Source organism: Prunus avium, chromosome 4, assembly GCF_965620075.1.
Source record: "Prunus avium chromosome 4, drPruAviu1.hap1.1, whole genome shotgun sequence".
NCBI classification, from domain to species: Eukaryota; Viridiplantae; Streptophyta; class Magnoliopsida; order Rosales; family Rosaceae; genus Prunus; species Prunus avium.
Window position 1 is genome coordinate 13,239,795 of NC_142287.1, and position 72,089 is coordinate 13,311,883.

The following is a 72,089-nucleotide window of genomic DNA, read 5'->3' on the forward strand; positions in this document are numbered from 1 at the left end:
CATATAATGCTCTATCCTTGACTCAGAAGAAACTACAAATTTACATTCATTCAGGGTTTGTCATCCTTGACTCACCAAGCCTTGCCATAGCAGAGAAGAATTTAAGAGGAAACGTACCATATTAAAGTTACTCGCTGACATTTCGACCAAAAAAAAAAGGTTACTTGCTGACACAGATAAGACCAGCTTGACATTCTATACAGAGAAAAGGAAAGAAAACCTAGAGTCGAGCCAATTACCCAACACGTCGACTTTCTAGAATATTAGTTGTTATGTTTGATTTCCTGTTTCGAATTAAACTAGGATGTCGCCTATAGAAAGCTTATGCCTTTTCCTCTCTAGTGCACACCAACATGGTGACATAGATGTCAAATCATCAAAGCCTTAAGGCCTTGTTCAAAGAGTTGAGGCATTTAATCCCTAATCCCTAGACCTCCTTCCTAGCTTCAATGCAATCCCTAGAAGAAGATGGCTCAATTCAAAGACCCACATGAAATACACGAAATTAAAGCAAATTGCAATTAAACTAAAATGAATGGCTTCTGATTTTGAAATTTAAACAAGACATAAACCACAGAGACCCACAATGAAACAAATTGATTACCTGCTCTGCTGAGTCTGCTTCTTCCTTCCTCCCAACAACAATGAGACTAACACCCACACTTATTCCATTGCCCATTGCCAATGCCCCACAACTTGTTTGTGTTATACGATAATAAGCCCACCATCACCCACACTATCAGAGACACCGATTAGAGAACCGGTGACACTGAAACTAAATTAGTTATCAGATTTTCTTTTTCTTTTATGGCCTTCTTCAAATCATTAAAAAGACGGCCACCTCCTCCTCCGTGGCCTCGCCCAATGCTGCTACGTGGCCCAGCATGAGCATAGCATATGAGGACGGAGTGCTGCAGTCCAATATTCATTTAATCAGTAAATAATATTTCGCTGTTTTGCTGTTTTGCTTGGCGGCTGGGCGGGGGAAGGGCCAAAACCCTGCAATCAATTATTTGAAAAGTCCAAAACGGATTAATATATTATATAGCCTTTGTGGGAGCAAAGGGCTGGGCAATTAAACCGCCAACTCGGAAAACTGGCCGAACCAAATTGATCGGGTTGGTTTGGTTCAGTTATTTATTTATTTATTATTATATAATATTGGGTTCAAATCGGACTAAATCGGTCAGTCTGGTATGATTTACAGTTTGAGATTTTTAAATGGATTGATTTATCTGAATCGGACCATTACTATTGAGAAGCCAAATATTACAAAAAATATTTTTCAACAAAGGGGTTCAAACCCTACACCTCCAAGGGCGAAACTACGAAGGGGCTTGGCTGGGCTCTAGCCAGGGTTGATTTTCCAACTTAGTCTTAAATGTATAAAAAAAAAGTACCCTATAATTAAATATTAGTCCACCGTTTAACACACACAACACCTTTTCTTTTTCTCAGCCCACGAAGAGGACAAGGGCAGACAACAACTGTTCTTCGAGGGAGAGCGGGAAGAAGGAGAAGAAGGAAGAGAAGAGAGAGCAATGGAAAAAAATAGAAAAAAGAGAGAGATATGGAAGATGACGCAAAAGAGGGAGAAGATAAAAAAATTGCAGAGACTGACAGAGGAAGGAGGAAAAAAAGAAAGAGAGATGGAGAGAAGAAGAAGGAAAAAATAAATAAAAGAGAGAGGGAGAGATGGAAAGTGACGGAAGGGTTAATCTTTAAAATGTTTAGAAAATTAAATCACGAGTATTGAAACAAAAATAATGTCAAGAAAAATTAACAAGAAAAAAAATTTAAGGGTTAATCATTCTTAAACAATTTAATAAAGTTGCGGACTCAAATTATGAGTCTGCAAGGTTGGAGGAAAAAAAATTTTGAGTCCTAAAAATACATGAATAGTTGTATTTTGGAAGGTGAAAATTTGAGTTTAGCCCCAACATGGTTGGAGATGGTCTTACAAAAAATAAAAATAAAAATTCTAGACAATTTGAAGCATGATATATTATATTATAAAGGAAGTTAAGAAACCCCTAGATAATTTGAAGCATGTAAGAATTATTCTCGCTTTCCACCGGAGCAAACAACCTTCTTGTGTAATCTTGTCATAAATATAGTATATAAATAGTTACTCCGAATAATAAATATTATAAAAAAAATGTGAAAGCATGCAAGTGGACTTATGCATGCACTACATCTGAAGATGCGCCGAAACCAACGCCTCTTTTCTTTCTTTTGTACTTTTTATTCTCCCCAGATCTCATCTTTCACAACGCCTTCATTTATTTTTGGGTAAACTGCCGAAAACCCCCCTGGACTATTTCGATTGTCGAAATGTCCACCCTGGAATATTTTTTCAACCAATTTAGCCTTCGTATTAAATTTAATCACCAATTTCATCCAAATGCCCGTAAAAAAAACCATGTGAGAGGCACGTGAGCCGTCTGCTGAGGGTAATATCGCCCTTTCATACCTCAACCCTCAGCCCCCTTTGACTGCTTCCTTCGTATGGTCAATTCCCAAATCAAACTTAGGGTTCTTTCACTTTTTCGAAAAATGCTGAGAGTGAAAGAGAGAAAGCGACTGATCCAAAAAAGGGTGACAGAGTACTGGGACTGAGAGATTCTAATTGGGAGATAATTTCTGACTTCAAGATTCCAAACGAAGGTGTGACAAGGGTGATTTGGTAAAGGCAACATATTGAATCGGAGAAAGAGTCAAACACAATGAAAATCAGAGATGGTGGGGAAGCTCCCAAATACAGTAAGCAGCTTACTTTATTTTATTCTTGGTTGTTGTTGGATTTCATTGCTGGACTTCATGAAAAAGCATAATAAAAGGAAGAAAGTGGTCCCTATGGATGTTGTTTGTTGACTGAGACTTAGGTTGGGTTGTGAATGTGGTCCCTATGCGTGTTTGTTTATTGTTTGTTGGGTTCTTTGTCTGAGTTTGTATTGTATGGTATTGTATATGGTAAATAGTAAACATGTAGTGTACTGTATAGGGTAGATAGTAAATGTATATTGTACTATATAGGGTACATAGTAAGTTAATGAGAAAATTAATTGTTGTGCAGCTAATCCTGACTTGTTCACACTTGAAGTACACCACGGTGGCTACTTTGTTGATGGTTTATATATGGGAGGTATTGTACAATGGGTTGATGGGCAAGATGTAGATGAGGTTTCAATGCTTGAGTTATTTGAAATGGTTAAACACCTTGGGTATGATGAGCAGAACATTCAATATTATTATAAGCACAGGACAAATGGCTGGGTAGAAATTAGGACAGATAAGGATTATTTTGGAGCATTGAAGTTGGTGAAACCGAGCTACCTGTTTGTGTTATACATAACTGAAAATCCAGCACCTAGGCCTCTAAATGTTCAGCCCCCAGTATTCCCTGCAACTACTGAACATCATGAAGACACTGCTCATGGGTATGATGCTGATGAAGAAAATGGGCAATATGAGTTCGTGGATGTTGAGATAGAGGAAGAATTTGGCGAGGCAGAGGAAGTTGAGGTAGAAAGTGATGAAGCTGAAGGTGGGGAGGATGACGAAGAAGATGGTGATTTCATAGATAGTGAGTTTGAGCAAAGTGATGAAGAGGGCAACATGAATTTTCATAGGTATGTTGTAAGTGAAGAGCAAGATGATGGAAATAAAGAACCAAGTGAGGGTTACACTGATGGTTATAATACATCAGACTTAGAGAGTTTGCATGAAGATAGTGAAGGTGAAGATGTCAAGAAGAGAGGTTTGAGGCAGCCAAAATTCAAGCAGTATAATAAACAGCATGACCTTTTAGATCCAAAATTCCACTTGGGTTTGGAGTTTCCTAATATGTAGGAATGTAGAGAGGCCATAAAATACTATGCATGCAAGTGTGCTAGAAGAATAAGGTATGTGAAGAATGAGCCTAATGGAGTGAGGCTGGTATGTGATGGTAATAATGAGGGTGAAAAGGCAAATAGGCATGGTAAGGGTGATAAGGCAAAGAGGCATAGTAAGAGTGATAAGAGTAAGAGGAATGGTAAGGGTGAAGAAGGTGAAGAGTGTGAAGATGAATCTGTAGATAAACTTGAAGCTTGTTCTTGGTTATTGTATGCTGCACATGTTGGGAAAAGACCCACTGTTAGAGTGAAGACATATCATCCAATTCATACATGCGGCAGATCTCAAAGAACTAGGTTTGCCACTTCACAGTGGTTGGCTAAAAGGTTTGATGAGGATCTGAGAACCAATCCTAACATGTCAGTTGCTGACTTCATGTCATTGGTGAGGAAACATTATAGTATAGATGTTACTAGGGACCAATGCTACAAGGCAAAGAATTTGGCAAAGGAGAGGATTCAAGGAAGCATTGAAGAATAATATGCAAAGCTGTGAGATTATTGTGAGGAGCTTAAGAGGCAAAACCCAGGAAGCACAGTTTTAGTGAAGACATCATTGTGGGGAGATGATCTAGTTTTTTAGAGGCTTTATATATGTTTTGCTCAACTGAGTAAGGGGTTTATTGAAGGATGCAGAACCATGGTTGGTTTTGATGGGGCTTTCATTAAAGGACAACATCCAGGACAACTTTTAAGTGTTGTTGGGATTGATGCCAATAATGGCATGTTCCTAATAGCTTTAGTTGTTGTAGAGACAGAAAACAGAGACACTTGGACATGGTTTTTAGATATTTTCTTCAATGATGTTGGGGTAAGAAGCACTGGAAATGGGTGGGTTTTTATCACTGACAAACAAAAAGGACTGGGCCAAGCAATTGAGGCTTTAAAGCCGGATGCTTAACATAGGCATTGTGTTAGGCATCTTCACAATAATTTCAAAGTTGCTGGGCATGGTAGTTTGTCACGTAAAAAGAGGCTATGGGCTGTTGCTAGAAGTAAAACACTTCCTTGGTCGGAAGCTGAGATGGAAAATATTATGGAAATATCTGCACCAGCTCATGCATGGCTTAAGGATAGGCCAGCAATTCATTGGAGCAGGTCACACTTTACTACTGGGACCAAATGTGATATTTTGCTGAACAATTTATGTGAATGCTTCAATTCAACAATTTTGGAGGCAAGAGATAAACCAATCATCACGATGGTGGAAAGGATAAGAACCTATTTGATGTTGAGAGTTGCAAGACAAAAGGAAGTGAAATGGACTCAAAGAGTTGAGCCAAGGATCTTTCAGATTATTGAAAAGAATTTGAAAGAGAGTGGCTCATGCATTGCACAAAATGTAGGTGGAAACAGGTTTCAAGTCACCCATATGCTTGGTGGGTAATATGCAGTTGATCTAAATACTCACTCTTGCTCTTGTCGAAAATGGGATCTATGTGGCATCCCATGTTGCCATGCCATGGCTGCAATATCAAGGCAACATAGAAGCCCAATGAGTTATGTCAATGAGGTGTGTAAGAGAGAAGCTTATGATAGGGCTTATAGCAACTACATTTCACTAATGCCAAGCCAACAATTATGGAGGAAATCAGGTCATGCGCCAATTAAACCCCCACTGTATCACAATCAGAGTGGTAGGCCAAAGAAGGCAAGGACTAGTCTGTGGAGGAGATATGGAATTGTAATCCATTGCTTAGTATGTGGAGGAGAAGGCCATAATGCTACTAATTGTGGAAGGGCAGATGGAAATATGGGAAGAGGGAGAGGGAGCGGAAGAAGGACAGGAAGAGGGACAGGAAGAGGAAAAAGCATGGGAAGAGAAACTGCAGCCACTGCTAAATTACAGGTACAAGATGTGAAATTATGATTGAATGTTTTAATTGGATGACTCATTTGAGTTTTAATTGTGATTAATTTCATTTGTAGACAATTAGAGGAGGGTTGACAAGGACTCTTGCAAAAAGGGCAAGGCCATGGAGGTAAAAGAGATGATGGATTTCATGGGTATTTTGAACGGATGCCTTGGTAGTTTGGCTTGAACAGATGGGCTAATAGATGTTGGAATGTGTATTTTGAACAGATGGGTCTTTTGGATGATGTTTAAGCAATGTTGGAATGTATATTTTATAGTAGAATATGTATTTTGAACTTATGGCTATTTTGGATGGAATTTGGAATGTATATTTTGAACAGATGGCTCTTTTAGATGAAGTTTTGGATGTATTGCAGATGTTGGAATGTATATTTTTCAACAGATGGCTATTTGATGGATTTCAAATGTTGGAGATGTTAATATGTTGAATTTAGATGGATTATGTTGAATTTTGAAGTATTTCACAAATTAATCTACACCAAGAACGCCTACATTCTGTTTCTGTTGTAATTTTGGGTCCGTATTTATCTTTTGCTTCATACTACTTGGATTAGTGTAGGCTTTATGCCTTGCTTTTGTTGTACTGCTTTGTTTGCAGTTTCTAGGTATTTTGCCTTGGCTTGTGCCAAATGGTAAGTTTCAGTTACCCAAAAAAACAAAAAAGCCTTGCATTCAACCAAATTCATTCAGCCAAACCTACATTGAACCTCTAAATTTGCCACTGCATTCGTTAAGCCAAAAGAATGCACAAGCCACTACATTGAACCAAATCAAAACCTACATTGAACCAAATGAAAAGCTAACTAATACAGTAAATAACAACAAAATTACAACCAAACAACTCAGCAGCCCAATTCAAAATTTTTTCCCTCTATCTCTTAGCTCTTGCACAATCTTCTTCTCTTTAGCTCTTTTCCCTTCCAATGAGTTGATTCGTCTCAACAATCGACATATGACATGTTTGGCCTACTCAGACATTTTCGGGTCCTTCCAAGCCTTCCAACCATAGCCACCACCATACTTCTCTCTACAACACACATATAACCTCCTCCCTGCATTTTCATCAGACCAACAAACAATCGTTTCAGCCTCAAATCCATATCGGCAGATACACACCATATCATCCTCCGTAATAAAAGTGGTCGAACTTGATTCGGTAGAAGCTGCACGTCTGTTCCTATGCATCCTATCTTCAACTCCAATTTCTATCTTCGACTGCAATTTCTTCTCTTGCTCATGAAATTGATGAATATTAGCGACATGAGAAGGACGACTGCAAATGGGGTTGGGTTCTGTCATCAAGGGTGGGTTCTGTGAAAAAGGGATGGTTTCGAAAAGTGAGGCTGAAACGAAGGCTGATGGGTGGTTTCGAAGGCTACAAGTGGTGGTTTCGAAAATGGGTGGTTTCGAAAAGGCTACAAGGGGTGGTTTGGTTTCTGTTGAATCTCCATGGCTGAAACAAAGGCTAAAAGGGTTTGGTTTCTATTGAATCTCCATGGCTGAAATGAAGGCTAAAAGGGGGCTGAGGGCTGAGGTGTGAAAGGACGACATTACCCTCAGCAGATGGCTCACGTGCCTTGTTGCGTCGATTCAGCTGCACCAAAATGAATTCAGCTGTATCTTCAACTTGTGATACTCGCAAGTGCACGAGCCGTTCGGTAGTATAACATATGTAAGTGCGAGGTCGATTCCACAGGGATTGGTGATTGAATAATCCAATTCAGTTTTCCTATACAAAACAGAAGAACAAGAAAGAAAATAAATAAAACAAGAAAGAAAGAAAAGAAAATAACTCAAGTAGATAAGTTCCCAAGTTCAATTAGATTAACAGATTGATTCTAGCTAAAGTATGATTAAGCCATGGTGTTTGGTCAATCATTCAAACTAGCATATTAACTTATAAGCATAATGAATAAGAACAAAAACCATAATTGAAACTTGGAAACTAATTAAACTTGAATACTTAAGAAAGAATGTACATTACAAATAAAATTAAAGTAGAACTTGAAAACTTGAAGGAAAATTTAGTAAAATCATTTTGTTACAACAATTGACAACTTGAAAGGAAACTAAGAGAATGTGAGGGAGAGAAGGGAAGGGAGCCCCCTTGGGGTGTGTTTCGAAGCTTGAAGACTTCTCTATTTATAGGGCTAAGAGGGAGGAACATCATGATGAATTCCAACACCTCCATTCCTCTTTTAATACAACCCATAACTCTCATTTCATCTTGTCTATATTAGTGTGGTTGGAATCAATTCCATCCCATACTTCTTTTGCTGCTCTTGAAGCTTTCTTCACATGAGTTTTCAAAGGTGTTCAATTGTGGCTGCCTTTTGCTTCCAACCCATGTGGTTTTCTTTTGATTGCTGAAAAGAAATGATTCTTCTGAACCAGACTTGGTGTAGGAAGGCCAGAGGTTTCAAAACGTATCCAATGGGGCTTAAATTTTGATATGTTATACTAGACACCCATTGGAACAACTTCTATGAAGAAAGTATTCCCATCAGAGCAGTAGAAGTGTGCGTTTTGGACCTTGCAAGTTGGCTGCCGAACAGAGACTGGAATTGACTTCATTTCATTTCATTTCTTTCTTTTTGCTTCACATGCATGCACATGCTTCTCTTTAATAGCTCCAGCATGTACCAACTTGCTCCTTTAGACTTTCATAGCTGGAATGCCTCCCTACTTCACTCATTATGTTGGGTACAAAGTCAGTTATGGCTAAAAGGAGGCACATGGCTAAAAGCTGGCAGCTGCAAATCCTCCTGAGCAGGGTTCAGTGTTGGACGGGTTAAGGACTCCAGATATGTTCAATTGGGCTGAAATTTGGATATGTTATAGTACACACCCATTGGAACAACTTTCATGAAGATCTTCACCTCATCCGAGCCTCAGAGAATGCTGATCCAAGGCCAAGAAGTTGACCTACGAAACTGGGCTGGCAAGGGTTTGTAGCCGAAATTAGTTTGTCTTTAAGCTCTTCTTCCATTCACCCAAATCAGGCCTTAACATGCATGGATTGCATCATTTCCTATCCAAAGCCATCATTGTTACCTAAAGCTCAATGAACTGAAAGATAAACACAAAAATGATTAAAAGCACAAGTTTAACTCAAAAACATAACCAAATCATAAGCTAGAAGGGTACAAAATGATATACAATTATGAACCGATCATGCCTCTCACGTGGTTTTTTTTTACGGGCATTTGGATGGAATTGGGGAAAACCTAACGATAGGGGTGAAATTGGCGATTAAATTTAATACGAAGGCTAAATTGGCTGAAAAAAATTCCAGGGTGGACATTTCGACAGTCGAAATAGTCCATGGGGGTTTTCGGCAGTTTACCCTTTTTTTTCCCCATCTTCTTCTTCTTTCCATCTCTTTCCATCTCTCCCTCTTTCTTTTTATTTCTTCTTTCCTTCTCTCATTCTCTCTTTCTTTTTTTCCTCCTTCCTCTGTCAATCTCTGCAATTTTTTCCTCTTCTCCCTATTTTGCGTCGCCTCCCATATCTCTATCTTTTGTCTATTCCATTGCTCTCTCTTCTCTTCCTTCTCCTTCTTCTTCCCGTTGTCTCTGTCTTCTTCTTTTTATATTTTTTCCTTCTTCTTCTTCCTATCTCCCCTGTCTCAATCTCTCCCTCTGTTTATTTTTTTGCCTAGCTTCTTCTTGCTCTCTTTCTCTTCGGCCTAAACCTGAAACCGAACCGAACCAAACCAAACCATCAACTTCGGTTAACCGGATTGGTCGGTTTCACCGCTTATGGTTCGGTGTACGGTTCCCAAAATAGCTAATCTGAAGCCTTTGGTTCGATGTCCAGGTTGAGTCTAAAATTGAACCAACCCAAACCGAGCCCACGCCTAGAGCAAATAATCCGGCTGCCAATCACAAGGTGCCATGTGGATAAAAAGAATATCTCCTTGGTCAATTAATTGATATGAAAAATAGGGATACTATCTTTATTGAAAAATATAATATCACCAATTTAGGATATTATCCTAATTTGGAGATATCATCATCAATTAGTGATTTGATCCCAATCAAATTTCTAATTGATACCAATCAAATTTCTAATTGACTCAATCTCTACATTTTGGGGAAAGAATATGAAAGAAGATATTCTTTGAAAAACCCTAGATGCCTAGAGCCCTATAAATACATGGCTACATTCAACACACAAGGTAATCCAATTTCTACCTGAGAACCCTACACACACTCTCTCTCCCTCTCTTGCAGTCCCCCTCTCTCCATATTTTCTCCACACGGCTCTGACCACTCAATTTTCCCCATATAGAAAACTCCATACCCTTTTTTAGCTATTATTTCTCAAGGATTCAATCGAACGAACTTAGGCATCAGAGGGTCTTTGGCAAACCCCTGGTGTGGTCTTTTACTCCGGTTTGATATTACATGAATCAATGAAGAGAGAGAAAGAAGTTCAAAAGGTGAAGGATCTTCAAGCGAATATTCTCCCGTGAGATATTTGCACAAACATTTGGTGCTTTCATTGAGAGCACAAGTTATACTCAATGCGTGCTCTTGAATCAAACGAATATGTTCCCTCCTTTTTAGCGCTCAACCAAAGCCTTCTAAACAACCATAGTTGGAAGCAAACACACAAGAAGCAAGACTGTCGCAATGGCTCAATCCGCAATAGGACAAAGCCACTCGTCCCACGATCCCACAATCGAAATGGCGGCGTCGCCTCCTCACGACAATACCGCTATGAACATACCGTAGGATTGTGCCGCCATGCCACCACAGTCACGTTGCAACCACAAGGCGTAGCGACTAGAACTGGCAACCTGTCTCATGGCCCCATCACAGGAATAGCCGTGCAACCACACAGACTTGTCACAACCAGTGTGCCTCATAGCCACATAGGTCCGATTGCAATCTCCTTCACGGCCCTAGGGCAACATCATCCCACCTCACAGCTCCTTAGTCGAAACCCACTTGCAGTCACAAGGCCTAACAGCCAGATCCATCCACCATTACGGCGCTACCGCCGCACAAGGTGGAACCTCTCATTAAGGCAATCTCACCACCATCACAAGTTACGGCCCGATCTTGGAACAACTTCACTCATTCCCTCCTTTGCCGTCGCGCTTGATGTACGCTCCCGCGTACACCTCCAACGAAACCCAAGCTCGTGTGCAATTGGGCTCTACACAATTCTCTCCTCCCGGTCCACAAAATCAAGTAGACCTCAGTCTTAAGGTTGACGAGCTGACTCAGAGAATTGGTGATCAAAACAACTTGGTGAGGCAACTTCTGAACCAGATAGACTTGGTCTGAGACCTTGGCCTTGGACCGCAAGGTGAAGAGAAAAGGATGGATGAACGCACCGGCCAGTGGTTCAAGAGGTCTCATGTAGGTCAAGTAGGAACATGCAGACAAGGAGAAGGGCGAGAGCATGATCAACATGTTGGCATGTTGCAAGCATCCACAAGCCACACTCAAAGCAGACCGAGTCTCCGATCTAGAATGAGGTCAAGGACCAACGTGCACAAAAGGCTGGGCCTACGAATTGACATTCGCACCCACCTGAGCTCGTGAACTGACATTCACACTTGCCAGGGCCCATAAGGAAATGTGCATGAGAAGCTAGGCCCTTAGGGAGGTCAATCTATTGACCTTCATAATGAGGTTCGTGAAGAAAGGCGCTCTGTAGCCCGCTCTCGAAGAACCAATTCAAGCCACATGGAATCCCTTGCAAGCATAGTCCACCAAGCGTAACTCACATACCATATGAGTAGAAGATGTAGAGAAGATTGTGAATAACCGGCTTCGAGACTTGAAGATCAAAGGATATTTTGAAGATAATTTGAGCAGGGAGGTGGACCAAGCGAACTCCTCACCATTCACCACCAAAATCTAGCAAACTGCTCCACCAAAGCAATTCTCAACGCCTTCTTTCACACACTTCAAAGGGGATTCCAATCCCAAGAGTTATCTGAAGCACTTCAAAAGTGTTATGATTCTCTACAAGGCTGAAGACGCGCTAATGTGCAAGGTGTTTGCAATGACCTTGTGAGGAGCAACCCAAGATTGGTTCCACATCTTGCCGTCCGAGTCGATCAGCAGCTTCAAAGAGCTAGCTTTCGTCTTCACCAAAGAGTACACTTCTTATCGGACCATCAAGAAGAACCTTGACCACATGTTCAACCTGCATAAGAAGCATGATGAATTCCTTCGAGATTACATCAAGAGATTCAAAGCAAAAAAGGCAAACATCGTAGGTTGCGATGATCGAATCGCATCCTCTACCCTCAAGAAGTGCTTGCCAATGGAGCACGACTTATTTTTCTAAGAGATCATACATATTTGATTCTCTAAGTTTTGTTTGATGTGAATCATGTGTTAGTAAAAAACAAGGGGTGACAAATCCCACCAAACTTTGTACCTTTGTCCTATTTGTCTATTTCCCTTTTGAAATAAACCAATAAGATTGGAGATGCCTTTTTGGTACAAAAAGATGGTACCACCCTTGTGGTCCCAATTTCTCACCAACTTCTCACCAACCATCATACTCAACACAACCCTAGCACACACACATAGACACACCCATGCTATCCCACCCTAGGAGAGGACCCGCTTTGGGTCTTCTTGTAATTTCTGAAAATTAGGGATTTTTTTTGTAATTATTGGAAATTACTGTTTTGCCCAATTTTTTTAATTAATTGCGGTTTTGCCCCAATTCACTAAATGACAAAATATTTTCGTCTTCTTGCGAATAATTGTTTGCTTATTTTAATTAAATATTTTCAATGAATTCAAGCCCATATTATCCAATAACAAGTTTTAGAATTGCATTCTAAGTTAATTATCTAATGAGATTAAATGATTAAGAGATGATTATGGACCTACGAACCCCAATTGCATGACACACTATGAGATTGGTTGTTATACATTGGATGAATGGAATGGATTGATTTATTGGTTTGTAAATAAAATAGGGGCTTGCATGCCTCTTCTCTCTTAACCTCAAATGTAATTTCTACCTCCCCAATAATGTAACTCCCTTAAAGTCCATTGGGCTTTAAGTTTTCTATTCTCAAATAGTTTTGTAAATAGGATAAGGAGGCCCATTGAAGAAGAAGAGAAGGAATAATCAAGTCAAATAACTTGGATTATTCATGGGTCCAATGCCCAAACCACCATGAATGTTTGAAGCAGTTAAGACACTTAATAAAATCAATTGTCTTCCAAAGACCTTAGATCCGACATCTTGGCTAGATGTTAGATCGAAATCAAGTCCATAATCATCCATAAGCCTATAGACAACTAAATAGTTGCTTAGGTTTAAATCTTTATTTTCTTGGGTTTAAATTTCCTTATTTGGGTTGTGAGTTTATTTGCTTAAATTTGTAAATTTCAAAATGCTTGAACTCAAAAGGCTTCAAAATAAGCTTCAAAACTTGGCCTAGAAAAGTATGGAAAATATTAGATTTTTTTTACCCAAAAAGACCCAATTAAAAAGATCCAAAATGTTCAATTTTAGGCCCAAAAGGGCCCAATCAGTGAATACCGTTTTTTTTTTTTATGAACATTGACCAATTTGTGGTTTCACCGGGACACGGTTAACCGCAATTGCTCGGTAGGTTTACGGTATCAAAAAATGCAATATCGCAAATAATCGGGCAGTTTGTGGTTTCCCTAAAACTTGCGGTTACCGAACAACTTCCACCCTTAGTCCAAACTACAGGGAAAAACGAGTTTCTCACACACATTACTACGATGTTGTGGGGACTTTTTTGTTCCGGCAGCTACAGATGGGCCTGGGCTGCTGTAAAGAGCAAATGACTGGAATTGCCCCTGTGTCTGAGTTTAAGAATCAGGCCTAAGAGTGCTTCGAAAGGTTCGTGGAGCCTTAGGAAACACCTTAGCTTCCTTCACCAACAAAACCAATAGTTGCTTATAGATAAATATTTAGGCTTGGCATGAGAAGCTCGTGGCATGGGAGCTGAGCATTCGTGAGTTTAGCATGAGAGAGAGAGAGAGAGAGAGAGAGAGAGAGAGCTTGGATTTCCTATGCGAAACAGGGGTTCAAAGTAATGGGAGAAGGAATTTCGAGAGAATTTGTTGAGGGGAGAGAGGAAGAGATGAGGAAGAGGAATGGGTGGCTTGAGCAAGTTTCCGGTAGCTTGACAAAAGCTTCGTTAGGCTCTGGAATGGCTTGACAAAAGAGAAAAAAGGAAGCAATGGAAGAACATGGCTTGAAATCGAAATGTTCTAGAGGTGAGAGGTGATGCTTGCTCTCTTTAGATGTGTTTATGGGAAGGAGAGGAAGAAGATGGAAGTATGGGTGGCTTTAGCAGATTTCCAACAACTTGATGAAAACTTCGTCAAGCTCCTAGGTGGCTTGACAGAAGAGAAAAAGGGAAGCAATGGAAGAACATGGCTTGAAATCGAAGGGTTCTAGAGATGAGAGGTGATGCTTGCTCTCTCTGGATGTGGTTGCTTGCCTTTGATGAGTTGTTTTGCTGGGTAGAAGGTGCCTCCTTTTATAGGCGCTAGAAGCTCCTTCTTCCCAAGAAACCCTAGTTGGTTCTCAACAGATGTCATGGAGTTTCAAACTTGAAAGCACTAGTCTACTTAAAAAATATAAATCATAAAACATAAAAAATAAAATAAAAAACCATTAAATTTGTTGACGCAAAAAAGTGGTTCAACACTTTTGAGCCCAACTTAGTTATGAGGTGTGATGGATGATGGGTGATGGTGAGGACCATCACCAAGTGTGTGAGGATTTGGGCAAGCGATAAATATAAAGAAAACAAGATATACGTGGTTCACCCTTAATTAATGGGCTACGTCCACGGAGAAGTATATTCTCATTATTATAACAATGCGTATTTACATTTGTATAAGGGGCTGGGCCCAAATATAAAGAGAGAAAGGGAGAAGCCCATGACTGAATATAAAGCCCAGCCTAGGGGGATCCCTTCCTAAGTGAGGATTGGTCTCCTTCTATAGGTGAGAGGGAGTCTTCACTTCTTGCAATATTTCAATGTGGGACTCTTTGCCGTGCTTAGATGCTTCTAGTTGCATGGTCAAATATGGTATAAACAGAAGCCCCCCAAGTTCTCGAGTAACGAGGTACTTCTTGGTTGGGGACTTGTAATTTTCGGTGCATTGACCGAGCAACACCTTAGTCTTCTTCCAAGCCGTATAGTGTGGTGTGGATGGTGCTGAATGCATCGCTCACGTCAAAATGATGATGACGGGGTGCCGAAGGCTTCGCTTCCGCCTAATGATGATAGGGTGCCGAAGGCTTCGCTCGTGTCAAAATGATGACGGGGTGCCGAAGGCATCGCTCGCGCCTAATGATGATGACTGGGTGCCGAAGGCTTCGCTTCCGCCTAATGATCATGACAGGGTGCCGAAGGCTTCGCTTATGCCTAATGATCATGACAGGGTGCCGAAGGCATCGCTCATGCCTAGTGATGATAGGGGTGCCGAAGGCTTCACTTCCGCCTAATGATGACAAGGTGCCGAAGGCATCGCTTCTGCCTAATGATGACAGGGTGCCGAAAGCATCGCTCGTGTCAAAATGATGACGGGGTGCCGAAGGCATCGCTAGCGCCTAATGATGATGACGGGGTGCCGAAGGCTTCACTCCCGCCTAATGATGATGACAGGGTGCCGAAGGCATCGCTTCTGCATAATCTGCATAAGGATGACAGGGTGCCGAAGGCATCTCTCATGTCAAAATGATGACGGGGTGCCGAAGGCATCACAAGTGCCTAATGATGATGACGGGGTGCTGAAGGCATCGCTTCCGCCTAATGATGATGACAGGGTGTCGAAGGCTTCACTTCTGCCTAATTATGACAAGGTGTCGAAGGCACCGCTTCTGCCTAAAGATGACAGGATGCCGAAGGCATCGCTTCTGCCGAATGATGACAGGGTGCTGAAGGCATCGCTTCTGCCTAATGATGACAGGGTGCCGAAGGCATCGCTCGTGTCAAAATGATGACGGGGTGCCGAAGGCATCGCTCGCACCTAATGATGATGATGGGGTGCCGGAGGCTTTGCTACCGCCTAATGATGATGACAGGGTGTCGAAGGCATCGCTTCTGCCGAATGATGACAGGGTGCTAGGCATCGCTTCTACCTAATGATGACAGGGTGCCGATTACCTTGCTTCTGCCTAATGATGACAGGGTGCCGAAGGCATCGCTTGTGTCGAAATGATGATCGGTTGTCGAAGGCATCGCTCGCGCCTAATGATGATGACGGGGTGCCGAAGGCATCGCTTCCGCCTAATGATGATGATAGGGTGCCAAAGGCTTCACTTCTGCCGAATTATGGCAAGGTGCCGAAGGCATCGCTTCTGCCTAATGATGACAGGGTGCCGAAGGCATCGCTTCTGCCGAATGATGACAGGGTGCCGAAGGCATCGCTTCTACCTAATGATGGCAGGGTACCGAAGGCATCGCTCGTGTCAAAACGATGACAGGGTGCCGAAGGCATCGCCTACGCCTAATGATGATGACGGGGTGCCGAACGCATCGCTTCTGTCGAATGATGACAGGATGCCGAAGGCATGGCAGGGTGCCGAAGGCATGACAGGGTGCCGAAGGCATCGCTCGTGTCAAAATGATGACGGGGTGCCGAAGGCATGGCTCGCGCCTAATGATGATTACGGGATGCCGAAGGCATCGCTTCCGCCTAATGATGATGACAGGGTGCCGAAGGCATCACTTCTGCCTAATGATGACAGGGTGCCGAAGGCAATGTGCTTAGGCACGGGGGTGCCGAAGGTGAAGGGATGCCGAAGGACGACTCGCTTGGGTCTCATCCCATGCTTTGACGGGAGGGTGCCGAACGGAAGGTATGACGTCATTATGGGTGCCGAAGGCAATACAAAGCTTGCAAGTATGCAAGGCAATGTGCTTAGGCACAGGGGTGCCGAAGGTGAGCTTGGGCACGGGGGTGCCGAAGGCGAAGGGATGCCGAAGGACGACTCGCGTAGGTCTCATCCCATGCTTCGACGGGAGGGTGTCGAACGGAAGGTATGACGTCATCGCAAGTGTCGAAGGCGATGCAAATCTTGCATGTATGGCCCTTTGATTGCATCGGCACAGATAGCGCTGAATGGTTAAGGATGATGATTGGAGGGGTGCCGAAGGGCACTGAAGAAAGGAAGAACGACAGAAGTCTTTTGTGTCGCTTACACAGACGGCGCCAAACTGTTGACGCGAAAAAGTGGTTCAGCACTTTTGAGCCCAACTTAGTTATGAGGTGTGATGGATGATGAGTAATGATGAAAACCATCACCAAGTGTGTGAGGATTTGGGCAAGCGATAAATATACAGAAGACAAGATATACGTGGTTCACCCTTAATTAATGGGCTACGTCCACGGAGAAGTATATTCTCATTATTATAACAATGCATATTTACATTTGTACAAGTGGCTGGGCCCAAATATAAAGAGAGAAAGGGAGAAGCCCATGACTGAATATAAAGCCCAGCCTAGGGGGATCCCTTCCTAAGTGAGGAGTGGTCTCCTTTTATAGGTGAGAGGGAGTCTTCACTTCTTGCAATATTTCAATGTGAGACTCTTTGCCTTGCTTAGAATTGCTTCTAGTTGTTTGGTCAAATATGGTATAAACAAAATTGTTGACAACAAAAAAGCTGTCAAACGAGAAGAACTTAAGGAAGTGTTGGTTGAATTCGATGTTTGTTGTTACAAATCAAAACACAATTTTTTTAATTTTCAATTTTTAAATGTGGTCCTGTATTGTTAAAGATTTAAAGTGAATTTTATTTAAGCACTTGTATTTTTAAACTCTCAAGAAATCCCTTGTAATATGAGCCCAAATATATATATAATAAAATTTTGGGTACCTCTTGTTCCAAGGTCCTTGGCGATCGCCCTTGAAGCCTAGGCCCAAGGCCGGCCTGTATAGCGTATTTTTTACTTTGTGGTTGTATTAGAGTGATTTTGGAGTAGTTTTGAGGGAGGGTTTGAAGGTTGAAAGTTGAAGAACCCATGAAGTCACCGAGTGATAGCAACAACTTCCATGCAGTGATAAACAGAAGCAGAAAAGCAAACAGAAAAGAAGGAAAAGTAGTCACCCCAATTAAAGAAATAGTGAATCAGATTCTAAAAGCCAAATAGTTGACCAAACAACAGATTCTAAAGCTCAAATTTATACTTTAATTTAATTTATCAAAAACAGCATTTTGTTTTTGCATGCTGAGAAAAGAAAAGCTATATAACCAAGAAGCCATGCAACAAAGTTGGCCACGCGATGTATGAAAAAGTAACATGAAATTAAATCAACAATATTTTTGTTCTTTCTTTTCGATTAACCGTCTGTATATATTATAATCCGAACGGCAGAGAGAAAATAAACTCAACTTTTAACAATTATGTAAGGACCTTGAGAAAAAAGGAAAAGAAACTGCCTAAAATAAGTATAAGAAAGATCATTTGTAGTTTTAGAGCTCCAACTTGATTTCGGGGCTTTGAACATCTCTGCATTCGAGAACCTTCTTAGGGATGTTGCTTGCAATCAGAGCCCCACCATTATAACCATCCATTAACAACTTTCCTATTTTTGATCTCCACTCCGAGCTATCAGTTTCATTCTTCCTGTCATGAACAACTCTGTCACAGTACTTGAGCATTGTTCCCAAGCCAGTATTGGGTTCCCAACCGTATTCTGTTAGCACCTGAGCCTCGCCTTCACTCAAGTCTTCTCCAACCTAAACCAGTCGATCACACGAAAGAGATACAGTTAAAACCAAAAATATATTTCAGCTTGTAAAATGATGTAAAAATTACCTAAAATGATTAAAGCTCTATTCATCCAGATGAACCATGCTTACAGCAGAATCCAACTGATATTATCAAAACCAAAATTCTCACCACAAACCCACAAAGAATTGACAGCAAAAGACAAAAGATAAACTCGGCCAAAAAGCATATAGCTCGTAAAATAACAGCAATAACACGTAGCAATACCAAGTACAAGTAGCATAGCGCAAAACCAAGTAGCATAGCAGAAAACTTTATGTAACCAAGTTTTGAGCTCTAATCAGCTTTTATAATAGCTAAATTTTAGAACTAATCCCAGTCGTGATTTCAACAGCTTCCTCCAAGAAACTGTTAGAGTGGGCATGCACCTGTATTAGCATTTATCACCCAATACAAATCTGAAGTCATTATAAGCACTATAACTGTTTGTATTAAAGTATACTACAACCTTGCACCTCTCAGCAGTATCATGTCATTTTTAAACATAAAATCTAATAAAATAAAATAAAAGTTCTTTGAGTCTCATAATACAGCCCAACTGTTTGGAATTTCGGACTCCAATTTCTAGTCTAAGATCACATCATAATTTGAGACTGTAGATACAGAGAACTGCACATAAACTACACAAGGTTTAACACAGTTCCACCATAACGGTGCTGCGTTCATGGGCTGTAATCACAACACACTAATGAAAAAAACAATATTACAATTAACATGAAATAGCCTCTTTTAATCACTCAATCTTAGGTAACCTCACTCCTCTTAAACCTCTTCTTCAGAGCTTCAGAGAACCCCAATTACCCCCTTGAAAACTCACAAAAACTGAAACTCGTGTAAATTTCCTTCTTAACTCTTGAAACCCTAGATAGAAAAACTCTCAAAAGCCTGAACAATGATCACATAAGGAGGCTAAAGCACAAAGAAAAACCTATTCAAAGCCTCACCAAAACCCAAACACCAATTTTGGAAACATCCTACATTCCTAATCTAACTAGGAGATTTGAGCAAAACGGATGAAGAATGTGTCAAAAGACAAAACTCTGGAAATCAACACCAAACTCAAACCCAAGCATTTCATGCTCGAGCCTGCTGCAATATCTCAAAAAACTTCTCTGAACACTCGCCTTCAATCCTGCTGCAACACATTTCCCCTCTGGACTCCCTGATGCTTAAGCATCGATTCCAAAACCTACATTCCCACCTCACATTTCTAGATCCTACTCCAAGACCAACCAATGACAGAAGATAGGTTTCCCACACAACAGGAACAACAATTGATGGTCTGAACACCCAACCTCCCAAAACAGAACCCCAACTGAGTTAACATTCTCCAGGAACCCATCACATATTTGGCAGTTTAGACTTGAAATCCCAACCTTTGAACCCAAAGTATTTGTTATGATTACATTTCACATGACTTTATGTCCCAGCTCATCCAACAAGGTTTCTTATAGGGCTTTAACTTCTCTTCTACCCCAAAGCAGAATGGTGAAGCTGAATGTATGTCGTTTGTCAGCTCTTGAGAGGTATGCAGATTCCCATGTCTTACTTGTATATGGTTTCTTACAGTGTTGCCTACCTCATTAATCACACTTGTATCCTAAAGGGTAAAGCCCCTTTCCAAGTCTTCCAGTCCGATTTAGAAGCTTTTTGTGTGTATATATAGATAGAGTTGATCTTTGAATGAATATCTACAACATAGACAGTGTGGGCCCTACAAGGATGTCCCTCAAATAATTATTTGAGGGATCTCTCAACGGAAGCTCTCTATGTATATATATGTATGTATGTGTATATATATATATATATAGATAGATAGATAGATGGAGAGAGAGAGAGAGAGAGAGAGAGAGAGAGAGAGAGAGTAAAAATGCAATGGAAGTGGCAAAACTTTAAAAACACCTAGAAATGGACAAATGAAAAGCAAAGTCAATGCTTCGTTTATTAGATGTACCACCGCATGACAAAGGGGTGAAGTGAAAAGATTCTCAAACAAGAAAGTTAAAAGAACAATCACCAGAGGAAAATCCTTCAGGTGGTTTCTACCAAATTGCTATATATATAAACCAGAGAGTAACAGGTTCGTCCAAATGATTGTTAGAAAACCCACTTGCCTAACAGGCTAAGTTTACACATACCATGAATTAAATGTTCCATACCACAAAACAGCAAATGCTTGCAATAAGTGTATAAGGTTAAACAAACTAATTTTCAAGCTGTGTAAGACAGCCTCAATGACTGGCGACATTAATATGACAGTTGTGAATCAATTTAACAAGTGTGCCATTGATTGACCCGTATACACCAGCAATCATCTCATATATGTTTTCAAATAATTACCAATAATGCCTTGTTCTCAATTAGGGAAATCCTGCTGCAGTTGGTAAGCTTCATTGCAGTCACCAGCCTCTTGATCTGCCAGTCAATTGGTAAGGAATCCACTAGCTCAAAGAAGTATGTTGCATATCCATATTCAGGTCGTTCCAGCACAATTCTGCAGTCAAGTGATAATGAAATGTCAAAAATATCCAGTCTAAGTAAAGAAGATGGACCAACCTTCAGAAAAAAATTCTACAAATCATGCACCTATTATGTCTCGCAAAGACAAATATAAATGATTGAAGGTCTCGGCACCAACCCCATTCAACAGGCCAATTTCTAAACTGCAGATATCTGGTCTGTAAAATAATAAAATAAAATGGGATTTATTGTAAACAGAAAGATAGCTTGTAAGAAGATATAGGCAGAAGGTAACTGAATTGATTAACTTAGTGTCATGCTTTGCTCACCAATTGATCATAAAAACCAATTACCTGCTCCACAAGTGAAATTAAACAAGCCAAGCAATAACTAGCTCTTGAGCCCTTTGTGCATCGTATTGGAGCAAGCTTTAAAATCGATTGGCGCTGTGATAAAAGCTGTCCAAAATGAAGAAGGTAACATCAGAAACACACTAATGCAAATGGGGTGCCACAATAAATTGTTCAATGCAATTTAAATATAGCTTCAGGAATTTTAGAGCTTTCTCAACAGGAGCAAACTGGTTAACTTCCAGGAATTGGCCAGCCATATATTACTCAAAACAGAATCTTCACTCATGGAATTCAGTATTTTCTTGTTAAGAAGAAACAATCATTTTTATTACTCAACAAAACCAAATTACATGGCAGTGGACCAGGAATCTATGAGAAAAAGGGAAAGAAACAATACAACAATTCCCAGTACCCAAATAACCCCCACTCCAAACTTATCTAGCGTACTGCAGCTTTTCAATCTTAGAAGAATAGCAGAAAGGGAGCTATCCATGAACTCTGTCAACATGGAAGCCCATGGAAAAGACAAAAAGCTGAGGTTATTCAAAGCTCATCCACCCACACACCACTCAAAGCTTCAAAAATTCACCTATGCCTGTCCATCCAAACAACCCAAAAAATGGCTAAGACCCCACATCCCCATTATATTTTGGCTTTCTTTCATCCCTGATCACTGCAAACTCGCACACATCCAAACCATTCCAAACTTCCTAACCAAGTTCCACCATATTCTTAACAGTGGAGAAAATGATAAGTCAACTCCACACGCTCTTTACACACAACACACCAGATAGGGGCATGCCTGCTGTCTTCTCTTGTGGAGCATCTCGCATGTACTTCATATTCATTAGGCTTAAGTGCTACAGTGCCGCTTGAAACATTGGTCAATTCCCACTAAACCCCCTTAAAGTTAAAGTGACCCGCTTTACTCCTTTGACCAATGTTTTGCATCTCACTTTGCCCCTCACCATCAAGTCAGTTAAAAATTCCGTTAAAAATGCTGACGTGGCACTAATAGGACCGACTATTTTGCTAAACTAAGTGCCATGTGTGAAGAAAAAAAATTAAAAATTAAAAATTGTCTTTCAAAAAACATAATTTAACTATTAAAAATAAAAATAATACTTTAAAACCAAAAAATCCGACCCTTACATAAAAAACATAGAAGGGATCAAACGGTTATGCTACCATATACGCATATGAAGGCATATATAATACTATCTTTCAGTTCATCTAAACTGTCAAAAAAAGAAGAAAAAAAATGAAACCGAGAGAAATATCCCAAAAAAATTTAATTTTTATGGCTCATTTACCATGACAGAAGCCAAACCAGTCACCATCTTAACCCCAGTCTGTGATCTCTTGGGCTTCAACTCCGGTGGTTTCCATTCCTTTGCCACTGTCATCTTCCCTTCCTCACCCAAACTCTCCGACAGCACAAATACTAAATCGTCCAACTCAGTCTCAACCACAGAGATCGTGTGAGGAGACAGCCACTTGGCCTTGATATACTCTGTTTGGATCTGACATCCCCACTGCCCTGCACTGGTGGATCTAGGTGGTGGATATGGGGGGAGGTTGGGTTGGGGGTTGGGGAAGACGAGATGGGGGTGGCGTTTTCTGGGTTTGGTTTGATCTTGTTCTTGTTTTTACTTTTTTCAATTTTTTGTTATTTATTCTTTAAGATATATTTGTTATTGTTCTTGTTTTTTTGTTTTAAATTTTTGGGTCGTTGGAATTGGGAGGTTGCAATGGGGTGGAATTGGTTTTGGCTGGGTTTGTTTTTTATTTTTATTTTTTCAATTTGAAGATTTTATTTTTAAAATGAATGAATTTTTAAATAATTTATTGACCGAATTACCCCTTCACAACTAACAGAAGTTAAAAAAAGTTGACAGAAATTAAGGATTGTCCTTGAATTGCTCCAAATTGAAACTACAGGGACAAAATTGACCAAATTGACCAAATTGACCAAATTGAAATGACAGGGACCAAAGTGGTAAAAGTGGCAAACTTCAGGGACCAAAAATGACTTTTTGCCAATTTTTTAAGATATTCTTTTTCACACATGGCACTTAGTTTAGTAAAATTGTGGGTCCCATTGGTGCCACATCAGCATTTTTAACGGAGTTTTTAACAGACTTGACGGTGAGGGGAAAAGTGAGACACAAAACATCGGTCAAGGAGGCAAAGTGGGTCACTTTAACTTTAAGGGGGTCTAGTGGGAATTGACCAATGTTTAGGGGGGTACTGTAGCACTTAAGCCTAATCATTAATTCAATACAACCAATTATACATTGTCATCGTTTAAAAGACAACATTTAAAAAAAAACACACACACAGAAAAAGAAGGTGCCTTCTACTAAGATAAGCCCTTCATGATAACCAAACAAGGAAAGCAAGTTCTTAGGCTTGTCTACAGGATAGTTTATTTTGAAAATAGCCCATCATTTTGACTAGCAACCACATGTATTCCACTTATCTCTGGTCATGTACTCATCAATTACTTTATTAACTAATTTGTATTCTAAAATGGACCTATTTTCCAACGTCAAAATTATAAAATGAGCCTTTATTCCCTCAGTTAATCACTCATTAATATTCTTTTTCCCAAGAACTACAATCCCTGGCAGTTTCCATATATATGATACACAATGTGCAATAGCACATCTGGTATGCCCATAAATAAAAGCAGCAATGATTTCCAATAGGAGGTACATAATCGATCTTATGTGGAACTCTTATGAATTTGAAATGATTAATGAACAACCCCCTGCTGAGCAAAATCACCAACAGTGATGCAGCTAGGGAGCAAATGTTTTCAATATTGATCTTAAGAATGATTTTGAAATGATTCAAAGTGTCATGCTAAAAGGAAGCCGCAAGAACGATACATGACATTGTTGTAACAAGGTTAAGACAAGTGGAAAATATCATAATATTAGAATTGTTGCCAACCTTTGATATCACAGCTTCAAGCTTTGCAAAGCTGTCTTCACATAAAGACTCGTCTAAAGCTTCATCACACTCCATCTCGCCGTAAAGCCTTATTTCATTAACCAGCACCCCTTTTTCAATTAATACCTGCCAGTTTGCATGTTACGAGTCTTGATCCCAATGAAATTGAAAATGCAACTGTGAGAAACATGGAGTACCTGCAGGAGTCCCGGAGCATCCTCCTCCAACGCTGTTTCAACAGAATCCCTGCAATTAATTTGGCACTTATGTCCTTAAGAAAAGTGGGCAGAAAACTAAGTGGAAAAATATCTACATAAACATAACAGCATACGTGGCAGTCTTTTTCCTTTTTCGCGGACGAATGAGGCTTATTGGCTTAGCAGATTCTGAGGCAATAGCGCTACACTTGGCTGAGCCATAGTTCGTATACATACTCGATACAGAGCCACATCCAGATGACAACAGATTCATCCGATCTCGCAGTGTCATATGATCTACCACATCTTCATTAAGTTCATTGAAAGCTCTAGGTTCATTCTTTACTGGCAGTATGTTAAGGGAGAAGTTACCCCTAACATTTGTGTCCAGATTGTGCAAGACACCACCATCCCAAGGCTCATCCTTTATTTTGACAGATGTTGACAAAGTTGAACAATGTGCTCTAGTTGTGCACGTAGGCACATAGTCCTGTCCCCCACATGAACTGAATTCATTGGCATTAGGAGGCATTCTCTCAGATGAGCATTTCCTGTCACTTTCAGATCCTTTTCCGCCATCATTTGACTTATTGGAGTTAATTGAATATTGATCAGTCGTAAATGATGATCCAACAATGATTTTATTTGGCGATCTAATCATAGAATTTCTACAAAGAACTAAATCATTTCTTGCAGGATTGTCATAGAGCGAATGGGTAGCAACTAAAGCTTCTCCACCGACACTACTGGTGTCTCCCTGTCCTTTATCGTCAAGTTGTTGGATAAGGTCTTTTGACAGTGAACCTGGAATACCCTGTATAATATGATGTCAGAAGACGCTTCTACAATAGGAGATAAAATGTTATACAAACAAGTATATTATACTCAATTTTCGCTTTTGAAGAACTTCATGAGAAGAAGAGATTCAAGAGTTTGCTGCACAATAATTACAACTTTAGAGAGTATTCAGGTTTTCAGCACATAGTCCAAAAAGGAGGAACTGGATACTGCATTCATCAGGGGTTCTCTTGTAAGACATTTAATTCTCTGTGTGACAAACAGTCCCTTGCTGCTTTCTAGCCTGCTAAAATGATTTCGAAATCTAGTTTTCCTCCTAACGTTCGTTTTTGGCATGGATCATTGCTCATGGAAGATCAAACACTGGCAATTTGGTGCAAAGAAGAAGATCGAATGCTGTCTGTCTCCTCAGTGGTACATTTTGTGCAAAAGAAGAGGCAGAATTTGGAACTCATATGTTCTTAAATTTTCCACATGTTTTGGTTGACTGTGATGGCAGTTGTGAGGTTGCAGGGGTGATTCCTCAATCACCCTCAAACATTCTTTGTGAGAAGTACATGTCTCTTGATAGTGGGGATGAATGAAAGAAGTTTTTAGTAGACATGGCAAAATCCCATACGACACGATAACACGACACGAATTCGCACGAAAAAATCAGTATTCGGGTTGGAGTTATCGTGTCGTGTTGCTATCGTGTTGACCCGTTAGCCACCCGTTAAGCTAACGGGTCGTTTCGGTGTCCATTCGCGAATACACGAACCAACCCGTTAAGTGGGGGTAATTTTGTAATTTTCTATTCTAAAAAAAAACCCTAGCATCTCTTTCTCTTCATTCATTCAGCCGCTTTCTTTTCTTTCTCTTCTTTGCAGTTTTCTTTCTTTCTCTCTCAAGTCCTCATCTTCTCCTTCTTCTTGCGATCTCTCCTCTCTCTGTCTTTGAAGATCTTTTCTGCTGTTAAATCCTATCTTAAGGTATGAATGTTTTTCTTAATTGATTCGGTAAATTTATTTGATTTTCAGTATGGAAATTATATATTTATGTGGACTTTGGAAATTATATATTGATGTACTGGACAGGTTTGATTTTTCTTAATTTACTATGCTGTCAATTAGAGATATAGAGGCTTCTGACTTGGTATTTGCTAGAGACACAGAGTGCACGGGAGAAGAAAGAGGAAATGAGGAGAGAGAGAGAGAGAGAGAGAGAGAGAGAGAGAAACATTAACAAATGTTCAGATTATTCCCATTCATTGGAGTTGGACGCCTCCCTGGCCCTCCATAATTCATGGTGTTTTTGCTCTTCACATTTCTTCTTTGTCTGGGGCCTTGCTTTTTCCCCTGCTGCTGGACTTTTGTCCTTCTAAAGTTATTGTAATTGTCTTGTTTATTACAGTTCTTCTGTTTCCTTGTGCTGTCCTGGTGGATGCTTCATCCCCAGATGTTTGTGGTTCTGGCCCTCTCCAGGTTTGCTTATGAAAGCTCCGTGTTGACCAAAAAACGTTGGAATGGCCCAACTTCAATTTTTTTAATTTATATATATATATATATATATATATGTTTAGTGTTACAGTTTCAAACCAACAATAAAGCATGAAGAAGAATCAACCTTGTATTTTGATTTAGTGTTACAGTTTCAAACAATTTGATCTTTGTATGGTTTTGGGTTGTATTAATATTATTTATTTTTATGTATAGAATTGATATTAAAAGCAATATTAGAGAAGAATTTTTATGTGCAGTTCACAACAATTTCTGTGAGTTTGGAATTTTCATACTAACTGCTGTCTAACAATTTCTGTGTTTTTTTTTTCTTCCAGGAAAATTGCAATGGTGAAATGTTGAAGTTTGGATCATCTTAATGGATTTTTTTGTGTGCAGAGCTTCATGGATTACTTCATATTTATTTTGCCTTTTCCTTTTGTTATGATGGATCATGTTCACGGATGTTGATGTTGAAGTTTGGATTAAATTCAAGAATATTAGCTTTTGTTGGAATGATTTTGATTTTGTGGGCATGTAAAAATATAGGTTTTTTAAATTTTTATTAAAAAAGTTTATTTTCTTAACGGGTGAAACGGGTCGTGTCGTGTGATTCGCGAATTAGAGCGGGTCGTGTTCGTGTTTGATATTTTCCACCCGTTTTCTTATCGTGTCGTGTCGTGTCAACCCGTTAAAAAAAACGGGTTGACACGAAAACGACACGAATACTGATAACACGACACGAATGCCATGTCTAGTTTTTAGAACTATAATGGGAAGAAGAGGAGAGATCTTGGGAGATTTGGTTGGAGACAAATGAAAGAAGTTTTTAGAACTATAATGAGGATGAAGAGGAGAGATCTTGGGAAAAAGTCAGGTTATGGGCATCCTTATGGCTTCTCTGTCTCCAGCCTCTAGGGATCTTTCACTTTCTATAAATTTTCCTAGGTTATGGGCATCCTTTAGCGTTTTGTCAGAGGTTTATGGGAGAAGGACTTACCAATCCCAGTTTATGCGAGAAAAACTTACCTATCCCAGTTTCATAAACCCCTTCATGTATGAAACCGCCGAATGCAAGTATTCCTCGAAATATAGAATTTTTTTTATTTTTTAAATGAGAGTTGTATATTATTGGTGGACCTCTTGTTTACCAAGTCCTGTACTGTGTTCGTATTATTTTTAATAAAATTTTATTTCTCAAAAAAAATAAAAAAGGAAAAACCCATTGGGCAACTTAAAGAATAGAAAGCAGAGCAACAGATTTTGATTGATTGGCAATAGCCAAATACCGGATTGATCTCACTTTTCAAAAGTGAGGATCCAGGTACCATTTCATAAGTGTTGAAGGCAAAAGAGTATGGTAAGCTTTGACATTGCCCATTAAGACAGTTTTTCCTAAACTTGGGCTACATAGGAGATGAAGAATGTCGCAGCCATAATTGCCACAAGCTTCTCAATAATTAATGCAATCTTAGAATTCTAACAATGACTAGCAGGATAATAAATCACCTTGAAAACTGCTTTTTCCATCCCCGAGAGTTTCCTGCAAAATGCCATAAAAAACAAACTAATAAATTATTCCCTTTCCTGCAATATGAATTACATAAATAAGTTGGGACATATATACAACCATGTTGATTCTTGCTGTGCTTTGTTTTATTTACTCTTTGTCATCTAGGTGCTTTACTTTTATTTTCTTTCACTGATTCAATTTTCATGACTGAGGTGATTGATCTCACAACATACACATGTATCACAATTAACAAATAACCACATTTTTTTTCTTCATGTGACTGAACTTTACAATTAAATTCTCAAGGCTTCCTGCATACCCCTTAAAATGAAAGATCGCGCCATAACATAATTCAAGGGGTTTTCTTGCCTAACCTTTTAGTGAGCCAACCTTTTGGGTTTTCAACTAAATGGACAATGCCTTCTTTTTTTCTTTTTTTCTCTAACTTTTGCTGAAATACCTTTCTCAGGCCTTTGGTCCAACGAGGGGTTTTTTTTTTCTTTTTCCCCAAACTCAAACCTTAATAAATGGGTTTTTTAATTTGGAATCTTGAAGTTGAATCCTTCTAAATTCGAGATTTGTCCTTGATTTGATACACTTTAATTTGATTTGATTCAAAGAAAGACTTAATTTATACTGATGTGGCCTCTTCGGTGTTAGCACATGTCGCTTCCTATAACCCACAACTTAGATAAGTAAAGTTTTACTAGTCCAACGGTCAAACTTTTGAGTTGTTGATCGTTGATAAAATTGCTAGTGAATTTTTTAACTGAAGTTTTGATGTCTGCAATGTGTTTGTTTAGAAGGGATGAACTTGAAAAGAAAAAAAATATATATATATATTTGTGCCAAGACATAAAAATCATCAAGGAGAAAATGGCACCTTGATTGCAGCATCTTCTGTCGCTCTTTCAAGGAAATGTGGTCCAGAGGATCATAAGTACAGTGATCAGACATCTCCCTTTTCACCTTAACTGCTGACACAGGAGAACCAGCAAAGCAATTCATACCATCTCCAAAAGAACTCAACAAGCTGCCAGAGGAAGCAGCCTTTTCTTCAGCATGAACTTCTGATAGTGATGGATTTTCAGGTAGAGTGAAAATATTGACATCAATTTTCTCTGGTTGACCAACATTTGTATCAGATTCAGTACAGGCAATCTGCTTTGAGGAAGTTAAAGTATTTACTTCTGTCCCATTGTAGTCACTATCACAAGGCATTTCCACATTTTGGCTGCAAACGTCATTTTGTAAACATTGATCAAGTGAGGAATTTACCACAGTTTTACTGCACAATAATCCAGGCATAGTTCCCCTAGGAATTATAGAATACTGATTTTTTTCTTCTTCCAATAATTGAACTCCCACTTCTCTGGCAGCAAAAAGAACAGAGGAAACATCCTACAAAACATACACATATTCTATTAACCGACCCAAAAAGGATAAAAAGAAGGCAGAGAGAAGAACAAACATCACATATGACAAAGAAAAGATGCCAAGTTGCCAACTCAAACTGCTTGCAATGAAATTATTTCAAATCGTTCTTTTCCTAGCATGCTGCTTCCTATTTCATCGAGGCACATCAATATAACTTGACTACTTCTAGTGCCATACAGCAGATTGTTAAAATGTCTGACAAAAACTCTGACAAGGCAAATGCTCACAAAATTATGTTGTTGCATTTTCTCTTCAAACATAACTGTAGGCTGCCTAAGCATGTCATATTGTCCACTTTGATCATGTTGACCATCTATAGTGCCTCACCTGTACTTTTAGAGTTTTAGGTACATTCTAATTCCTAGTCAATTATCTTCTAAAGAAAAATCCTCAATAGTTTCTTATTTTCATGGTATATATCCAGTGTCTCACCTATACTTATAGGTACATTCAAATTTCTAATCAATTCTCTTTTCAAGTCAAATATCTAAGATTTCTCATTGTATAACATTCTTAGCCTTTACTCTTTCTTTGCCAAAGCAAGGCCCACTGTTATGTTACCATGCTGCATTATGAAACCTGTTGGTCTTCATCTCAGAAGGGGCTTTGTTGCTTTCTTGGATTTCATTTCCACCAGATTCTAACTGGATTCTCATCGTAATAATGAAGCACAGGTGGACCAAACAACATAAGGAAAATTAAACCACTCTCCCATCCAACCAAGACAATTTTTTAAAATCTAGTACCTCCTATATGTTACATATAAACACGAATGTACTTTTCTCCACATTCATCTAGCATTTGCAAGGACTTTGTAAGTTTTGCCAATAAAGATAATTTGCTAAAATCCAGTAGCTCATATTTCATGCATAACAACTCGGCATTCGCCTAGTGCTTGCAAAGATTCTGTGAGTTTTGCCAAATAATTAGGCCATAGCCATGATAACTCCTATAATTTCCAATGACCAAACATTAAATCCTAATAACTTTGGCATACAACTTCATAGCTGCCTTAATTTCAGATTCCCCAAATAAACTTCAAATATCCATAATCTTCAATTTTACAACAATAAATAAATTCTCTGAAAATTAATGATATTCACAATCTTCTTTGCACACATCCTTCAAGCAATTGTTCTTCACTAGTTTCCTCATATGGGTCATTATTTTCAACTGCAAGAGGCATTTTTCACAAGAAGAAAAATTCATGAATCAACCTATCACCCTATTATTCAACCATGACATATCTAGCGAAGGCATTTTGTAAAACATCTTCATGGCCTAAAGACAATCATCAATCAAACACTAAAATAAGGATTTACATAATAAATAACATGCAAACTGTTTACGCCAAAGGTTATAAAACAGTCTGATATCAAAAACAGGGCCAAGGAAATTTGTTATTGCCTAGTTATATCTCGCCTCTAAATGTCCACAACGAAACTAGATAACCCGGAATTTGAAATCTTACTACTGAGCTTTAATAAGACAAGGCTTGAAACTTTCACCTTTGTAAGGCTTTAAGAACTTTCAAACCAATTATTCAAAATAAAAATAATATGAACTATGGTAAAAATAAAACGAGGAGATAAACAAATTACTTGTGACTCAGAGAGCTCATCGTCTTCTTTAAGAGCAGCACCAATGAGGGATCTGCATGCATGTCCCAAAGACAAAGCTTCAATCACTAATCCTAAAATATTATTGACATGTTTTAAACGGAACAAAAACCTAGAACAAAAACAAAAGAAAAAAGAAAAGGAGCTCACTTTGATTTTAGATTACTGGCCAGTAACAAATCACGCCGTCGTATCAATGGAAGATAGTCAAGCTCATCCGACCAACCAACACCATCAACTTTATACTCAAACTTGGGCAAATATACATTGGAACCACTGGAAGTCGCAGCCATTTTTGTGTGCACCTCTTCTAATTCAGTTCAGGTAATCAATTCCCATAACTTATGGATCAAGTCCCATTTGTGCCGAATGTGAGAAGCTCCACTGCTCCAGAACATAGTTGCCTAATTGGCTCACCCCCATACGAATTTCGATCTGGAACGAAAGATTTAACGACTCAGTTCCAGAGGATAGAACAGTACCTGATAGACGGCGTCGCTGCTACAGAACAGTAGCTGACCGCCGACAGCACACGATCAATCGAGGGCACATGAGGGAGAGTGCTATAGCTGATGAGCCCGCGTTTGATTCTGGGTCTCTTGGAAGATATTGGGTTCGGAGAGGATTTTTTTGGACGAATGGATTCCAAGATAGGCCTCATCATTTGGCCCGCGGGCTCTGGGCCGATGGGGGCCCGCCCGGCCCGGCCCGTTATGGGTTTTGAGATGGCCCGGCCCGTCTTGGACCGGACCGGGCTTGGGCTTGAGTGTTTGAAGCCCGGCCCGACTCATAGGCCCGCCCGATTAGGCCCAAGAAAGCCCGGCCCGGCCCGCCCACCAAAGCCCCGCCCATTAGGCCCGCATACATATATAATTATGTATAAATAAGAGTTTAGGATTAGGATTATATCACTTAAATCACATATATAATTTGTTTCATTTCATTTACTTTTCTTTACTCATTCCTAGTTTTATAATTGAATGATTAGCACATTAATTTAATTTGTGTCAATTATTAATACAACAATTATATATATATAAATAAGATGAACAACATATCATATCACGAAACATAATCGTACCACCAAATATAATCATGCTTTTTGAACACATCACCAAACATTTGCATATTTATTCATACCATCCTTTTAAAAAAAAAAAAAAATTATACTTATTATTTTTAAAAATTATTTCTTAAAACGTATTACGGTCTAATTATGTAATAACCTCAAAAACAATACTTGGTTTATTATTTTTGTAGAAAATCTTATTAAGTTGTGTGACTTTATTAGGTGTTTTATGAATTCGGTTTGATGTGAAAATATTGGAATTAAGTGAGTTTAATCTCAAATTTGGACTAAAATGCCCTTATGATTAAGTTTATGATTTTTTTCGATTGAAGTAGGCCCGTTTTGGCCCGGCCCGTTGGGCTTAGCCCGGCCCGGCCCGATGGGCTTTCTCAAGCCCGGCTCATGGGTCGGGCTTGGGCTTTGAATTTTCTAAAAAAACTCGGCCCGGCCCGGCCCACTATTTTCTCTCTCCTCTTTAAAGTCCGGCCCGGCCCATTGACGAGCCCTATTCCAAAAGGTGGGATGCGTGATAAATGGATAGGCGTAAGAGGAGTTCCGGCGGAAAGCCCAGCCCAGGCAAAAGGTCCCCCCGGTCTCCCAAAATCAGCTCCAGCGGTGATATCCAGCCCGGGCAAGGCCCAAGGCAAGATAGGCACTGACATCAGCAAAGAAAAAAAAATTTAAAAATTTGAAAAAATGTCTGAAACATTACCAAAAAATTCAAAAAAAAAATTGTCCCATAAATAGTAATTTCCATTGGATTGCCATGGCAATGAATGGAAAAGCACACAAAAAATTGCTAGGACATATACTATTCAAGTAAACAATAACAACCCTTACTTGCCCTTAACTACCCTTACCTTTTGTCATGGCAAATGGGTGGAAGTGCTCTAAGGAGCATACTAGAGGTTAGGTGGGTGGGTGTGTCAATATAAGTGTCAATATAATAAAACTATTGCTTCTGGTTTCCAGAATTTAGTCTTGTTCTGTAGGGCCCACTTCGCATTGTATTTTATTAATCCAAACTATATATTTTGTAGATATTCATTCAAAGATCATCTCTATAAAAAATCACTTGAATCCGATACTATTTGACCACTCAATTAAGTTATTGAAATTTTAGTACTTTCTTAAGCACCGTGTTCATTGATTTTGTAGGATACAATTGGATGTAATGGTTTCCTATTTGTCTAATTTTTTTGTAAGGATGATCTATGAATGAAGACTTGAAAAATAAATGTTTGGATCGTTGAAAAACAATTCGTAGGGTACCCTAAAGATTGTCCCTCAATAGAAGCAGACTATATATATAAATTAAATTATTTAAGATAAAAAATAATATTAAAAAATATTGAAATTAAATTTATACATTTTTGCGACCGTTGCTAATTCTGATGTTTCTACACCATATATTGACCACCAATCAATAATATCCATAACCACAATATCTGTTTGAGCATCTAGTGAACCACAAACACCTTTTCGTTGATGTAAGCGAGTGAATTGTTCTAGTAGAAAACGAGCCTTAGCTTTAGTTTTTGATATCCTATCAAAGGCTTTCACAACATTTTTCATCACTTGTATGTCTTCATTAGGGCTTTTTCTAGCCACACTCCCTAGTGTTATTCGACTTAAATAAACCCTATCATAAAACCACCGTGTTAAGGCAAATGCAAGACAATGCATGACAATATTCATCTTTTACCACCTACGAAGCACAATTTCTTCAACCTCAAGAAAATGTTTGGCATATATTCCACTTGCCATAATTTTTTTATTTCGCCAAGCATATTATCCATCCTTTCATAAATTTCACCCATCTTTTGGCTATCACCATCAGCAAATTTTACCACCAAAATAATTGGCTTTGTGAAATCTAATATTGCCTCAACATGTTCCCAAAAATTATCATCTTGCACTGTATTTTGAACCAAAGTAGCTAAATTCCTTTTGCCTTCATCTAAATTTTTCAACAAATCTTTCCATGCTCTTTGAATAATAGTAGTTTGCAGTGCTCCTCCACAATCAACTAGCTTCTTTAACAAGATGACACAAATATTGTTTTAGCTACTTTCAGTAACTCCAAATGTGACACACTCTTAAAAATTGACAAAGCATGTTCACTTTCCAGATTTATAAATATTTGTAAGCCCCTCAAATTTTTGTGCAAGATCTTTAAAATGAGATTTAAGGTATGAACAACAGATGGAGACCAAAAAATATGCTCGTGTACCTTTCCAATCTCTCTCCCAAGTGCGACACAATTAGTTGTAGTGTCGGTTACTACTTGGAGAACATTATAAGGCCTCACTTCTTCAATTGCTTCAAGTAAGAGGCTTGCAATCTCTTTACTAGTCTTTTCAATCCCCAACATATCATGTGTTATGCCCCGAATTTTCAATAACAAATAACCCTTGAGTTATTACAAACAAATCGATCTGGGACGTGAACTCGGACCCTTCAACAAATATATTAGGGTTTTTTTTTTCTTTTTCCTTAATATAATACAACCTGTTCCGAACCCATGTCTGATGTTTGACTCACATATTGGCTAAAAAAAGGCCTAAAAATCAGAAGAGGTGACTCTCTCTCTCTCTCTCTCTCTCTCTCTCTCTCATTTTTACTTATTTAGGGTTTGAATTTAAAAAAAAATTTCATTTGGGCTTGAAGTTTGAAAAAAGAAGAAGAAAGAGTTGGGCTTAGTAGTCAGTCCAAACTGGGAATATCAGAATCAAACCTAAATCGATTCGGGTTGGTTCGATTTAACAATGAGTTTCTATGAGAATCGGACCATATTGGATGAACAGTACTGATTTCAATTCTGATTTTGGGTGAAAACTGAACCAAGTCAAACTGTGCCCAATCTTAATAATCGTCACCAACCAACCATTAACAAACATTCTTATGGCAACAGGAGAACAAAAATTCCACAAAACATATGTCATTTCATTTCCAATCAAGTACAGCTAACAATATTTGAAAATGAAAAACAACTTAAAAAGTGCAATCCTTCAAAAGTACACCACTGGAAAAAAAAAAATTCTCACAACCCCAATTTAAACATTTTTTTCTACTTCAAAGAGACTAAGACTCAAAAGAGTTTCAATTCCCTCTGCTTTATCATCAACTTTGGAAGGCTTCGAACTTTTAGCCTCCACCTCAAGCACTCTAGGCCTTGAATTCTGCACTTTAGCAATGACCTCCGTAGGTCTTGAACTCTGCCCTTCTGCCACATGTTCCACTATAGTTACACCACTGGCTTTTTTGCTTAGTGATTCCCCAAACAATTGTCCGAAAATGTCCTTTTGACACCTTCATCCACTTTGTCGTGGTCCTCTTGGACCCTCTTATTTGTAACTTCTACCTCATCCAACTTTTGCCGCATTTCTCTTGAGTACATGTCTACCATCCTTGATAGCTCATCCTTCTCTTTTAGTAGCCTATGAATCATTGCAACATGGGAAATACGGTCACCTTTCTTCTCATACTTCAGGTGCTTGATTATAAAGTGACACTCATCCAGCACAACCTTCAACCTACGGACTTCTTGAGCATTCCTTTCACGATCCATACTTAACTCCTCTCTTAGTTTATGAGCCTCCAAAGTAGCCTGATCACTCTCATTCTTGAATTCATTCCGATCCTTGATCAATGTGTGACACTATCAAAGCGCAACTCTCAGATTCCCCAATTGAAGTGCTAATTCCTGAACTTTTTAGTTCTTTGCCAACAGTCATTGCCCCACGTTTGCAACAGATGCAGAACATTGGACGATTAGAGACATAGCATCGTCTACTGCAATAGACTCATCTTTCTTTCCCAATGTCCTCAGATCCCTTGGAGTTAGCAAACCTCTTGCCACTCCAACAGCTACATCATTATCCCGCATCACATAATTCATGACTGTGATTGGACCTCTTGAAGAAACAAAATTGGGATGCCACATCGCTGCATCCACTTGTACTTGCTCACTTCCTTGTATGTTTTGTTTAGAACAAGAAGCCATTTGTGTGTTTTGTTTTTCTAAAAATGGTAGAAAGAATAGCTTAAGTATGAGACTTGCATACTCAACTATTACGCTTATCAGATTGATGAACTGTGCCTTGCCAATGACATCATAAATAGGCACAACAAATCCAATCATCCATTTCCCATTTACGAACCTTTTAATTCGCAAACCTTTCTCAAGTTCCACACCTTCTCAAGCTACAAACGTCACATTTTTCAAACTCCCTTTTGTCAACATCTACAAATTTCAACCTGACCTTTGTCCCGTTCTTCATCTCTTTCCAATCAATTTAACTTTCATTTCAATCAAGAAAAGTTGTTATGAATAGTATGCCACGTGTATTAGCACCAACAAGTAAATCCAAAGCTATCTCTTCAGATCATTGTACACCATGTACAACTTGCACAACTTGCATGCATAACTACAACACAATCAATCTTATCAATTAATATTCAACATCTTATGGAAACAGTTCCTTAGTATCACAAACCAACATTCATTTCCAATTATTCATTCTGAAGGACACTCAAACCTCCAAATACTTACTAACTTAGCAACTTTGGCTCTTCGCCTTTCTCCTTCAACCTCTATTAGCACAAGGTTTAACTCAACCACCTTCTGAGTTCACCGACTTAAGAAATTGCAATTGTCTTCACTGGATGATACACAAGTGTAACATCTCATTCCTTATTGAGGTATTTCAACTCTTTCTTCCATTTCGTATTCATCTCCTTTTGAGGTAACACATACTTCAAACTCTCAATATTTCCCAAAGAGTTCAAACTCCTAACCAACTCTATGATGCCTCCAAGTTTTAAGCAAAACAAAATGCAACTAGCTCCAATCACGAGTAGAATCTTTTCACACATGAACCTTCAATCTTCCTAAAGCATAAGCCTCAAGTTTCTCATGCGGCATCAACATACATCCCAAATCTTAATGAGATGCATCACCACCGCCAATTCACATCCACTTGAGGGAATGGTTATCAGTGAAAGAGCAACTAAACTCGTCTTCAAAATACTATAAGTTTTCTCACAATCTTCAAACATCATTATAAGATCCAAACACACACTAGTGCAATGAACCAACTATTATAGATGCATTACCTTTTAACGCACCTATAACATCCAACCATAACATTCAAGTAGTGGTTAAGAGTATGAAATGACACTTCCATTCCATAACCATCAATCAAAACCTTGAGTTATCTCAACTAAATAGCTAAATCAATAACCAACATAACTACCCTCCTTAAGGGTAAACCCATATTTCTTTCAATACTTTGATTTTCGAAATTCGGTATCATCTCTGGTATACCTCAACCATATGGTAAAACTATACCACTATTCCTACCTCGATCTCTATCTTTGATTAGGTCCACTTCCTTACAGAAAACAAGACAAACAACAACAGTTAGAGGACTCATTCCTCTAAATCAAGGCTTTCACCAACCTGTCAACATCTAGTCCAGAGAATCCATTACTCTGCAACCTAGAACTCTTTCTGAGCAAACTCCTCACTCAACTAAGCAAATCAAAGCTTAATCCAAAAAAACCAAGCATCTTCTTCATAGTCAACAAAAGACTCTCAGACTGTTCCTTTGCTGTGTAACAACTATTTGAGCTCTCCATAAGCTCAGTTAACAACCCCTCAAAGTTGACCATAAGCACCGTCACTTTGTTAGAGCAGACCATATGCTCTAATACCAAATTTTCACGTCCTAAATTTTCAACAACAAATAACCCTTAAGTTATTACAAACAAACGGATCCGAGACGTGAAGCTCGTAACCTTCAACAAATGTACTAGATTTTTTTTTTCTTTTTCCTTAATACAATACAACCCATTCCGAACCCACAATGTAAATACAAACTCAACTTTTTTGAGTCAAATATTATATCACACAAATTACATAATAAATTGAAACTTCAACCTATTACATAATCTGCTCCTCAGAGTTTATTACACACAGTGGAAGTCTTCACACCAAAACAACTTCATAATTTGCCCACACATTTAATTAATCTTGTATGATTTTTCGAAATATGAAAATCACACAAGATTATGGTTAAAAGCATTAATATTATATGAATAACATATCTAAGTATAACCAACAACATCAAACCAAGTACAACAACAACACGTTAAAGACACAAACAAAACTCATAGTACATCCAATGCAAAACTTGTTAAGAACTAAGTATTGTGTAAAATATGCAAGAATTGGGAGAATGATCTTATTTGATTAAACAACTAAATTGGATTTTAAATAGCCTTATAAGATAACTAAATCAAAGAAGAAGTGCAACCTACATTTAACAACTCTAATAACGTGGTAAGTGGCTAAGGAATAAGTCAAATAAACAACATGTCCCTTAATTATAGGGATTATTAACAAAGTAGTAACAAATTGCCAAATTCAAACCTAACGACTAAAACACTAACAACTTTAACATCATTCCTTAAACTGAATGTCATTAGCAATTAGTTTACACCTGGATCCAAACAGACACCCATAAGATTACACATCTTCCAAAACACATCAAGCTTTAAAGGTTTACTCATTATATCTTCAACTTGCTCCTGAGTATGACAATGAACCATCTTCACAATTCCATCTTTTGTAAAATCGCGAAGAAAATGAAAATGAACTTTGCTACGACCATGCTCATTCAACATCCTGTGAAGCTCATCCCTAGCCTCAACAACACGGTTGCTATCAACCATGAAAATTAGCCCTTGTGTATTTTGGAAGTATTATCTTCATAAAGGTTGAATCTTGTCATGACACCAAACATCCCTAATTTAAAAGCTAATGTTCTTATAATCCACAGTTTCAGCATTTAATCCAATTGTTGGAATGGTGGTCACGATCTCCCCGAGTTTAAGCTTAAATAAGATGGTAGTTTTACCAGCAGCATTGAGACTGATCATAAGAATTCACATTTCTTTTTCAGCAAAAAAATGATTGAACAACTTGGTGAAAAACAAACCCAAATTCGAAAAGCTGATGATTTTTTTGTTGAATGGCATTAGTATTTAACCCTAGCTCTTCAATAGGCTTATCTTCTTGCAAAGGAAAAGGGTATTGGTGCACTTCTTCTCCTCTAGCACCCATATCAATAGCATTATCCCCACCATTCATCTCCAGTCCTTCTACTTCGGGACCCACATCTCCACCAAGAAGATGATTGTGTCCATGACGGCATTGTTAAGGACTACAATCAAATATTATGCTAAGGATATACTAGTCGTTGTCAACTATCTGTGCAAACTTGAGTAATTCAGTATCCTCCGTCAGGCTTCATTCCTAAAGGAAAAGGGATACATAGGAGTTGACAGAATAATCGACTGGAGGATAAAAGATTGGGGTAAAATAGGTTTACAAGATAAAGGTCAATGAGAATGGAGAAGTGGATAAATACATGACCCTGTTGGTAGTGAAGAGATACACTTAACAACATGGAGTGGATTATACAAAAGTGTTTGCACTTGTAGCTCGGTTATATACAATTCGACTCGTGATTGCACTTGCAGCTCATAAGGGATGGACAATCTATCGGTTAGATGTAAAGTCAGCTTTCTTGTATGGTGAATTGAGTGACGAGGTGTTTGTTGAAGAGCCTCATGGTTATTAACAGAAAGATAATGAGCAGAAGGTGTACAAACTGAAGAAGGCTTTATATAGACTTAAACAAGCCCCTCGAGCTCGGTATAGTCACATAGAGTCTTATTTTGTGAAACAAGGCTTCAAGAAGTGCCCCTATGAACATACTTTGTTCATCAAAGTAGTGGATGGAGGTAAGATCTTAATTTTTTGCCTATTGTTCATGGTTTCAAGCTTACGCAGGATGAATATAGAGTGAAAATGGATAGCACTTTCTAAAAGCAGATTGTGGGAAGTCTTATGTACTTGACTGCCACTCAACATGATGTTATGTTTGTGGTGAGTCTCATCAGCAGATACATGGAATGTCTTACTGAGCTTCATTTACAAGAAGCAAAGAGGGTGTTGAGGTATTTGAAAGGTACAATTATTTTTGGATTGTTCTACAAGAAAGGAGGAAATGAGAAGCTGATCACCTAAACAGATAGTGATTATGCTGGGAATTTAGGAGACAAAAAAGCACTTCGGGTAATTTGTTTATGTTAAGCTCAGGAGTAGTGTTATGGTCCTCAAAGAAAGAGCCTATAGTCACCTTATCCACCTTTGAAGCTAGGTTCATTGATGCAGATTTATGTGCTTGTCAAACAATATGGTTAAGGAATATTGGCACTTGGTGGAAGTTGGGATTCTTGTAGCAGCAAAAGGAGTTGATCCCATTGAAAGACAAAGGAAGGCAATTGAAGATTTAAAAAAAACTAAAATACTTGAAGACAAAGAACGGTTTCTTCCAAGCAATTGACCGATCCATCCTGGATACCATTTTGAACAAAGACACAGCTAAGGACATTTAGGACTCTTTCGAGCCAAAGTACTAAGGGACGACATGAGTAAAGCATGCAAAACTACAAGCTCGTCGAAAGGAGTTTGGAGTTCTTCACATGAGGGTGGGGGAATCTGTAAATGAGTACTTTGCTCAAACTCTCACTATAGTCAACAAGATGAGGATGAGTTAAGGGATGCAGTGGTGCCCATATGAACATACTTGGTTCATCAAAGTAGTCGATGGAGGTAAGATCTTAATTGTTTGCCTCTATGTTCTGGACTCATATTGAACATGACTAAGTTTCTCCAATATCCTCCTTAACCATATTGTTTGACAAGCACATGAAGTTGCATCAATGAACACAACTTTAGTGGTGGACAAGGTGACTATAGGTTGTTTTTTTGAGGACCATGACACTACTCCTAAGCTCAACATAAACAAATAAACCGAAGTTCTCTTTTTGTCTTCTAAATCCCAAGCATAATCACTATATGTGTAGGTGATCAACTTCTAATTTCTTCCTTTCTTATAGAACAATCCAAAAGTAATTGTGCCTTTTAAATACCTCAACACCCTCTTTCCTACTTGTAAATGAAACTTAGTAGGACATTCTATGTATCCGCTAATAAGACTCATCACAAACATAACATCATGTTGAGTGGAAGTCAAGTACATAAGACTTCCCACAATATGCTTTTAGAAAGTGCTATCTATTTTCACTCTATCTTCATCCTTCATAAGCTTGAAACCAAGAACAATGGGATTGTGAATTGGATTTCATTCACCCATTAGGCCACTTCCAGCAGCCCCCTAAGGCTCGGGTTGGGGGGGGGGGGGGGGGGGGGGGGGGAGAAGAGCCCAAAATGGGATTCCAGCAGCAAAGGCTGGCCTGGGCAGGAGGTGGGGTCTACCAGCCTGGGCTGACCCGAAGGCAGGGGGAGCCCGAGTGTGAGCTCGAAGGCGCGACTGACGTCAGCATTCGACACGCGCGTTAACTTTCCGCCAACGGCTCTATGCCACGTGGCGTCTTCTGGTCCTTTCGATTCATTTTGTCATCCAATCCAACGCCCTGGAATTTTTCAAGGCAAAAAATTATGAAAAAAATTCGGAAAATTTTTTAAAAAAATACCCAAAAAATACTGAATTTTTTTTTTCTTCTATAAATACCAATCCCTACTTTTCACTTTTAACAACAAATCCTGATACATCTTCTCCTTCTCCAACTATTATTCACTTTCTACTCAATATTTTTTTCACTTTCAAGTTTAATTTTTCTCTATCATTATGGCTTTTTCTCAAGAAACCAGAGGGGCATGGAGCATCATGGACGATGTCTTGTTGTGTGAGTGTTGGGTCCAAATTAGTCATGATCCCATATCAGGTAATGAGATGAAATTCAGTCAAATGTGGAAAAAAATTCATCACGAATTTATTGAAAGATCGGGTTCCACCCGTACGGAAATGACATTGTCTAGTCGGTGGAAAATTTTCAACAAAGAGTTGGGGAAACGGAGAGATGCCCTCACAAAAGCGATGGATAACCAAAGAAGCGGGGAAAATCTCAGCAATGAGGTAAATTATTTGTAATTTTCATTTTATTAATTTTAATGTCCTATTAATTTTAATTTAAATGTTTCTTGCAATTTGTATATTTTATTAATATTTCTTGTATTTCCATTATTTATTTAAATGTTTCTTGCATTTTCTATATTTTGTTAATATTTATTGTATTTCCATATTTATTTAAATGTTTCTTGCAATTTTTATATTTTGTTAATATTTCTTGTATTTCTAATATTTATTTAAATGTTTGTTGCATTCTCTATATTTTGTTAATATTTCTTGGATTTTCATTAATATGTTTATCTTTTTTATATTACCAATATTTTTTTTAAGTTCCTTGCATATTCAATTTTTTTTTTATATAGATTGTGCAAGCTCAAATGTGGTATGGTGCTACTGGACAAGAGAAAAAAACTTTCAACCATACCCAATGTTGGGAGGTGGTGAAGCATTGTAAGAGATTTAGCATTATTCCAATGGCTCCAACGGTGGTGTTAAACGAGACGCCACTCCATAATTCACAAGCTTCAGATTGGCCTATCGAATCCCCTATGAGTGAAGACTCACCCATTCAAAGGGAGCCGAGGCCTATTGGGTGGAAGGCGGCGAAGGCAAAGAGAGGAAATAATTCTACCAGTAATGCCTCTAAATTTTGGGAGGAAATTGCAAGGCAAAGCGCCTTGAGAATTGAAATAGACATGAAAGCCCAAGAAGATGATAGGGCAATGCAAATAGAATATGCTAAAGAAAGGGAGTATGTACGCAAAGAAAGGGAGTATCTACGCAAAGAAAACGAAGACAAGAAGGATCAGGAAACCATGGCCATGGATACAAGCCATATGTCTCCTGAAACAAAACAATTTTGGAAGCTAGATCGAAAAGATATTATGAGACGAAGACTTTTTCGTGATGATGGACCTAGCAACACGGATTGGTTAAATGATGGAAACCCTTAAGTTAGTTTGCTTGCCTTTTCATTTCATTGTATTTTAATGTTTTGTTTTAAAAATTAGTTGTAATTCATGTATTTTATTTTATTAGTAGTATTGGTTTTCTTTGAGTTACCAAAGAAACTATTAAATAAAATTCCTTTTTATTCAAAACATTCCATACATAAAAAACTAACCACAACCAAAGCATTAAAAATATAAAAACAAACAAACCACACGCCAAAGCATAAAAAAACCAAACATAACTAAACATAAAACATAAACATTAAAATCTTAAAAAACATCTTCACTTCACTTCATTCACCGTCATTGCCTTTCACCGCCCATAAATGCTCCATTAAGTCAACTTGACGGCGTTCATGAATATACGACAATTGCATCTCCGTATATCGATCAATCATACGGTTCATGAAACGACCATCTCTAACCAACGGTTCATGCTCCAATGGTTCTCCATTTGGCCCTATGGGTTTTTCATAAATTATTGTCAAGGGCGTGTTCATGGGATCCGGTTCGTACACCTCTTCAGCATCGTAATCATACTCATCCTCCATAATCATGTTATGGAGGATGATGCATGTCATCATTATGCTCCTCAGCACCTTCTCATCAAACATACGCGCCGCACCCCTAATGATCGCCCACTGATCCAGGTGGATCTTCTATATGTAATACAATATGATATTAAGTCCATATCATATTATGAAGCATATCTTGATTATGCTATAAAACTAGAGGACAGTTATGACCATCAGAGGACAGTTATTCTTCCTAAGGCTCGCCATGATTGGATGCACTTGCGTCTACAAGATTTCAAATCAGTGGCTGACTATAATTCTGCTCTGTTCAGAATTAGCTCTAAGTTACGACTTTGTGGAGAAAATATAACTGATGCAGACCTATTGGAGAAAACTTTCACCACATTTCATGCCTCCAATGTGGTTTTGCAACAACAATATCGAGAACGAGGTTTCCAGAAGTATTCAGACCTCATATCTTGTCTACTTCTAGCTGAACAGAATAATGAGCTTCTGATGCAGAACCATCAGTCCCGTCCAACTGGATCTGCACCATTCCATGAAGTGAATGCTGCCTTGGCACAATCTCATGAGGCATATGCTACCTCATCACATGGCGACCGTCGTTGAGGACGTGGTCGTGGTAGGGGTACCCGTAATGGTCAAGTCCAAAATAGTAATAGCCACCGCTTGGGCCCAAGAAATACCCAAGCATCTCATAACCACCAGAAGTGGAACAAACAAGACAAGGCAAATGGCTCCCAACCTTCAGCTGACAGGGTGATTGAGGAAGCATGTCATAGGTGTGGTACAAATGGGCATTGGGCACGTGTATGCCGCACACCAAAACATTTGGTTGATCTTTACCAAGCCTCAATCAAGGGCAAAGGAAAAAAGGTTGAGACATATTGGATGGATGCTGATCCAACAGAGTTAGAACCAGTGGATGCAACTCACCTTGATGTCTCAGACTTCTTTGTTGATACTGATGGCAAATCTTTTGATCCTATGATTAGTGATGGGATACTCCCCAATTAATTTTGTTGAATTTTTTTTTATTTTTTATTTTTCCTCGCTTTATGTTGTTTGAGCGCGTTTGAGCTGATTTTAATTCCTGTTTTTCCCCATTTCACATGTTAGTTTGGATCTTTTCCATTGAATAAAATCGAATAAAAGACTTCATTTGAATAACATTTTTTTTTTCCTGTTTTATTTATTATTTATTTATTTTTCTTCGAACAACATTTTAATACATATATATTTTCTTATAAATTTGAAGGCATGGAAAACAATCATGGATCCCCTCGTCTTGGGAGAATTGACGAAGATATTTGTCTTGCGGATAGTGCAACTACGCACACAATTCTTCGAGATAAAAAAAATATTTTCACAATTTACATTTATCAAAAGCAAAGGTAACTACCATACTAGGTTCTGCAAACCTAATTGACGGCTCTGGAAGAGCTCAATTTTTGTTACCCAATGGGACTCAATTCTCCATTGATAATGCTTTGTACTCTTTGAGATCGAAAAGAAATTTACTCAGCTTTAAAGACATTCGAATGAACGGGTACCATATTGAAACTAGAAATGATAATAATGTGGAGTATCTTTGCATTACCACCAATATCAACAGCCAGAGGCGTATATTGGAAACACTTCCTGCTTTCTCTTCTGGGTTGTATTATACAACCATCAAAGCAGTTGAAGTCCATGCTATCATGAATCAGAATTTCATTGACCCAACGACCTTCATGCTTTGGCATGATCGCCTTGGGCATCCTGGATCCACAATGATGCGTAGGATTATATCAAATTCAAATGGACATCCTTTAAAGCCTTACCATAGTACTTTGTCCATTGACCAGTCTTGCAAAGCTTGCTCTCAAGGGAAATTGATCATTAGACCTTCTCCGTCAAAACTTGACTTTGAATGCCCATCTTTCTTACAGAGAATTCAAGGGGATATTTGGGGGCCAATTCACCCATCTTGTGGACCATTTCGTTATTTTATGGTTTTAATCGATGCATCTACAAGATGGTCACACGTTTGCCTATTGTCAACTCGTAATGTTGCTTTTTCTAGGCTCCTTGCTCAGATAATTAAATTACGAGCACAATTCCCTGATTATCCAATAAAGTCAATTCGACTTGATAACGCTGGTGAGTTTACCTCCCAAACTTTTGATGCCTATTGCATGTCACTTGGGATTGATGTTGAGCACCCAGTTCCCCATGTCCATACTCAAAATGGATTAGCTGAAGCTTTTATTAAGCGTCTCCAGCTTATTGCTCGCACTTTGCTATTGAAGACAAAGTTGCCAATTTCTGCTTGGGGACATGCAATTTTACATGGAGCATCCTTAGTCCGCTTGAGGCCCGTTACCCACCACCAATTCTCCCCTTTACAACTTGCCTTTGGGAGACAACCCAATATATCACATTTAAGGGTATTTGGTTGTGCAGTTTATGTGCCAATTGCACCCCCACAACGCACTAAAATGGGTCCTCAACGTCGATTGGGAATTTACATTGGTTTTGATTCACCAACTATCATTCGTTATCTCGAACCTATGACAGGAGATACTTTTACAGCACGTTTTGCGGACTGTCACTATGATGAGACATTCTTCCCGCCGTTAGGGGGAGAAAAGACCGTTCCTGAAGAACGGCGAGAATTGGGTTGGAACATATCCATTATGTCTCATCTTGACCCTCGTACAACTCAAAGTGAAAATGAAGTACGAAAAATTGTCCACCTTCAGCAAATTGCTAATCAAATGCCAGATGCATTCACTGATACAGGAAAAGTGACAAAATCACATATACCTGCAGCAAACACACCAGCAAGGATTGATATCCCAATCGGATTAACCAATGTTGCAGCAAATGAATCATCTACTGCACGCCTGAAGCGAGGTAGACCCATTGGTTCCAAGGACTCAACTCCTAGAAAGCGAAAATCGAAAGTATATCCCAATCCCAATGGAAACGCTAATGAAGATATTATTGGGAAAGAGATTCACCTTGAATCTACAATTCATCCGGAGAATGAAAGTGTCATTGAAAAGACACAAGCCACTGAAGAGGAAAAGATACCTAATACAAAAATTTCTGTAAATTTCGCATGCAATGATGAATTATGGGACCGTAGTGAAATGGTTATCGATGATAGTTTCTCTTTCGCAGTAGCTGCTGAGATTATAAAAGGTTATGAAGATATTGAACCACGATCTGTTGATGAATGTAAAGGAAGGCCTGATTGGCCAAAGTGGAAAGACGCAATCCAAGTTGAGTTAAATTCCTTGGAAAAACGTGGTGTATTTGGACCTGTGGTTCAAACACCACAAGGTGTAAAACCTGTGGGATATAAATGGGTGTTCACAAGAAAGCGTAATGAGAAAAATGACTTCAGATTATATTTAGCCCCTGATCTTCAACAATCTGATTGCTTGTAAAGTCGTCGCATTCCTATACCATATACCAACTTCTGAAATATAGACTTCGGAAGAGCTTTGGTGAAGAGGTCTGCCAGGTTATCTTGGGAGCGAATTTGTTTGACTTCAATCTCTTGATTCTTCTGAAGCTCATGTGGGTAGAAGAACTATTGGTGGTATATGTTTGGTTCTGTCACCCTTGATAAACCCTTCTTTAATTTGAGCTATACAAGTAGCATTGTCTTCATACATGATTGTCGGGGCTTTTGTTGTTGAAGAAAGATCACATGTTTTCCGAATATTGGTGGTAATGCAAAGATACTCCACATTATTATCATTTCTAGTTTCAATATGGTACCCGTTCATTCGAATGTCTTTAAAGCTGAGTAAATTTCTTTTCGATCTCAAAGAGTACAAAGCATTATCAATGGAGAATTGAGTCCCATTGGGTAACAAAAATTGAGCTCTTCCAGAGCCGTCAATTAGGTTTGCAGAACCTAGTATGGTAGTTACCTTTGCTTTTGATAAATGTAAATTGTCAAAATATTTTTTATCTCGAAGAATTGTGTGCGTAGTTGCACTATCCGCAAGACAAATATCTTCGTCAATTCTCCCAAGACGAGGGGATCCATGATTGTTTTCCATGCCTTCAAATTTATAAGAAAATATATATGTATTAAAATGTTGTTCGAAGAAAAATAAATAAATAATAAATAAAACAGGAAAAAAAAATGTTATTCAAATGAAGTCTTTTATTCGATTTTATTCAATGGAAAAGATCCAAACTAACATGTGAAATGGGGAAAAACAGGAATTAAAATCAGCTCAAACGCGCTCAAACAACATAAAGCGAGGAAAAAAAAAAAAAAAATTCAACAAAATTAATTGGGGAGTATCCCATCACTAATCATAGGATCAAAAGATTTGTCATCAGTATCAACAAAGAAGTCTGAGACATCAAGGTGAGTTGCATCCACTGGTTCTAACTCTGTTGGATCAGCATCCATCCAATATGTCTCAACCTTTTTTCCTTTGCCCTTGATTGAGGCTTGGTAAAGATCAACCAAATGTTTTGGTGTGCGGCATACACGTGCCCAATGCCCATTTGTACCACACCTATGACATGCTTCCTCAATCACCCTGTCAGCTGAAGGTTGGGAGCCATTTGCCTTGTCTTGTTTGTTCCACTTCTGGTGGTTATGAGATGCTTGGGTATTTCTTGGGCCCAAGCGGTGGCTATTACTATTTTGGACTTGACCATTACGGGTACCCCTACCACGACCACGTCCTCGACGACGGTCGCCATGTGATGAGGTAGCATATGCCTCATGAGATGGTGCCAAGGCAGCATTCACTTCATGGAATGGTGCAGATCCAGTTGGACGGGACTGATGGTTCTGCATCAGAAGCTCATTATTCTGTTCAGCTAGAAGTAGACAAGATATGAGGTCTGAATACTTCTGGAAACCTCGTTCTCGATATTGTTGTTGCAAAACCACATTGGAGGCATGAAATGTGGTGAAAGTTTTCTCCAATAGGTCTGCATCAGTTATATTTTCTCCACAAAGTCGTAACTTAGAGCTAATTCTGAACAGAGCAGAATTATAGTCAGCCACTGATTTGAAATCTTGTAGACGCAAGTGCATCCAATCATGGCGAGCCTTAGGAAGAATAACTGTCCTCTGATGGTCATATCTTTCCTTGAGATTTCCCCAAAGGGCCAACGGATCCTTGACAGTTAGGTATTCACACTTCAAGCCTTCATGTATGTGGCGTCTGAGAAAAATCATGGCTTTCGCTCGATCCACAGAGGATGCCTCATTGCCTTCCTTAATGGTTTCCCCTAGGTTCATAGCCTCAAGATGAACCTCAGCATCATTGATCCATGAAAGGTAGTTCTTTCCGGAGATGTCAAGTGCAACAAATTCGAGCTTTGCCAAGTTCGACATTTTCTATATAAAAGAAAATGGAATGTATTAGAGCTCAAGAAAAATTGTTGATATAGTAAACATAAATATAATCACCAAAACTTCTGGTTTGGGATGTTTAGACAATTTAGATTGAGGAACTTCATGCCTTCAATTATTTTGAATCACAGAAACTTAGGTTCTGATTTTATAAAGGAACTTCAGGTCCTTATCCATTATGAGGATCGAGGAACTTCAGGTCCTGATCTCTTGTTAATAAAAAAACTCATCATAATATATTGTGTTTAAATAAGATAAATTAAAAACTTAAAAGGAGAACAGAAAGAAAGAATAATAATAATAATAATAATGATAATTGCATACTACTCGTGTTATTAGCTACAACATGCATGTCAACAAGTTTTCAATGAATAGTGGTCATATAACAATAACAACAACAACAACAAAAACTACATGTTCATGCATTCATTGGGGGATACTCTCGGCAATTTAAATCATGTCAAAAACATGATTTCACAAAAAAAATAGCCATCATCGAGTTTTGTATATAAAAGAAAAAATATATATATATATGGATTAACTAAGCTATAGAGAAGAACATTACCAAGAGCTTTCGTGCTGATAACGTGTTATAAAACTAGAGAATATGTAGGGAGAAATAAGAGGAAGAAAGAGACAGTATAATTTGCTCAAATCAACTTGTCTTTCATTCATATTTGGTGCCACTATTTATAGGAGCAGAGATACCTGAATCACCTACCACCCATAATTGATAGGTTACAAATACATTGGTTGGTAGAGTACAAATACATTGGTTGGTAGAGTACAAATACATTGGTAGGTTACATGTATATAATGATGGATATTATTGTGGGCATCCATAACCTATAAACCCATAACGTATGGATTTATAACAGTTACTTAATTATCATTTTATTTAATTATTATAAACCCATTAAAAGTTTGCGGTCAAACCTAATGGATTTGAAACCGCTCAAACTTAAAGGTTTATATTAATTAAACTTTTTAAACCATACATGACGTAAGGTTTAAAATCAATTGTTATTTTTAGTTTTCCATTTTTAGAAAACTCATTATGTATATAAATCGAATGTTAGAATGAATTAATCAATCAGTTTTCTTTTGATTCTATTCCATTCTCCATAATCATTGTGTTCCTTATTATTCTTGATTAAGAGTTCCACAAGAAACCTTTGATCAAGTGGTATCAGAGCGAACAGATTCTGCTGTAGCCTGTGGTTTATGGTCTCAACTCGCAAACAAATCGAGGTTTCGGGTGAAGAACTTGTTGGACCATTAATTTCAGAAAAGCTCTTCGACAAAAGAAAAAGAAAGCAATGGCAGAAGGAGAAGGAACTGATGCTAAGATTGCGTCGTTGGCGCAACAAATAGAGAAAATGACACTGATGATGGCACAGTTGGTGGAGGATCTTGCATGCAAACCGCAAGATGAGATTCCTGAAGATTCCAGGAGGAAGACCTTAAGAACTAAAACATCCAAAGTTAAGAAAAGGGTGCAATTTAGTGAAGAGGAAGATTCCGATGAGGAAGAGGAGTCTGCAGAGGAGTCTGGTGCAGATCAAAGCCAAGAGAAGGAATCAGATGCTGATAAAGCTGGTAAGTCCAAAACTTCTATGAATGGTCTTAAAATTGATGTTAAGATTGATATTCCGGTGTATGATGGTGAGATTAATACCGAGAAGTTGGATAATTGGATTGACTAGTTAGAAACTTATTATACTATTTATGAGTATAATAACCGCCAGATGATCAACTTTGCAACGTTAAAGTTGACCAAGCATGCTTTGACATGGTGGAAGGCTTATAACAAACATTATAGTATAATGACTATGACGTGGAAAAAGTTTAAGCGAGCCATAAGAAAGCAGTTTTACCCTGTTGGCTTCGAAGAGGATAGATGGTTCAAGTGGCATCATTTGAGGCAGAGTTTTGGATAGTCGGTACAAGATTATGGAGCTGAGTTTCAAAATCAGGCTATGGTGTTGGACCTAGACTTGGAAGACCATGAACTCCTTATGAAGTTTATTGGGGGCTTGCAAGTGTATATTCGCAAAGAGTTGCGATTGTTCAAGGTTGAAGACTTTGAAGAGGCAATAGCAATGGCAACTGCCATCAAATCAAAGAACAAGAAAGTGGACAAAAAGGAGGACAAGAAGGATTCAAGGAAATTTGAAGTTGGGAGTAGCAATAGTAAAAATAGGGAGCAAAGTTATGGAAAGAAGCAGACAAACTGTGAGCATTGCAACAAGCCAGGTCATAGTAAAGAAACATGTTACATTCTTCATCCCAAGCTTAGGGAGAAAGAAAAAGAGAAAAGAAGTAACCGAAAAGATCTTAAAAGAGCATTGAATGCTAACAAGACTGTGGAAATTCCAGAAATGGTGCAACCCGACATGAAGTTGACTCTCATGACCCAGAAGCTTGTTCATCCGGAAGGTCGTGAAGACTTGTTTAATGTTTGTATACAGGTAAAGCACGATTTGATAGACACTATAATTGATCCTGGAAGCCAAAAGAATCTCATTTCAGAGGCATTAGTCCGGAAGTTACGGTTAACAACCACTCCTCATCCTAACCCATACCCGTTGGGATGGATACAGAAAGATGTTGAGTCACAAATTACTCGACAATGTACTTTCAAGTTTGCAATTACTAGCGAATACATAGACGAAGTGACTTGTGAGGTAGTACCATTGGATGTATGCCAAGTAATTTTTGGTAGTCCATACTTGTGGGATCGTGATGCAGTGTTCTATCGACGACATCGAAAGTATAGATTTATGAAGGATGGAGTAGAGTACTTCATTCATGCCAGCAAAGTTTCCTTGAGTAATAGTTTGATTAGTGCTAATCAAGCTAAAAGGATGGTGAATGCTTGTGGGAAGTTCGTCTTATTGGTGGTTCGACCACGAGAAACCACCCCATCTACATATGTTTTATCTACTATGATGCTTACTCCTAGACAGAAACTTGATATGGAGGAGTTACAATTGCAATTCTCAGACTTATTTGAGAATGTTGAAGGCTTACCACCGCAACGCCCAGTAGAGCATGAGATACAACTCGTTGGAGAATCTCCATTGCCTAATTTGGGTATGTATCGTCATTCAATACAGGAGAGCGAAGAAATCAAGAGACAAGTCAAAGAGCTCCTAGAGCAAGGAGTATTGAAGCCAAGCTGCTCACCTTGTGGATCCCCAATATTGTTGGTCCCAAAGAAAGATGGCAGTTGGCGTATGTGCATTGATTTTCGGGCGCTCAACAAAATCACTATTAAAAATCGGTATCCATTACCGAGGATAGATGATTTAATGGATCAACTACAATCAGCTCGATGGTTCACCAAACTAGATTTGAAGTCTGGTTATCATCAAGTCAGAATCAAAGAAGAAGATACATGGAAAACCGCATTCAAAACCAAACAGGGCCTCTTCGAGTGGCTAGTGATGCCGTTTGGTTTATGCAATGCTCCGGCAACATTTATGCGTCTCATGAATGAGGTACTTCATTCATACATTGATGATTTTGTCATTGTTTACTTGGATGATATCTTGGTGTTTAGTCCTACTTGGGAAGAACATTTGATTCATGTTGAGAAAGTGTTGGAGACATTGAGACAATATCAATTACGACTGAATCTGAAGAAATGCGAGTTTGGGAAGAGTTCTCTAGTGTATCTTGGTTTTATAGTTGGTGACGGAGAATTGAAAGTTGATCCATCCAAGGTGCAGGCTATTACAGATTGGCCTAGACCTTGTACAGTAACTGAAGTACGCAGCTTTATGGGAGCTTGTCAGTATCTACGTAAGTTTATTCGCCATTTTTCTCAAATTTCTGGGCCATTATTTGAATTGACTAAGGCAGGAAGAAAGTTTGAATGGTTAGATAAACATGAAGATACCTTCAGATTGCTTAAAAAGAAGATCTCAGAAGCTACATTTTTAGCTTTGCCCAATTTGCAAAGATCATTTGAGGTAGAAACGGATGCGAGTAATTACGCCTTGGGTGGCATTTTGAAGCAAGATGGGAAGCCAGTTGAGTATTATTCTGAGATGTTCAATGCTGCAGTGCGAAATTATCCTACCTATGATAAGGAGTTGTTTGCCTTACATCAGTGTGTAAAACATTGGAGATGCTACCTATTAGGTAAGGAAGTGATAGTGCACTCAGACCACAAGCCTTTGCAGTACTTACAGACACAGTCCAAGTTGCAGCAAGCTCGACACATGAAGTGGATGTCTTACTTGCAACAATTCAACGTCATTATCAAGTACAAGAAAGGGGTTACAAACAAGTTGGCAGATATGTTGTCTAGACCTCCAGGACATTCCGCTTTATTGGTGGCTATGCAACTCCAACCTGTGGTACTTTCCGAGTACGTAACAAGTTATGATAGTGATCCAGAATTCAAAATGTTCTATGATAAGCTACAACGTGGGAAGCCATGCCAATTTGAGATGAAGGATGGCTTAATGTTCAAGGGAAAACAACTATGCATCCCCAACAATGGAGACCGATTGCAATGGATCAGGGAGGCCCATACTTCTAGATGTGCAGGTCACTTCGGAGTTGACAAAACCCTCCTCAATCTACAACGTTATGTTTATTGGCCTCGGATGCATGTGGATGTTTCTCATTTTATTCGAGGTTGCGTGTTATGCAACACCTCAAAACCATCGAGGAAGTTGGGGTTGTATACACCACTTCCGGTACCAAATAGGCCCTGGGAAAGTATCTCAATGGATTTCTTGGGTGGTTTGCCTACAACTACCACTGGGTTTGATTACTTGTTTGTTGTGGTGGACAGATTCAGCAAAATGGTGATCCTAATTCCTTGTAAGAAGACAATCTCAAGAGAAGGTGCCGCAAAGTTGTTTTTCCACCATGTTTGGAAACATTTCAGGTTACCTACTTCTATCATTTCGGATCGAGATAACAGATTTCTTGGTCACTTTTGGAAGTCTTTATGGGGATTGATGGACACAAAGCTGAAACACAGTACTGCTTTTCATCCTCAAACGGATGGACAAACAGAAGTGGTTAATCGGACCATGGTACATCTATTGAGAGGATATAACTCTAAGCATCTTCGTACTTGGGATGCGAGTTTACCTTATTTACAATTTGCCTTTAATAGGGCAATTCATAGTTCTACTTTGAAGTCACCTTTCGAAGTCTGTTTGGGCTACCTACCTTCGAGTCCGTTTGATATGGCCTTCTCAGTTGGTGACAAGCACAATGGAGAAGAAAACAATGATAGGCTAAAAGCACAGCGACTCTTGGAGCGCATTTCGAAGATCCATAAAGAAGTTGAGGAGCAATTACAGAAGTCACAACAGCAATACAAAGCGCGACATGACAGACATAGGCTCCAGCATGACTTCAAAGCCGGTGATTTGGTTTGGTTAAAACTCAGCAAGGAAAGATTACATGGTTTAGGAAGGAAATTAAAGCCAATTCGATATGGGCCATTCACGATCTTGGAAAAGATTGGGGAGAATGCATTTCGACTTGAACTGCCACCTTACATGCAAATGTATTCAGTAATAAATGCTGAGTATTTAAAACCCTTTGAGCCATCCTTATTGGATGATGATGAAGACGTTAAGGATTCTCGACTTCCCCCGCTAGACGATCTATGGTTTGAGAGGGAAGACCCATTGACGGCAGACTGTATTCTTGAGAAGAAAGCCACTATGACTCGGCGTGGACAGATAGAATCCTATCGCATTGGAAGAAAGGGGCAGTTGCCAAGCAAGTCAAAATGGTTTCGCAAGGAAAAAGGAATTCAAGAGTTCCCTCATTTGCAGTTTTAGCTTTCGCAGGAGCTTCAGCTTCCCTAAAATGGGGAGCCATGATCCAGGTGGATCTTCTATATGTAATACAATATGATATTAAGTCCATATCATATTATGTTACTTAATTATCATTTTATTTAATTATTATAAACCCATTAAAAGTTTGCTGTCAAACCTAATGGATTTGAAACCGCTCAAACTTAAAGGTTTATATTAATTAAACTTTTTAAACCATACATGACGTAAGGTCTAAAATCAATTGTTATTTTTAGTTTTCCATTTTTAGAAAACTCATTATGTATATTCGAATGTTAGAATGAATTAATCAATCAGTTTTCTTTTGATTCTATTCCATTCTCCATAATCATTGTGTTCCTTATTATTCTTGATTAAGAGTTCCACAAGAAACCTTTGATCACCCACCGAGCTTGGAGGATAATGCCGTTAGATAGATAATACCCAGTCTGGTAGACGGTATTGTTGATTTCATAGGTGATTTTCGAGGCTTCTCCTCTCAAAACATCGTTGAACACCGGGGATTGACCTAGGACGTTCAAGTCATTTTGAGATCTAGCAACTTCGAAGAAGGCGTGCCAAACCCATGTATCGAATCCTGCAACGGCTTCAAGGATGATACTTTTCTGCCTTTTCCTATTTCCATAATCTCCTTGCCAAGCAGTTGGGCAATTCTTCCATTGCCAGTGCATGCAGCTGATGCTACCAATCACTCCTGGAAATCCTCTAGCTTCGGCTTTCTGTAGAAGTCGTTACAGGTCCCTGGGCGTAGGTCTGAGCAGGTAGTCCCTAGTGTACAGAGTTTCGACTGCATCACAAAATCTAACCAAACTCTCCAAAGCAGTGGACTTCCCCATCCGGGCAATCTCATCCACCTGATCAGCAAATGCACCATACGCCAACATTTGTGAACTTTTGTTCGGGAAGCAGTCCCAAAACACCAACACAATTTCTCTTGTGAACAAAGTATTCATCATAATTGCAAATATCATGCATGACTTTATTGAACAAATGTTGTTGCATTCTATATAGCCCTCGAAAATGAACATCAGAGTACAGAGAAGTTGGGATAAAATAATCTTCCATAAGATTCTTACCCCGAGAATGCCTATGTTTGTCAATATTCGGGCCACGGCCTTCATGTGAACCACAACTGCTCTAGCTTTCTTCATCAAGCAAATCCACAGCCATGACAATTTGCTGATCTAGTTCTCTCTGCACTTTTTTGCTTGCAGCTCGTCTACACCTTCTTTCTCATATTTCTCGTTCTTGCCTCTCCAAGACCTCCTCCATGTCTGCCATTGAGAATCGAATATGGAATCTAAAATCTAAAATCTGAGAAATGAAATTTTTGAGAAGATGTAGTGTGAGAGGTTTGTGAGCTGAGCCTTAGTTTATAGAAAAATTTAGGTCGATAGACATGACACGTGGCGCAATTTTATAGGGTGAAAATCTTATCCGAAATTTGAAATTCTGATGAAATTTATCTGAAATATGAAATTCAAATGAAAAGTTGAAATTCAAATGAAATTTATCTGAAATTTGAAATTCAGATGACACGTGGCGCAATTTTATAAGGTGAAAATCTTATTCGAAATTTGAAATTCGGATGAAATTTATCTGAAATTTGAAATTCAAATGAAAAGTTGAAATTCAAATGAAATTTATATGAAATTTATATGAAATTTAAAATTTGAAACCGAAAATCTTATCTAAAAATCTCATCCGAAAATATTGTCCAAATTAATTGTTTAGGTAAACAAATTTGTGAAAAAAACAAAAAATTGAATAGTACTTGCCCTTTGCCATGGCAACTGCTAGAAGTACAACTTACTTTTTGCAAGGGCAGACACTATTCACATGAATAGTGCCAGCCCTAGCCCCCCCTTTGCCATGGCAAGGGTTTCACTGCTGGAAGTGCCCTTATGTGTTGAAGAATATAAGTCCCATATCGGAAACTTGATTAAATAAAATAAAATATATAATAAATGGTTCCACTACTAATATCATTGAGGCCTTTTGTGATAAAACCCCACACCTACTAGGCTTTGTAGATGGTTAAGTTGGGGACAATATCGGTGTTGTTAGAAGTCAGAGCAGGTAATTGATTGGGCTTGAATTACTAGACCTTTACCCTTACCCCTTACCCCTTACCCCTTACCCAACATGCGGTGTTCACATGTTGGGCTTAAATGTTTACCCTTATCCAATACGAGGTGCTCACGTGTTGGGCTTGAATGTTTGACTTCGATGTGGACTTGGCTCCACGTGTGGCCCACTATGTGGTGGTCCCACATGAGGAGGCGTGTTGAAGAATATAAGTCCCACATCGAAAACTCGATTAAATAAAATACAATATATAATAAATGGTTCCACTACTAATATCACCGAGCCCTTTTGTGACAAAACCCCACACCTACTGGGCTTTGTAGGTGGTTAAATTAGGGACAATATCGGTGTTGTTAGTAGTGAGTCGTAGGCCCGTCTCTTTGAAATTTAACATTCTGAACCTCTCCAACACCTCATGTGCATATTTATTATGACTAATAAAGATTCCATCCAATCTTTGCATCAGTTCGATGCCAAGAAAGTATCTCATTTTTCCAAGATCAGTCGTATTGAATTCCACCATCATAGATTGTTTGAACTTGGTAAACATAATTTATCATTTCCAGTAAATATGAGATCATCAAAATAGAGGCAAACAATTAAAATCTTACCTCTATCCTGAAGGAAACATTTATCCTTTTTTGGAAATGAATTTAGCCACAATATATAACACAAAAACATTCATAATGGCGGATTAATTTTGCTTATTCTAGTTGAGCTAAGCCTTTTTCATTTGACCCAAGTATCTTATGATCTAGTCTTTTTTAGTACAAAATAGAAAAGAGAGAAAGGCATAGGATTTTACCGTTCATGACTATTTCTTGAACAAACCAAGAATGATCACCTTTGTAGGAAAATGCCTACTTTTCTTCCTCTTCTCACAAGCTCCTCAACCCAAGACTCCAAGAGTGAAACCCTCTACCTCACCACACCAAAATGGATTAGAGATGAAGAGAAATCAACCTAGAAGACTTAGATGCTAGACTTCCTCTTGATTGGACCGATTTTTGGCTAAGGAAGATGAGAGGGAGGATGTCTCACCTACACATCAATACACCACAATGGAATTCAAAAAACCCTAACTAGGTTTTGAGTCAAGTTTGACTTTTATAGGAAAAAGCACACAAAGGGAGACAGAGAGAGATTCTCTCCCTATGGCCGACCATGCCTAGGGGATGGGCTTCTCTTGGGTCCTTTGATTTGTGTTGTCATACAACACTTATCCTTGGGCCCATTTGGCTTTTGGGTATTTTGCATTTTTTTTAAATCATATTTAAAGCCCAATCCAATTCCTTATGTCAAAGTTAATTTTATAATTAACTCTTAATTATGATTTATGATTTAACTATTAAATCACTATTATAGTCTCACTATTTTGACTCGGTCAATTGTTTCGGTCAAACATGTTGACTTTGACTTGACCATTGACGTTGACTTTGACTTTCGAGCTTTGACTTGACACTTCTAGTTTCTTTTCTCTTCATTTGTTCCTCTAATCACATTTCTTGGTGTGCGATCTGTAGTTTCCTTTTAGTAAGGTAGTGGGTTGACTCAACTCCTCTAAGTTGACTTGTGAATTAAATCTCACTATTTAATTCTTCCTTTTAGTGAAGATCAATTATGATTGAACTTTTCAGGACTTCCACAAACCATGGTTGATGCCTAGCAGCATGTCATGGTTATCTGAGCTAAATATGGTGTAGGGAAGAACCTATTCAAATTGGAATAACCATGCAATTGAATCTTTCTCTTATACAATACTCCTTATTCATATTATTAGATAATAGAATCTAATGTCAAATATCATAATGTGAATTATTCCCTTATATGATTATCCTGGTAAGATTTGAAGACTTTCTCTTTCAAATCTTATTCACTACTCTGCACAAAGATTTGATCAATCATATCCTTGGATTATTCTCTCTCCTTACTGAGAGTAGAGATTCTTTGTTGTTCATTCATTTGCCTCCATTACTTTATTGAGAGTCTTGATAAACACATTTAAGTCATGTCTTCTACAACACAACTGTATAGTACCCTCAAAGACAAACAACATAGCCACAAGACATCTATGATGTCTCAGGTCTACGGATTAGTTTGGACCATTGCAATCTGTTAGACTATAATAAATTACAATTATACACTTATAATACAAGGATCCCTTGTGGAGTAGTGGTAAGCTGTTGGGTTTTAAGGAAAGAGGTTATGGATTCGAAACCCCTTGCCTCCCTCTTTCTTTTCCTTCTCTCTTCTCTCCTCTCTCTCTCTTTCTTTTTTCTAATTAACTTTTGTATATATAGTAATTAAATTAAAAATTATTTTATTATTAAGACATTATCATGGAGGCATGGAGCTTGAGGTGGAAAACATGGAACGGATAACAGGAGCGGAAATTACGGGTGTGGAGCTCGAGGAACGTGCGAAAAATCAGAAATGGGTGTCATAATGGACGTCTATAAAAGGAAACAAGGGGGGAGAAAAAAAATCACAACTCCTCAAAGTCAGAAAACGAAAAACGTAGCTCCACCAATTTTCTTCCTTCCCATTTCTTTCTATCTAAACCTATCTCCTCAAACTCAGAAATAAAATGGCCTCTTCATTCCCATTTTCTCTCTATCTAAACCTAGCTTCGCCAACACAAACATGGGGGCAAGGGGTTGCACCAATGTGGATGCCCAACTTTGCTTCCTCACGAGAACCAATGACCGTAAATGACTCATTACTCCTTGACAACTATGTTGTCATTGGAGTTGCAAGGAGTTTGGTAAATCCCATGGATGTGCGCGTGCTGGGGATGAGAGATGATAATCGGGTGGTGAGTGATGCTATGGCACTAAGCATGCAAAGTGCAGCATCTGCCGCAAGTGTGAGTCATCGCCTCATTGTGAAATCCCATGAGGTGCAGGTGCTAAGAGCTCAGTTGGTGGTAAAGCAAAGTTTGGTTGAAGATTGTCAACGTGTTATGAGGCACTACTACAAAAAAGGCAAAAGACGACGGGAATTCACCGTCGTGAATTTGGTTTTCAAACCGTCGTAAAATCGATCGACGTCTTTTGCAAAGTAAAACCACGACGCGAAATTACCGTCGTTGTTATAACAAACAACGTCATTAACAACCAAACAACCGACGTCTATATACTGAAAAATGAACCAAAAAATTGTTCTGGAGAAGAATAGACGACCTATTTTATACAACCTCCGTCGTGTAAAAGAATACAATACGTCTTTAAATAAATAAAATATGACGTTATTAAATCATACGACGTCCAATGTATTTATATAACCGTCGTGCAATAGTAATGCCACTTCGTTTTTTACATTAATATTGACGTGGAAATAGCGGTTAGGGTAAATCACCGTCGTTGTTATAACAAATAACGTCATTTACAAAAAAAAACCGACGTCTGTACACTGAAAAATGAACCAAAAAATTGTCATGGAGAAGAATAGACGACTTATTTTATACAACATTCGTCGTGTAAAAGAAAACACTACGTCTTTAAATAAATAAAATATGACGTTATTAAATCATACGACGTCGAATATATTTATATAACCGTCGTGAAATAGTATTGTTACTTCACTTTTTATTGACGTGGAAATAGCGGTTAGGGTAAATCACCGTCGTTGTTATAACAAATAACGTCATTTACAAAAAAAAACCGACGTCTGTACACTGAAAAATGAACCAAAAAATTGTCATGGAGAAGAATAGACGACTTATTTTATACAACATTCGTCGTGTAAAAGAAAACACTACGTCTTTAAATAAATAAAATATGACGTTATTAAATCATACGACGTCGAATATATTTATATAACCGTCGTGAAATAGTATTGTTACTTCACTTTTTCCATTAATATTGACGTGGAAATAGCGGTTAAGGTAAATCACCGTCGTTGTTATAATAAACAACGTCATTTACAAAAACAACCGACGTCTGTATACTGAAAAATGAACCAAAAAATTTTCATTTAGAAGAATAGACGACCTATTTTATACAAACGCAGTCGTGTGTATGTATATACTACGTCTTTAAATAAATAAAATACGACGTTATTAATATTTACTACGTCTTATATATTTACATAACCGACGTGGAAAATATGTTAGGCTCATGACTTACGACATATTTATTTCTATAAACGACGTAGTATGTGATATACAACGTCGTGATCATGTAAAAGACAGCCGTGTTTCTCTATTTATACGTCGTCTTTAGTAAAATAATAGTCGTCTAATCCATCCAAGACGTCGGTATTATTGTACTGAAGTCATGTTATTTGTAATTACATGTCGGCTCTTTATCCTTCTCCGACGTGATATCGTTAATAACTGTTTCACAATAACGTCGTCTTTTTTCACTTTTAGTTCGCTTTTAGACGTCGGTTAATTCAATGCCGTCGTTGAATGCTCCAAAACGTCATTTTTGATTGACAATTTTATGGCAACAGACGTCTGTTTTTCACAGTTTTATAAGGACCGTCGTTTTATAATACTGAACCAGTATTTTATGTACTGATTGTTTTGTGTCCAAAACCTGCATAATGAAAGTGAAGAAAACACATTACAATTTATTGCAAAATTAATGTCATACAGTAGTGCTGTTTAGGGCATAAATAATTTCATAAATTACAAGAGCATCATTCAATCCATATATCTTCACACCCATCTCGAATATTTTGACTCCCAAACTCACCCACTAGTTCATCAAATGTGTCAACATTTGGCATCCCTCTAGTAAATGGCTCACACTCAATTCTCACATCACCTAAGACATCATCACCAATAACATCATCATTATATTCTCTATTAGGCGCTGATAACACTACCGACCAACCATGATGCATCGGGTCGTCAACAAAAAATACTTGTTTGACTTGAGAAGCCAAAACAAATTGGTCATTCCTATGTCCAATTTTACTCAAATCTACAAGGGTAAATCCAAGTTCGTCGACTACAAGGCCGGAAGTACTATCTATCCAATCGCACCTAAAGACTGGGATTGTAAACTTTTGGTAGTCAAGGTCCCAAATTTCTTGAATGACACCATAAAAACCCATATTTGAGAGAATTGGGTTTTTATCCTTGGCACTAGCAACTTGCATGGTATGTGCAAGTAAATAAACTCCACTATTTTGAACTGTCCGCACATCATCTTGTGCCTTGATGTTAAATTTAACACCTTTAATAAGATAGCTCCTATATAATGGCACTGCCATGTTTGGACCAGCTGCTAGCCACCTTAAATTTTCTGATACCCCATGATTGCCTCCCTCATCAAGTTCACTTTGAACCTGCAAATTAATCATATCTTAATTCAATCTAACATAGAAAGAAGAAAATTAAAAGTCCAATATGTTATTGAATAACATATACCTTGAAGTGTAGCCATTGAATGAAAGTGCTATTGTGCTTATCTTGCAGCCACTTTGTTCTCTTTCTAAATTTTGGATAAGCGGCCTTGATGTGGATCATATGTTCCCTACATGACACGAAAAATTCAAGCATTACGGTCCCAAACATATAAGATAAACATAAGGAATAATTTAAAATGGAAACTTAAGGAATAAAACTCATACTCGATATAAGGTAGAACTTCCTCCGTATTCTCCAAGACATATAGATGTGCTTGGTTCAACAGGTCCCGATCAACTAAGCTCACTGTGCAACCTGATAATGGCTTTGAAACTCCTATCTTCTGACTTGATGGCACTCCAATTGTACTAATATCAGATAAATGTTCAGTGCAATATTCTACAGCTTCTTCAGCTATATAACGCTCCGCAATGCAACCTTCGGGATGAGTACGGTTCTGAACATACCCCTTTAGAACTTTCATATATCTTTCGAACGGATACATCCATCTAAAATAAACTGGCCCACATAGACGAACTTCTCTAACAAGATGTACTACTAGATGAACCATGATATCGAAGAATGAAGGTGGAAAGTATTTTTCAAGCAAACACAAAGTAACTACTACATCTTCTTCCAACTTATCTAGCTTGGAAACATCAACCATCTTTGCACATATAGCATTGAAGAAGAAGCACAAACGAGTTATTGCATACCTTGCAGGCTTCTCCAAAACAGAACGAATTGCCACAGGGAGCAATTGCTGCATTAAGGTATGACAATCATGTGATTTAAGGCCAAGAAGTCTTGAATCTTGTAAAGATACAAGATTTTTTATATTTGAAGAATAACCTTCAGGGACCTTCATACCATAGAAAGAATTGCAAACCGCTCTCTTCTCTGCTCTTGACAAATTCCAAGGCCCTGGAGGCAAACGAGTACTTCTTTCTCCATACTCGGGTTGCAAATCAGTTTTGACCCCCATGTTCAATAAATCTAACCGAGCAGCAATCCCATCTTTATTTTTTCCAGGGATCTCCAGCAATGTACCAATGATACTATCACAAACATTCTTCTCAATGTGCATAACATCGAGGACATGCCTCACTGGAAGGTATTTCCAATACTCAAGATCAAAGAATTTTGACTTCTTCTTCCAACAAATTCTGTCACCATCATTTTCACCTCCACCTCCCCTTTTTTTCGATCCCCATATGTAATTAATATCTTCAACCATATGCAGCACTTCTTCTCCCCTTAATGGCTCCAAAGGCGTGCCATATTCAGGTTTCCCATTAAAAGCTGCACGTTGCCTTCTATATGGATGATTAATTGGTAACCATTTTCTATGCCCAATGTAACAAATTTTGTGGCCATTTTTCAACCTATGACTAGGTGTATCATCGCCGCATATTGGACAAGCTTTATATCCTTTAACAACACAACCAGATAAGTTTCCATAGGCGGGAAAATCATTAATGGTCCACAGTAATGCAGCTCTGAGTGTAAAATATTCTCCTATGTGTGCATCATACACTCCTCTAATCCCATCCCACAAAGATTTTAAATCATCAATCAAAGGCTCCAAGTAGACGTCTATATCATTTCCGGGTTGTTTAGGACCGGAAATCAATAAAGTCAACATCATGAACTTTCGTTTCATGCACAGCCATGGTGGGAGATTATATGTAACTAAGATAACTGGCCAGCAACTATATCTGCTACTTAGAGAACTGTGGGGATTGAATCCATCAGATGAAAGAGCCAATCTCAAGTTTCTCGGCTCATTACCAAACTCGGGCCATTTATCATCAACAAGTTTCCAAGACGGGGAATCCGCCGGATGAGACATCTGACCGTCAATTGATTTTCTAGCAGCATGCCAAGTCAAATTCTTAGCTGTCTCATGTGATTGAAACATCCTTTTAAACCTTGGAATTGGAGGAAAATACCACAACACCCTCGCTGCCACACCCTCTTTCAAGAATCCATCTTTGGTTTCCTTCCACCTTGAGATACCACAAGTAGGACAATTAGTTGAATCTTCATACTCCTTCCTATACAAGATGCAATCATTGGGGCATGCGTGGATTTTCTCATAACTCAGCCCCAATGCACACAAAGTCTTTTTTGCCTCATACAAAGAGGCCGGTATTGTATTTCCTTCTGGAAGCAACTCGCCCTGAAGTATCAATAATTCTGTAAAACATACATCACTCATCCCATATTTTGCCTTCAAATTATACAACTTCACTAATGCCGATAACTTGGTGTACTTTCTACAACCAGGGTACAATGGTTGATCTCCATCCCCAATCACATAACCAAACTCATAAGGGATCCAAAATCACCAAAATCATTATCATCCATCTCTATTTCTCCAGACACAAAACTGTACCTACTATGGTCATCATCTTCTTCAACATTTCTACTAGCATTACTAGTTGCAATTGGTTCCCAAGGTTCTCCATGAAATGTCCAATTCTTATAGCTTTGGTCAACTCCATTAAAGTATAAGTGATCCCTTATAATTCCAACCCCAAACAATTTCAAATTCGCACATTTAACACATGGACAACGGATATGCGTTGTAGTTAGAAGATTTTCTACAGAAAATTGCAAAAATGCTTCCACCCCTAACTCATATGCCTTCGATCTTCTATCCGAGTGCATCCATGACTTATCCATCTCCGACACTATATCCTATTATCTATAATAAGGTGAAAAGACAAGCAATGACTATCACTTATAGCAGATTATATAAGGTTTTAATAGCAAATAATAGAGTAAACAGACGACGGTTTTTAAACAACAACAGACGTATTACACATATATAGACGACGGTTTTGAAAAGAAACGTCGTCTAATGCTAGCAAGAAATGACGCCAGCGAACTTGAACCACGACGGTAGTTAAAAACTGCGTCGTGGTATATATTTACAAACGACGGTTTGTTAAAAAAAACCGTCGTCGTATGCATAAAAAGATATCGAAATCCCAGTTTATTTTCAAGAACCCAAAATATATTCAAAACACAACATATATAAGGTGAAAAGACAAGCAATGACTATCACTATAGCAGATTATATAAGGTTTTAATAGCAAATAATATAGTAAACAGACGACGGTTTTTTAACAACAACAGACGTTTTACACATATATAGACGACGGGTTTTAAAAAAACGTCGTCTAATGCTAGCAAGAAACAGACGCCCGCGAACTTGAACCACGACGGTAGTTAAAACAAGCGTCGTGGTATATTTTTATAGACGACGGTTTGTTAAAACAAGCGTCGTCGTATGCATAAAAAAGATTTCGAAATCCCAGTTTATTTTCAAGAACCCAGAATATATTCAGAACACAACATATACATTAATACTAAGCACGAAACCAACATATACTAAGCATGAAAACATTAAATCCATTCCCGATTCATAATAACAGAGAGTATTAAAAGATCCGACAACATTAAACCCTAAACCCGATTCATGAAAACAATAAACATTAAATCCATTAACCCATACCGTCGACAACATTAAAACATCACAAAACCCTTTACCACAGAACTGAATATCATTCAATGAATTTACAAGCATGAGATTAGGGTTTGCACTTACAGGTAGGCAGAGCTCACAGCTTATGACCAACTTGGATTCGACGGAGTTGTAAACTTGGCCAACTTGGATTCGACGGAGAGACCAACTTTGAATTAGAGTTGAAGTGAGAGAGCGGAGAGAAATGTTTTAGGACACAGAAATTTTGGCAACTTGTATAAGAGTTAGAGCGAAATCTGAAAATTTTAGGTCGAGGTGAAATTTTTAGAAAGCGCGCTTTTTTAAAAACATCGACGGAAACAAAAACACAATCGTCATTAAAAGTTCAACCTAAACATGACGCTTATTTTAAAAATGACGTCGTTGTAAATATACTTACGACGCAAAACCAAAATACCGTCGTTAAACCCTAATAGACAAATATAACCTAAACCCTAAACCCTAATAAATAAAACAACAATTATATATATATATATATTTTTAAAAAAAAATAATTTCTCCAAAGGGATTAGGGTTTTATGTCCTAAAATATCTCGTCCATAAAACCCTAAACCCTAATCCCTTTTCTAAATTTATATAAACCCTAAACCATGAAAGTATAAGTGATGTTGTGACTCATGAAAACATTTCTCTTTTTGGTTTTAATTTTAAATTTGTATAACTCAAACTTAATTTTTTAAAGCTTAAGGGGGAAGAAAATATCTCAATGACTTCATAGGAGTTGACATTGCATTTTTTGGATTTATTTTCAATTTATTATAATTATTTTGAATTAAATAGAATAAATTATTATTAATAAAACCCACAAACCACGTCGGCGTTAATAAATTAACGACGTTTTAAATTATAATAAACGACGTAATTTTTAAACAAACGTCGTTTAAAGTTAAAACCATGGCCATTTTTACACAGAAAACGACGTACAAACCATTTTCCACAACCTAAACTTGTATATGTAATTAATACACGTCGGTATATTACAAAAAACGACGTGTTAAATAATATACCATGACGCGAGAGATTAATTTATCGACTTATTATTTTGGAGCATACTACGACGGTACCTACAACACTACTATCGTGTTTATTTACCACGTCCTAAGTTCAAATTACCGTCGTATTTTTTCAATTTATACGTCTGCCTTCTCTGTAAACCGCCGTCTTATTTTTATAGCTTTTTAAAATTAATTAATTTTTCTTTTATTTTGGTAATATCTTTCTTAACACAAAACAAAATTTAATTCTCAATCCTCAACAACATTTTCATCTTAAAAGGCAAATCTCTTCGTGTTAAATATTGATCAATATTTACACAATATATGTACACAAATTTGGCAAATACATCGTGGTTTCTTTTCTGCCTTCACCCTCAGCTTGTTCAACTGTTTCTTCCTCTCATATGCAAGCTGGGCCCTCTCCTTCCTCTTGTTCTCAAGCTCCTGCATAGCCACAGATGAATATCTAATAATTTCAGAAAATCAAAATCAACAAAGTGTGAAAAGCTCACTCCTCGATTCCTGGTTACATTGTAGTCCCCTTTTCCACAGTGATCAACTTCAATCCTCCTGTGTAGCAGGGGGGAACCAGCCTTAGATCTTGTTGTGGGTTGTGCGTCTGCAAACCCATGCAGGTTCTAAAGCTGGTTCCACCCTTGCTACACAGGAGGATGTAGCAAACCCATGCTTGGTCTTGTGAGGAATCATTCTGCAAACCCATTTGCTTTCAGAAAGACAATTTCTTGTGATGAATCATTCTGCAACCCTAATTGAAAACTGAGAGTTAAAAAACGCGTGAAAAAATCATATTTAAACAAATTATATAAGTACAACGTCGGTTCTAATATACATAGCGACGTCATATTTTAATAATCAACGTCCGTTTAGATAAACAAGCGCCGTCATAACTACATCGGAAATCCAAAAGTCACTTGGCGAGTATTAAAAAGAGAACGACGTCGTTTTCAGAACCCCAAAGTAACCACGTCGGTTTATTAAAATACAGTCGTTCGGCAGTTGTGATAACTACGTCAGTTATGAATTATTTACCGTCGTTATAAATTTATAATACGACGGTTTGTAAACCCTTTTACGTCGCTTGGTAAAAACTATGACGTTGTTATGTGTGTACAACGTCATTTTAAAGAAACCAAGGTTTAGAAATGCGCTCTTCGTAAATCATCGACGGAAAACAATAAAACCGTCGTTAAATATGACATCTATACCCTAAACCCTAAACCCTAAACCCTAAACCATAAAATATAAACCATAAATTATATATATATTTTTAAATAATTATAGAAAAGGATTTATGGTTTTAGGGCCTAATATATATTAACCATAAACCCTAAACCCCAAAAATAAACCTTCATCCCCCTAAACCCTAAACCCTAGACCCTAAACCCTAAACCCTAAACCATTAAAGTATAAGTGATGTTGTGACTCGTGAAAACATTTTTCTTTTTGGTGGTAATTTTAAATTTGTGTAACTCAAACTTAATTTTTTAAAGCTTAAGGGGGAAGAAAATATCTCAATGACTTCATAGGAGTTGACGTTGCATTTTTTGGATTTATTTTCAATTTATTATGAATATTTGAATGAAATGGAATAAAATATTATGAATAAAACCCACAAACCACGTCGGCGTTAATAAATTAACGACGTTTTAAATTATTATAAACGACTTAATTTTAAAACAAAACGTCGTTTAAATTCTAAACCATGACCATTTTTGCACATAAAACGACGTACAAAATATTTTCCACGACCACAACTCTTAACTTCTCGCCGTCTAATATCAAAAAAACAACATCGTCTATAGAACCAAGAGCGTCGTTTGAAAAACCTCTTACGTCGCTTTTTAAAAAACTGTGACGTTGTTATGTGTATACAATGTCTTTTTGAACAAACTACGGTTTTTCACAACATGAAAACCTCAACAAATTTACAGGGACGTTGATTTCAACAAAAACTTGGGAATTCTAACCAATTTTGTACAAAAACTTGTCTAATTCTAACAAAATTTGTACATTTTATAAAAATGTTTAAGTATGCTAAAATTCCTCTACTCCATATGAACACACACAAACTCTGCCCATTCTTTCCTAACTTCTTCAATGGCAGCTTGGGGGTATGGCGCTTGATCCTTTCCTTTGGCAAACTGCAGTCCATAAACAAAGATTAATCTCACAGACGACGCTATTATTCATTCACCGACATAGTATATATATTCAACGACGGTATTTTTAATTTACCGTCGTTGATAATATAAAAACCCACATAAAAATAAATCTGAAAATTGTCTTCTTACCATCTTCTCAAATTCCAGGGAAGTATCCTTTATGATGTCTCTCATAAAGCGCATGACATAATACCCGCATTCTACACTGCTTGGTTGCTTTGGAGTGCCGGGCAGAGTTTTCCAGAGAGGTGTTTTACGGCCTACTCTGCCTATGTGTGTATTATACATTTTTAGAGCAGAGTTCACAATGTTTTTCCCGTCCTCATCCACAAACCGATTTCCAGGCAGTGGATCCAGAAAATATACGGTTTCCTTCTTTGCTCTTACAATGATCAAGACCCAATGACGGCTGCACAAAATAAATATAAAGGTTAAATAGTGTTATATGCAGAGCATCATACAAACAAAATCCTGTTTTTTGTTTTGGAGACTAACCCTGGATTGTAAGGCATCAGGAAAATCTGTTCACCATCTGTTTTTTGAAGACGATTGGCTACGAGACGTGATCTTTCAGTTAATGAACCAGCGTCATCACTAACTAGAGCAGGGTCTATAAAGCCAACCATATTCACCATATTTGCAGCTTTCAGATGATCAAACAGGCACCTAAATATATGAATTGAAACCATGAGTGTTTTTTTTTTTAAACAAAAGGAGAGTGTCAAATGAATATTTGATAAGGACAAACCTCATATATATTGCAACGACAGTAGCCCCAATTTCTTCCATGCCAGCAAATTGGGTAATATCTTCATGCAAGACGAAGGTGTTACGATCTATGCCAAACACCTCCTTCTCAATCATAAAGCTCATAGCCTTCTCCTGAGGCTTTAGTGTCGATTCAACATAACTACAAAGGGATTGTAAAGAAGATGGCAACTCCAGCTTTGTATAATCTGGTACTTCAGTACTCTGTTTGAACAAATAAAGCAACATAAGTGACGTGGTAAATAAATAACAACGACGGTTTAAATAACAAAACGTCGTCTTAAAATGAGTTACACGACTGTAAAACCAGCCCTAAGCTCTAAAAGCCTACAGAGGGGGGGTGAAGTAGGCTAGAGGTCAAAGACCTACCAAATTAAAAATCAGGTTCTGTTAAGTCAAACAAGCACACATACAAACAATTTCGTGGTTAAGAGTTAAAACAATTAACAGCGGAAAGTAAATAACACACGAGAATTGTTGACCCAGAAAACCCAAAAGGGTAAAAAACTGGGAGCACCAAGCTAGGAGAGATCCAATCCACTCATTAAGAAATACAAGAAATGAAGGAAGACTTAACTCAATCTATTACATATAGGCAGCTTCAATCAACCTTTCAGCAAGCACCATTTCTTTATCTCTTAGCAGCAAATCCTCTCAAGAGCACCAAGCTCAAGTTGCATATGTATGAAGTGAGTTATGGTTTCACATATTCATCTATCTCAATCACAAATTATGATTGAGCTAGACAAATGAAACCTAAGTGTTGTGATGATTAAACTAGAAGTAATAAACTTGAAGCATATAGTTTAATTCAACAAAACATCAATGAAACAAAACAAATGTTCAACCGAAATCTTGTAAGTGTTTACTTGGAGAAAGCTATATGTATACAATCAATCATTTTACTCACAAGTAACGTATACTAGTTGAACAAATAATAATGAACTCAAACAATGAAAAACATTCAGCCGTAAGGAGTATAACTCAACTTGGGGAAGTGTTTATGTGTATGCAATCATCCACATAGCCCTCAAGTGTTCAAGTGTGGCTGAACCAGTAAATAGGTTCTTGAATGCTCAGAGGCACATAAGGAGTTTTTTTTTCAAAAACCTTTGAAACGATTCTACTAGACAAGGAGAAAGTGAGATGCATAAGAGTTTCTAAAATGAATGAGTTCCACTTTCTGCAGTCAAGGACATGAGTATATAGACTAGAAACATCCGCATACAAGGATGGATGGAGAAGACATAAAACAACTCACGGTGGACTGCTCAAGGAGAAGAAAGAAGGATTAAAAATAATCTGCCCATACAGTGAGCACAACTAGCCGTTTAGTATCAAAGATACTGAAACAGATTTTCAAAATGCTATTTTATGAAAACAGCCAAGAGAAGGAAGGAGAAGCCTCTTTCCAAGAAGACCAGCCGACAAGGAATAGGGAGAGTAAAATAGACACACAATGGACTTCTCCAAGAAATAAAGATGGGAAGGAAAAATATAAAAACAGCCCATGCCTTTTTGATTTGGTGAAAGAGAAAACATCCCATGCTTTTGTAAACACAAAGAAAGAGAAAGGAGTTTTTAAATTCCTTTCAAGAACCAAATGCACGGACACAACACCAAAGCAAATTAGAAAGATGACATAAAGCAAGCCATATTGTTTTGATAGCTTGGAACAAGGAGCCGGCAGCTTTATATCAAAGTGTGGAGAAAGTTTTCTCACATGGGTGTTGAATAAAAGTATTCAACCCATACATCAATGTCTAAAGCAAGATATATTAAATAACTAGATGATGAGCTCAAGAAGGGAAGGAATGAGCGGACAACTCATGCATGCTTTGACATAAAGTGACAATCCCAAAGGTATGACATGAAATAAAAAACATCCTTTTAGAAAAGATAAAGTATAATAATCAAGATGTTTTTAGAAAGAAGGGGTTTAATATTTTGTAAAGATGATCAATAATAAATATAATAAACCCCATGCTTTGGTCAGATAAGAA

The 72,089-nt window shown here is 38.1% G+C and overlaps 3 protein-coding genes, 1 long non-coding RNA gene and 1 pseudogene across 5 annotated transcripts; 3 read left to right on the forward strand and 2 right to left on the reverse strand.

The window, feature by feature from the left end:
• Window positions 1-3,138: 3,138 nt before the first annotated feature.
• Window positions 3,139-14,196, forward strand: LOC148294837 (uncharacterized; annotated as a pseudogene).
• Window positions 14,197-18,039: 3,843 nt separating this feature from the next.
• Window positions 18,040-32,003, reverse strand: LOC110753717 (uncharacterized). 2 transcript variants are annotated; one of them, XM_021954665.2, is made up of 11 exons: window positions 31,509-32,003; window positions 31,341-31,392; window positions 29,186-29,703; window positions 28,299-28,332; window positions 24,648-25,327; window positions 24,514-24,562; window positions 24,317-24,442; window positions 21,359-21,463; window positions 21,132-21,223; window positions 20,886-21,039; window positions 18,040-18,493 (listed from the first exon to the last, which is right to left on the reverse strand). In XM_021954665.2, exons 1-11 carry the CDS (start codon window positions 31,649-31,651, stop codon window positions 18,227-18,229), a joined length of 2,220 nt encoding a protein of 739 aa, XP_021810357.2. In that variant the 5' UTR covers window positions 31,652-32,003; the 3' UTR covers window positions 18,040-18,226. The 2 variants fall into 2 exon arrangements, 1 of the variants encoding a protein (XP_021810357.2); XR_002526198.2 differs by having other exon boundaries at window positions 18,352-18,493; window positions 21,184-21,223.
• Window positions 25,812-27,376, forward strand: LOC148294838 (uncharacterized). Its single transcript, XR_015835132.1, has 2 exons — window positions 25,812-26,282; window positions 27,128-27,376. It is a non-coding gene; the product is annotated as an uncharacterized LOC148294838 (long non-coding RNA).
• Window positions 32,004-45,461: 13,458 nt separating the features above from the next.
• Window positions 45,462-47,357, forward strand: LOC148294839 (uncharacterized). The gene has a single exon (XM_088252267.1). It carries the CDS (start codon window positions 45,462-45,464, stop codon window positions 47,355-47,357), a length of 1,896 nt encoding a protein of 631 aa, XP_088108393.1.
• Window positions 47,358-48,217: 860 nt separating this feature from the next.
• LOC148294840 (uncharacterized) lies at window positions 48,218-49,426 on the reverse strand. Its single transcript, XM_088252268.1, has one exon. It carries the CDS (start codon window positions 49,283-49,285, stop codon window positions 48,218-48,220), a length of 1,068 nt encoding a protein of 355 aa, XP_088108394.1. The 5' UTR covers window positions 49,286-49,426.
• Window positions 49,427-72,089: the final 22,663 nt, after the last annotated feature.

Bases quoted from the DNA above. Each gene is read 5' to 3' on its own strand.
- LOC148294839 (XM_088252267.1), top strand. From the start codon at position 45,462: ATGAACGGGTACCATATTGAAACTAGAAATGATAATAATGTGGAGTAT.
- LOC148294840 (XM_088252268.1), bottom strand. From the start codon at position 49,285: ATGTCGAACTTGGCAAAGCTCGAATTTGTTGCACTTGACATCTCCGGA.
- LOC110753717 (XM_021954665.2), bottom strand. From the start codon at position 31,651: ATGGCTGCGACTTCCAGTGGTTCCAATGTATATTTGCCCAAGTTTGAG. The intron at 24,563-24,647 runs GTATGCTGTTAT...AATTAATTGCAG, and splicing joins AAAAGGAAAAAGACTGCCAC to GGATTCTGTTGAAACAGCGT. The intron at 18,494-20,885 runs GTAATTATTTGA...CGACTGGTTTAG, and splicing joins TTGAGAACAAGGCATTATTG to GTTGGAGAAGACTTGAGTGA.